General features: G+C 42.7%; 1 long non-coding RNA gene across 2 annotated transcripts; it reads right to left on the bottom strand.

Moving 5' to 3' along the window:
- Positions 1–30,693: 30,693 nt before the first annotated feature.
- LOC120884844 (uncharacterized) lies at positions 30,694–60,104 on the bottom strand. Of its 2 annotated transcripts, XR_013428806.1 has the most exons (4): positions 60,022–60,104; positions 39,570–39,657; positions 36,303–37,062; positions 30,694–34,564 (listed from the first exon to the last, which is right to left on the bottom strand). It is a non-coding gene; the product is annotated as an uncharacterized LOC120884844 (long non-coding RNA). The 2 variants fall into 2 exon arrangements; XR_013428805.1 differs by having other exon boundaries at positions 30,694–37,062.
- Between the last annotated feature and the right edge of the window lie 11,985 nt (positions 60,105–72,089).

Genomic DNA, 72,089 nt, shown 5'->3' with positions numbered 1-72,089 from the left:
TCCTTCACATAACTTTCACCGCGTCACATTGCCACATGGTTCCGCTTTGTTACCGGGCCTGGTTCCTGATCTCTTACTGCCTTCTGCACCAGCTGAGCTTGACTGTGGGTGGACATGGAGGAGAGGCGGAGCGGGCACAGAGTCCTCGGGACTGTCCATGGGGAGCCCTGGACTGTATCCCCCTGGACACGGAGGGCCACTGTAGTAAAAGTGGGGTCTTTAGAATGTAGACGTCCTCCCTTGGGCCCAGGACAGTGACGGTCCCATCACACACAACGAGGAACAGGTCCTGGGCGAGGGCTCCAGCTCTGGATTCTTCTCGATTCCAGCCCTCGACAACCGTGGGGCCGAGACGAGTCAGGTCACTCAGGTCACGTGTCAGGGCTCGGGCTTCTCTTGGGTGTGTTCAGCAGAAGGACTCCTACTCACGGGCCCCTCAGGCACCCCCGAGTCAGAACTCTGAAGTGGAGTGGGACTTGGGAAGGTGAAGGCTCTTGATCAGCCATGTCCTGAGCCCCGCAGCTCTTGTCATGACTTTTACCTCCTCACTGACACAGCTAGAGACCCCACTCCTCAAACCTCCTTTCTTCTCTCTCTCTTTTCTCTCTCTCTCTCTCTTTCTCTCTGTCATCCAAATCAGTTCTTCAACTAATATTTCTACCTACCTCCAAACTACATCTCATCTCCAGACACATCTTCATTTCCAAAGTGTCATCTTCTCTTGCACCCCCTACAGATGGATGGCACACTATACCAACTCTTCTCAAATCAATACATTTTTTTCAATTTATTCTGTTTAGATGTACGTGACGGCAGAGTGTATTTTGACATATTATACATGCACAGAGTATGACTTATTCTAATTGTGGTTGTACCTGCTGTGGAGTCACACTAGCCGTGTATTCATATTTGAAAGTAGAAGAGTTTTGTCCGATTCATTCTACTGTCTTTTCTATTCCCAATTCCCCTCCCTTCCCTTCATTTACCTTTGTCTAATCCAATGAATAGATTAGACAAAACTAATTGTGTGTTGGCATCCACTTATCAGAGACAGCGCTTGGACTTTGGGTTTTGAGATTGGCTTATTTCACTTAGCATGATAGTCTCCAGTTCCACCCATTTATTGGCAAATGCCATAATCTCCTTCTTCTTTATGGCTGAATAATATCCCGTTGTGTATATAAAACCAGAATGATATCCCGGCAGCACAAATCAACAAATTTTAAGAAAACTTGTTAACGGCCATTGTGAATATTTCAAAGAGAGGGTGAAGGAAAAAAGAAAAAAAAAAAGGAGAAGCACTCTAACACAAATTAGTGGGACACATCCCCTCCCTCTCTCTCCAGCCTAGAAGAGACTGTGAAGTTCCTGACAAGACTGATGAAAAAAGATGAGCTAAGCAGGCTGCCCCAAGGAGATATGGACTCCCTACTTCAGGAAAACCACCGGATGCCCTGAGTGTCTAACGAATGAACTGCGGTAACGCTGATGCAAAAGGAATCGGGTTCATTTGCAGCAGGGCTACATCAGTGAGCAGTGGACTGTAGACAGGAAGCGGACAAGGGAAACCCAAACAGGGCAAATGAGTGGCACGGAAAACACAGGAACTGGAGGTGAAGACCCAGATGAGGTAAATCTCAGTAAGGCAGGAAGACACAGAGTGGAATCTGGCGAGCGCGAGGGTGGAGCCATGTGGCAGGGGCTCTCCTGGGCAGAGTGCCCGTGGCCAGTGAGAGCCGGCCCCGGGGACAGAGCTCAGGGTTTCAGCAGGAGCTCTCCACCTGCTGAGCCATCTCGATGTCAAAGTAAGCCCACCTAGAACTTTCCACCACCGAGCACTTTCAGAACAGTTCCTTCTCGTGTGTGCCTTCTTCGGGAGTTTGAGCATAAAATGTTTACAAACAGCTCCTGCTTCAAGAGAACCCAGAGCTCACAGGTCCTGCCACCCAGGGCCAGATTCCTACGGTGGTTCATGAGTCACTCGTACCTGTAGCCACACACGGTAACGTGGTTTTGAAAACGACATGGGGTCCAGTCTTAATCCTGGGATCCTTCAGTAGCTAGGCAGTCAAAAATCCAGTTCTTGGAATAACAACCTTTTTTAAATACCTGGTAATGCTGTTAGATTGGACACGGTTCACTGGAGTCAGCCTGGAGGACTGGAGTCTGCCCTGGTTAGCTCCTGGTTGACCCCACCCCCAGATTCGGGTCTGAATGCACATGGCCACTAACTCCACCCTGACCCACAAGAGGAACCAAAGAACTGTCCACAGGACTCGACAGAGTCCTCTTTATTCCTCCACATGGAAGACATGTCCACCAAGCCAAGCGTATTAGGGTTCTCTAGAGCAACAGAATCGACAGGAAGCATAATTATAAAAACTGGACTCATTAGGTTGGCTTACATGACCAGAAGCTGGAGAGTCCACAATGGCCACCTGCAGGCTGGAGAGCTGGGAGAACCAGGAGCTGCACAGTCCAAGAGGCTGAAGCCCCAGAACAAGAGGGATCCATGGTGCTACCCTAGCGGAGACGGAAGGCTTCTGCAGAATCCCTGGCACAGTCCACTTTGGAAGATTGAAAAAGCTAGAGTCAGCCTCAGAGGATGGCAGCAGCAATCCAGAACCCATTCAAGAAGAACCGGGCTTGCCTCTGCGGCTGCTTCCTCGTCCTTCCAACTTTTATTCCATCCAAGTCATCATCCTATTGGACAGTGCTGGCCTCATGGAGGGAGGGTCTCCATTTCAATTAGCTACCCCACGTGCCAATCATTCCTAGATACACCCTCGTCTGCATACCCATACACCTCTTCATAATGGGCTTCTCTTAAACCAATCAAGTTGACAACTCAAATTAACCACCACATCCTGGGGGCCTGGAGATTTTAATTCCACTTATTAAAAATGGTCTTGGGCAGGCCTCTCCAGCTATCTCCCTTCTGCTCTCTGCTTGTTGAGTTCCTTTAACAGAGTCGTGCCTGGTAGTCACCAAATATTCAATACATTTTAATAGTGCCATTACTGCTAGTTAACATCTTCTCAGGACTCACAGGCACCTCAGGCTTCTCCTTCCCTTAGGAAAACCAACTTCTGAATGAGGCCAGTCCACGGAGACCATTTCATTCACAAGGTGCCGCCTGCTATTCGGATCCCGGTGCAGGGCTTCACTTTGCCTTCATGCTTACAAGACGGCTGCCAAAACCCAGTCATCACTTCTTCAGATCACATCTCCAAACACCAGCAGGGAGAGAGGCAGCTTTTTCTAGATACACTATTTCTGTTTCAGAAAGGAACAGTTTTGTTTTGTTTGTTTGTTTTTACAGAAACTCCCAACAGACTTTTCCCTGGTCCCATCAGGCAGAGTCATGTGCTTAACTCGTAACCAACTCTTGGCAAAGGCAAATGGAATTGTTAGGATTTACTCCATCCCATCATGTCTCATCACCCGCCTGAACACCTAATTCCTCCATACCTGGATGAATTCTGTTTCTTTTAGCAGAGCCCAATTTGCCCCCAGGTAGATCCTTTTAATATTTTCATTGAATAAATTAGTAAACGGAGGGTCAGAGAAGTTGAATAACCAGCTCCAAGTGGCACAGCAAATGTCTGACAGAAACGTGCCTTGAACCCAGTCTAACTCAAGCAACTTCAGAGTCCACTCCACTTTAAGCCTTGTCAACTGGGTTCACCATCCACGTGTGCAGTGCCACATAACCTACAGGCTCTGCCAGCAATCTCAGTCTCAGTCTTCCATAAAAATCCTCTAGACCAAGGACAAAAGGATGTGGGGCCTGGGGAACTGCAGGAAGAGGATAACCCTGGGGCTGGGTTCTCCCATCATCTCTGGGTCCAGGGGAGGCAGCTTGAGGGGCTGAGTGGCAGGATGAGAAGGACCTCTGGCTGTCACCCCTGGGGACCAGGGACCCAGGCTCAGGTGGCAGAAAGCACTGGTGCTCTGAAAGGCGTGGGGGGTGGGGGGGGTGAAGACTCTGTCCTGGGGCCTCTAGGAGCATTTACCGCTGAGGTGGAGGCACAGAAGTTCAGCTCCGTGGTCTCCATGGCCCCACAGCAGCAGCAGGGTCCTCCACGGGCTCCAGCCCGGGCCTCAGCACCCTGGCAATGGTTGGTTCTCTCCAATCCTCAACTTCTGGCAGAGAAAAGCCTCAAGTCTGTAGTCACGAGTGGCTCTTATGCCGTCTGAGTTTTATCCACTCATCCCTTTCCCACCTTATTTTCTAAACCTACTTGTAAGAAGGGGCCGGTTGCCGGGTGCCCGGAATCCCAGCGGCTCCTGAGGCTGAGGCAGGAGGATCGCGAGTTCAAAGCCAGCCTCAGCAACTTAGGGAGGCCCCGTCTCTAAATAAAATACAAAATGGGGATGTGGCTCAGTGGTTGTGTGCCCTGGGGTTCAATCGCCATACCAAAAAAAAAAAAAAAATCAACCCCAACAAATGAAAACAAAAAAGGACCCAGTTCACATGGGCTTCCCCCAAATTCACTTTGTGCACTACTTACCCACCTGTGTGTATTCGTTTTAGATTTCCCCTGACTACACGGTCGATGCTGATTCTCTGATTATATTAATTCTATTTATTCATTAAAGTGTTCTCCGGTTCAACCAACTAACCAGTTGCTTGGGAGGGCAGGTAAACCTCTGCACACTCAAACCCACGCGGATGTTCAGGTTAGACACTGGCACACCCCACATGTTAAAGAAATCCCAACTAGGTGACCCACCAAATAGAAAAAAAAAAAGAAAAAGAAAATTTAAAAAGACAAATCTGCTGTAAGAAAATAAATGTAAATTTTAGGTCCTACTTTTTTGGGCAAAGTCTCATGTATGATGCCCAAAACAGAAAACATAAAAGGAAAAACAACATTAAATGTGTGAAAAGTGCACAAAATGAAAACAGGTAGAAAATATTGTGATCTAGCAAACAAAAGAAAAAGTGCAGTAAGAAAAACAGGGCAAGGATTCAGAATAGTTCATCTGTAGAAGTTAAGCAAATTTCCAACAAACACGCAGGATTTTTGTTTTGTAATTTAAGGAGTACAAATTAAAATCAATTATCAGGGTTGTTTTTTTTTTTTTAACCTTAAGCTGAAAAGGACAAACCCCAGTTATTGTATAAATCCACTCTGGTATGGGTTCGGGGATAATGTGACTCATACAGTAATAAAACCATAAATCGGCTCAGATTTTCCAACTAGGCAATTTGGCACTATGCGTATTCTATTAAAATGTTTTAAATATAGGCTTCTAGGCTCTTTGATTTAATTATTTCATCTTTAGGAATCTATCTTAAGAAATCATTAGCCAAGATTTGCCTGCAGGAATTTTTATTGCGGCATTGTTCAAGACAGGAAAATAAATAACCTAAATATTCATCAATAGCCAGTTAAATTATTGATGGTACATAACATTAGTTGGAATGCAATGCAGTCATTTAAGTGGAGAGCAATAAAACTACTTAACTTTATAGAAATGTTCACAATCTATAGTTAATCAGAAAATAATCTTCAAAAATACATTTAAAAACCGCGGCGGCGGCTGTGCACATGTATGTCAGTACGGTAAAAGTGACGGGTCTTTCTCACGTTCTTCCCTTGTCTCTGGATTTTTCTATATTGCAATGGACTACTTTTGTAAATCAACACATTTGACTTTATCCTCATTCTCTCTCCACGCTCTCTTCTCCTGTGATCTTCCTGAAACATTCTGTGGTTTTTCCAGTGACTTGATTTCCTTCTACAAAGCCCTGGAACTGTTATTGTCAAGAAAATACTGATGAAATCCCCCGCCCGGGGTTATAGGTTTGGCTGTTGTTGTTATTGTTCTCTGACAGGGTCCATTGTCCCGCATTAAAGCCTCCACTCTACAAATCTGGGAGTTGACAATTGCTCTTTTGTATTCTGTGTGAAATAATTCATAATTATCATGTGTACAGAATATTGGTGCACCCTTTCAAGGAGGGTTTCTCTTACATGAAGCTTCTGAACTATTGTGTGAGAAATGACCGCTGGATTGCTAGAAAAGCAAGAGTGATGGTGGCCTTTTTCCTGGGAGGGAAAGTAAAACTGTGGGTTCAAAGATACACCTCGCTCATGTCAGCGCCAGTCAGAACCTAGCTTTGTAAACCGCTAGACTTCACGTTTCCCCCCGGGGGAACCAGCAACAGCAGCTGCATTGCTTGCTGGTGGGCATCCTTAGAGAAATGGGATGATCCTGCCTTCCAGCATCCATGTCTTGGTGTCTCTCCCTCCCACAGTGAATCTAGAAGTGGCCTTGTGACTCGATATTGGCCAGTGGTCATTGTCAACGTGATGCTAGCAAAATCCGGATGAGCCCTTGTACATTGAGACTTGCCTTCGGGATAATACCCTTATGGTAAAAATAAATAAATCAGACTATGCAGCCTCGAGGTCACAGAGGAGAACCCAGGAGCTCCAGCAGATGACTTCAGGTAGTTTCCAGGCACAGGAGAGAGGCCATATGGAATTGCCCAAGGCAGGCAAGCATCTGATGAGTGAGCTGATTGAGAGATCCCAGGTCAAGACCAGAAACGCCTAGCTAAACCCAATTCAAAATACAGGATCACAAGCAAAGAAATGATTGTATTTTTAAACCACCAAGAGTCAGAGTAGCTCATTAGGACGCATCTGTCACCATCCCTTCCCGACCTGGTGACCTGTGTGCATCCCAGAAGGAGGCCAAGGGATCTTAACACTGACGCACACCGAGTCCTGCCCAGATTTCACCAGGGCCCCACAGTCCCTTGCAATCATAAGAGGGAGCGTAGGCGCTTAAAACTCCTTGCAATCCATGGCTTAAATGATACTTTCTCAAAAAGGGGCAACTTGAGACAGATCATGTATTGAGTAAGATTTAAGTCTAAGGGATCATTCCAAGATGTGGATTGAATTCGATCCTGTTTTCAGGATCAAGAGAACTCTGCTACGGATTCACCCATCCACAATCCTACTGTGAGCCGAATGGCCGATGAGACATCTTGTCCTCACTTGACAACAGGAGCAGGCCCGGGAAACCCCGCCATAGCCAGAACTGGCCCGGTCAAAGTCCACAGCTTGAGTCAGCTTTTTCACTGCTGTGACTAAAGGACCTGCACAATTGCAGAGGAGGAAAGATTTATTCCGGGCCTCCTGGCTTCAGAGGCCTTGGGCCACAGAACACCAGCTCCATCCCTAGAGGCTCCAGGTGAGGCTGAGCCTCCAGGCAGAAGAGTGTGGCAGAGGGAAGCAGCTCACGGTGACCAGGTACGGGCAATGGTGACCACCTGCGCCTCGCTTTCCTCATCTGTAAATTGAAGGCTGTTACAACTGTCCCTTTCAGGGACATGACGGTGACAAATGAGATGGCGCACATGGAAACATATTCTTCAGATGAAAGCCGCTGTGATCCTCATAATTTAAGAGAACATAGACGTCAACTCATGTTTACCCAAATGGGATACCCATTTCAATTGTTGGCAGGTGGATTCCTACTAGGTACACGGATTTCCAGTTGTGTCTACAGTGACTTCAATGAAACCGTACTTGAGCTATTTTAATACCAGTCCAGCTGTTTTTTTTTTTTTTCCATTGGTGATTTCCGTTTGGGTAGAATTCTATTCTGATAAATTACACATGTATTGAAAACACTACTGGTAGTAACCCTCGGGTAGTGATTTTGTTTCATACCCTCAAAGGAAAAATCTTTGAAATCTGTGGTATTTTGTAAGACAAACTATTTATCAATAAAATTTTGCAAATAAAGTTGTCATATCTAGAACTCTAGCATGTGTTTTCAGCCTGAATGCAAATTTCAACAGCTCTAAGGGGTAACTTCAGCTGTTACTTAAAGGAAATTTTTTTTTCTTAAGCTTAAAACTCCAATGTGAAAACATTATAGTAATTTTAAAATCTTATAGTCAGGCCAGGCACAGTGGTGCACGCCTGTAATCCCAGCAGCTCGGGAGGCTGAGACAGGAGGATCTCAAGTTCAAAGCTGGCCTCAACAAAAGTGAACATCAGACCCTGTTTTCAAATCAAATACAAAATAGGGAATAGGGCTGGGGATGTGGCTCAGTTGTCGAGTGCCCCTGAGTTCAATCCCCAGTACAAATAAACAAATAAATAAATAAACTAAGAGTCAGTTGTGAATCCTAGAGATTTGGGTGCAGAAGGTCTATACCTAAATCATTTTGGAAGTTTCAGTTTTCTCCTCAAACTAAAACAATAGAAAAATAAGAAAGAAAGAAAGAAAAAAAAAGTCAATGCCCTTTCTCATCTTAGATGCTAAAAGTTCAATAAGCATTTAACAGCAAAAGAAAAAGGAGGCAATTTATAAATAATTCAATTTTTTTTTTGCTTTCTCAAACGATTCATCTACATTCTCACACTCTCATATAAAAGTCTAAGAAACTTAAATTAATTTTTTTTTTTAAATCTTGAGCAAATACAGATTGCCCAACACGATTTTTAAGATCCAACTAAATAGCACTCTTCCATCTGAGTACGTTCCCCCTCTTTCATCTAACTCAGTTCTCTGTGCATCCTCAGGAGAGTCGTGGTGTAGATTATGAGCCTCACCCTCTTTTAAGAGTGAGGCATTCCAAGCCTGGAGAGATGCCGCTAATTGAATGAAAGTCAACAGAACTAAGCCCCGCTGTCTGGACTTGGAGCTTAGGCCTGGTCTGTTATTTTAAGCTACCTTCCGAAACACTGTGTCATGGAAACTTGGAGAGTTCTTTCCAAAAGGTGTGGTCAGCAGGCCTGCTACTCGGACTCGCGGGCACTGCAGTGGGCAGCGTGGGCCCAGCCAGGCACACCAGTGTCCTCTGAGGTCAGGGTCAACAGCTGTGGCTCTGGCAGCTGCTGCTCCTAGGAAACCTCTCTCCCCAGACTGCCTGGGCCAATGCCCACAGACCCCGCATCCACCTGTGTCCCCGCAGGCATGCCTCAGGAGACCTGCATCACCTCCACACTCCTCGCTGGTGAGTCCCCCAGCCAGGCTTCCCGGGGAGTTGCTTCAGCGCGAGCTCCTGCGACCAGCCCAACAGCTGTGGATCCTGGTGAGTGGAGTCCACTCCTTGGTGTGGGTGCCCAGTTACACCCTCAAGGTGCAAGGGTCATTTTGCAGGACCTGAGCAGGTGGAGTAACTTGGGGGTGCTTTCCGGTAACTTCCTTGACGGGGAAGGAGAAAGCCTTGTGTTACAGAAAGACTGCTCTTGGTGGTCCTAGATTTGAACGATGACCAGGCTGCCCACCCCCCAGGGCCCCCAGGGATGAAGAAAGAAGGGCAGTCCTAACGACCACAGCACAACGTGCCTCAGACCCTCCTCATGACCCTGCCCTGACCCAGACTCATCAGAACCTTCCGAGACACTGAGACACCGAACCTCAGCCAAGAGTTCACAGTCCCTCCCTGTCCTGGAGAAATCATTCTGAAATAAAGCCCAATCACAGCTCTGGCTGCATCTCCGACCTGGGGCAGAGCTTCTTGTCTGCAGGGGAAGAGAAGGCGGTGCTGTCTGATTCGGGAGTTTTTTTTTTTTTTCTTAGAAGGATGTGGATGGCCAAGCTACGTGGAGTGCTGCCTCTGACTGGTGCTCGCCTGGTTCCCAGAGCCAGGTTGAAAGAACTCGGGAGCCGCAGAAAGGAATCCTATAATTACCAATTATCATACCCCAAATATAATGCTTTTTTTTTTTTTTTTTGGTTGTGTGGAAATGAGTCTGTGGGTGGGATGGGAGGAGACAAATATATAAAGGTTAGTCAACCAAAACAAGCAACTGAGATAATAACTTTTTAAATGGAAAATAATTACACTTAAGTACAAATGTTCACCCAAAATAGGCCGTTCTCTCGGGTTCTGCTTGTAGAAATCAGCATGGCACAATCTAGTGTTAGAAACTGAGTTGTATGCGGGGTCTCTTCCCTGCATGGGGATTTGTGTGTGTGCCTGGAGGCCCGGGGCCGGGCAACCGGGAGGAACAGAACAACATCAGAAGGGACAGAGGGCTGATAATTTGTGGGCATGTAAGACAAATGCATCCCGAGCCTTTGGAGCTTGATCCTAAAGCAAAATTCAATACAGTGAATAACTTCATTTATTAAAGTCAAGCCATACTTTCTTTTTTTTCTTTTGGTCCTGGGGATTGACCACTGAGCCACATCCCCAGCCCTGTTGGGTATTTGATTTAGAGACAGGGTCTCACTGAGTTGCTTAGCACCTTGCTGTGGCTGAGGCTGGTTTTGGATCCACCATCCTCCTGCCTCAGCCTCCTGAGCCGCTGGGATGACAGGCATGCCCCACCGGGCCTGGCTCCAAGCCATATTTTCTAATCCCAATTTTGTCAGGACCAACATAAAGGAAAACAATGTTAGAAGTGTAGAAATGAAACATGGTGGCCTCTCCTGGACAGCCCAAGTCCAGCAAGGATTGACTCAGGTCTTTGAAAAAGGGTATTCTCGATAACTTTTCATCTCAGACACACTGGGATGATGATTTGAGTTGAGCTGTATATAATTGCTGTGATGCTGGATTGATCGTATCGTATATTTGACCTTTACTGTCGGGCAATGGGGTGGCTCTTGCTGCCTCGGTACCCGCTACTTTGGAATTCTCATGCTACTTTGGAGTTCTCGCAGGGATTCCCGGAGAGTTCCCATTGGTTGGGGAAGTGCCGGAGGAGGGATTTCCGGTGTGGGGGTTTGCTGGAAGGGCCTCGTGGGTGGCGCTGGCGGAAAAGCGCGCCTGCAGTGCCGGTGAGAGTTGAAATAAAGTTGCTGTGTGAACCTACACGGCCTTGTGGCGGCTGGGTTATTCGTGCCCAGCCAGACTGCGGCCCCACTCGAGGGACGTGACAGGGTGGGTGCTCAGCACTGGTGTGGGCATGAGCAATTTGTGAGGCAGAAGTATGTCTGACAAATTATTGTCTGCTCCGTTAACGTCGGTTCAGACAAAGAGACTGCTTGGGATGCATAGTGGAGATATCCAGCGTCCTAAGAAACAGGCTTTGTGATGTAGGAGGCATGATACGTAAGTTTTTCCAGGAGTAGAAGAACTTTTTGGTTTTGTTAGAAATTGTTCGGAGGGACAAGACATCTGTCAACTTTTCAGAGGGCAGAAACACAGAGAAATGGAAGAGACAGTATGAAGGTTTCCATATAAGCCGTCAATGTGTTGTGGTTGTGGTTGTGGTTTTTTTTTTTTTTTTTTGCTTTGGGTGCTATAGAATACATTTATTTTTTCATAAAACCCTATAAAATGAATATATATTTTTTTCTATTCTGAAACTGGAAGCAGAGATTATGAGCCCTTAGGTGAGACTGAGCTTGTCATCCCTTCCTCATTGATTTTAGATCTAACTGCTTGCACACGCCTTTCTGTTCCTGTTGGTACTTGCAACGATTTCTTCATTTTTCTGCACACAATTTTGTACTCACCTCTAGTTGATCGATATTTCAACCTTGATGGCATCAAGTTTATTTTTTTCCTACTTTTTTCACATGAAAACATTTTTTCAAATAAAGGTGGATGTCCTACTTTTCCACAAAGATTTCTCATAGCTCACCAGGAGAGTCAAGGTTTGGTGCTAATGAAAGTATTGCAAGAGACCATGGAACATTACGTCATCATGATAATTAATTCGTGTGATGGGAAAACACAGAGGACAAAGTGTCTGCAAACCAGGGCCTAATGCAGGATTGAAATTGGAGCAATGCACATAGAATTTCATGAAAACGGGTTTCAAGAGGAGTTAGTTTTTGAAGGGAAAATATTTAAGGTGGATCTCAAGGTTTTGAAGAATCTTCTGTTTTGGTTTTTCAGGGATTACTTTGTACTGCTATAAAGATCGTGTGTCCTATCACTCTATAGAGATTAATTCTGCAGCACAAATTCAGCTAGGGAGAAGGATGCCTTACAATATAAGGAGTGTCCAATTAGAAAATAGCTCTAGACAATCTCAGAAAATACGAAGAGTAAAATGCACTGGAAACAGTGCAATTTTAGAGTCCTTGCTTTTGTGACGTAAGTATGACTAACCGTGACTGTCCTTTGCACAAATAAGTCAGGGTCCGTCCAACAAAGAGACTGCTTGAAATTAATAACGGAAATATCTAATTTCTTAAGAACAGCGTTCATGATTTGTCAGGCATGATAAGTACATTTTTCTTTCTATGTGCAAAGGAAATTTTTGGTGTTATAAACTGTCGAGAAGTTTAAGGAACAAGAAATATATACATAGACTTCCCTTTAGCTTCTTTAACTAAAAGGTACAAATTCCAAATCAAATTATTTGAACAATAAAAATCTTTTAAAATTCAAGATTTTATGAATGAGATCAGTCTTTATTCAACTTGCACAGTAAGTTAAGATTAGATTGTCTGATTGCGTAAAGAATCATTAAAGGCTTTTCATGCAAGAAAAACTCCAGTGTTAGCAATGCTGAAGATGTGATTGACAGCAACTTAGATAGCATCTTATAGACACTTACCTGTTGTAAATCGAAGTTAATATTATTAACATTGTGGCCAAAGAGACGTCAGCAGAGGGTGTAAGAAGAAATTTTAATGAGTTATGATAAAAAAGAAGAAGAGCCAACAACATCTCTATTAATCCCTTTCTCATTTCTATAGTGAAACACTTGAGGAGGGCTAACTTTATAAAGCAAAGAGGTTCATAGAGCCCGTGGTTTTGAAGATTCCAGGCCTGGTGTTGGCATCAGCTCAGCTCTGGTGAGAACCTCATGTCAGAAGCCAGTGCAGTGAATGGTGGGATCACATGCAGGAGCAAGATCACATCTGCCTAGGAAGACAGACAGTGGTTCAGGAATTGATTCACTAATAACATCTCACTCTTGAGAGCTCAGAGCTTCCATGGAAACCAGTGCAGCCACTTCTGAAGGCAGCTCCCCTGATGACTTAAGTACCTCCCACCAGGCTCCACCTCTTAAAGATCCAACCACCACTCAGCTCTGCCACGCTGGGACCAAGGTCCAAACATATGGCCCCTTTACGACACACCCAAGTCATATCTGAGATGCAGCAGTACCTAAGCATGCTTTCATGGCATCTGTAGTTTTATAGCAATGAGGTCTTATAAGGAAGTGAATGAATACCCAAAAGCTCTCAACCTCTTGATTCTGTGTACGGCTCTATTAATGAATGCACGTGCATGGGACGGGGTGGCCAATCTTTTGAAGGGGAAAAAAAAGCAGGTTTATTCAATATTCTTTAAACACACCACATCAGGCAATACCTTACTATGAATCACTATAGTCTTATTAATTCAATGGAGTAAACACTAATCATGGTCACATCCGGAGTATTTCAGCCTCTGTGGACAATTTTTCTCTCTGTTTCTTTTGATGTTGAAAATGCGAAACAATACACTCTTCTCTGTCCTCTGATAAGCATCATAAACATGGCAAAACCATTTTGGGTAGAGTGAAAATGCTATGCCAAAAATGATCTCAGAATTTCAACATTGTGATGTTTCCCGTCAGAAGAAAAGAGTTTCAAATAAAAGTGCATCGTGGTAATTTAGTGCATACTGTGCTTCCCCACAGAATCAGAAAAAGAGCAGGAGATGTAAAGACCTTTGCCAAAGATTGAAGCCTACATTACTAAATTAAAATATATCATTTTTTTTGAGAATGAATTCGGCAAAAAGAAACAAAATTTAGAACTATTTTTTAAAATAGAATTAAACAAATTAAGCAATGTCCAAACCAGCCAAGAATTGTACAAATTTGAAGAAAAATCCAGAACTCTGATTTTTTTCTTGCAACTAAGAAGAGCTCGACTTTATGATTTTTTTTTTCTTTTTGTGGGATGGGGAATGGTACCAAGGATTGAACTCAGGATTGCTTAACCACTGAGCAACGGTCCCAGCTTCTTTTTATTTTTTTTTAATTTTGGGACAGCGTCTCACTAAGTTGCTCAGGGTCTCACTGCGTTGCCGAGGCTGGCTTTGAACTTGTGAGCTGCAGGGAATACAGGTGTGGCTTATGGATGATTGCTGATTTGATGAATCATGGTTATCTGTTTATTCAATATGCCCCTTCAGCGTCGTGCTACTTTTACTTTTGAATTTCTAGATATTGCATCATGTGGACCAGCGAAGGCAAGACATTTTCTATTCTGTTATTCTTCAGAAGATATATTGGCAGCACGCAAAAGAGTGGCTGGGCAAGGAGAGTGTTTGAGAAAAGTCAGTTTGCACAAGTGTGCACACACACACACACACACACACACTCTAATTTGAGGTCTGCAGAACTTTGCATGAAGGTGAACAGGGTGCCATAGTACCTTGCCCCACCATCCCAGGGACAGATGGTGTTTCCCTGACTTAGTCGAATCTCTAAGAATGTTGCTCCTTGCTCAGTACCTCACAACGTTTCCAGTCTCAGATTTTAATTCTAGGTCACAGAATATTTCAGGTCGTCCATGAGATGTGTAGCCCCCGTTGGCCTGGGCCTAATGCATGGAGTGTGAGTCCTCTTTTAGACTCTGTGATCAAAATGCCTGACAAGAATGATTTAGAAGACAGAAGGGTTATTTTCGCTCAAGGTTTGAGAGGTCTTAGTCCAGGGTGGGCGGATTCGATCGCTCTGGGCTTGCCGTGAGGCAGAATATCATGGTGGAGGACAGCTGCTCAGCTTATGGCTGCCAGGAAGGAAAGTGTGGGTTTGTGTGTGTGTGGGGAGAGAGAGAGAGAGAGAGAGAGAGAGAGAGAGAGAGAGAGAGAGAGAGAGAGAGAGAGAGAGAGAGAGGAGAGAGAGAGAGAGAGAGAGAGAAAACAAGAAACTAGGGACAAAATATACCGTCCAAGGGCATGTGCCCAAGAACCACCTCCTCCTGCCTACAGTTACCATACAGTAATCCATTCAAATTCTAAATCATCAAGTGGATAATCCACCAACGAGGTTGTAGCTCTCACCATCTGATCATTCACCTCTGCACATGGCTACATTGGATACTATGTTTCCAATACATGAGCTTTAGGGGGGACCCTTGTATTCATGCCTAGGGATGGAACCCAGGGTACCATGCACTGAGCCACGTCCCCAGCCCTTTTTATTTCTATTTGGAGACAGGGTCTAGCTAAATTGCAAAGCTTGCCATGGAACCTGAGCTCCTCCTGCCGCGGCCTCCCGGGTTGCTGGCGTTGCAGGAGTGCCCCCTCCCTGTGACGGGACATTTACGACAGTCTCCCTGCCTCGTTCCTAGAGAAGCACCACGTGAACTGAGGCACCTGAAGTCAGTCCCAAAGCTCACCTGCTTCATCCAGCCGTCACAGAGGGAACCATCACTGTCCCTGGGCTACTTTATGCTTTTTTTTTTTTCCCTAAATTCGAGTCCTGTTCTGCTTCAGAACATGATAAAATGAAGATACAGAGATGGAAAGATGAACCAGAATACAGTGTGGGAGCTTGTGCTTATACAAATAGGGAAGAGGTGTGTGTATGTGTATAAGCAGAATCATAAATACATGTAAATATATATATAAATAAAACTATATGTATATTATATATATATTATATATAGATGAGCATACATCTAATTGTTCGTAGAAATTCAATTGAAAGCACAAAGTCCAAGGTGAGTCTAAACTATAGAAACTAAACCATCAGGCCACCTCGAAGATCAGTTTTCTTATTTTAATCATCATCTTAGGCACATGGTACACAATGTATCCATATGATACATATAAATACGAGTGTGAAAGGGCAGAAATAAAGAACCAGGATTTCATTGTAATTTCAGTCTAGCAGGGACCTTATTTTGCTTGCTCTCCATTGTATTCCCATCACCCAGCCTAGGTCCTGGTACCGAGTGGGATCCCACTCACATATGTCGAGTGGTTGTGGAATGGCTGGAGTGGGTACAGTCAGCTCATTTTAAGTCTAATATTCTCTACTCACAGTAGCCCTTTGTGTCCATGCTCTTGATTGTCTCCTTGGCTGTAAAGAAGATTTTTAGTCTGATAACATCCCATTTGTTGATTCTTGATTTTACTTCTTGTGCTTTAAGGAGTCTTACGGAGGATGTTGGTTCCCAAGCTGGCATGATGGAAAGTTGGGCCAATATTTTCTTTTAGTAGCTGCAGGGTATCTGGTTCACTTCCTAGATCTTTTTATCCACTTTGGGTTGAGTTTTGTGTAGGGTGAGAGATGAGGGTTAACTTTTATTCTATTACATGTGGATTTTTAGTTCTCCCAGTACCACTTGTTGAAAAGGCTCTCTTTCTTTTCTCCAATATATGTTGATGGTGTCTTTGTTTTGGATGATATAACTGTATTTATGTGAGTTTGTCTCAGTGGCTTTTATTCTGTATCATCGGTCTTCATGTCTGTTTTGGTGCCAATTCCATGCAGTTTTTGTTACTATAGCTCTGTAGTATAATTTAAAGTCTGGTATTGTGATGTTTCCTGCTTCATTTTTTTCACTAAGGAATACCATGGCTATTCTGGGCCACTTATTTTTCCAAGTAAATTTCATGACAGCTTTTTTGATTTCTGCAAAGAACTTCATTGGAATTTTGATGAGAATTTCATTGAATTTTTATAGAGTTCTTTATTTTTATTTTAATTTTGGTTTTTATTTTAATTTTTAACAATATTAATTCTGCCTACCCAAGAGCATGGAAAGTCTTTTCATCATCTAATGTCTTCCTCAATTTTTTCTTTAGTATTCATAGACTCTGCAGAATCAGAGAAAATGTTTGCCACCTGCACTTCAGACAGGGCATTAAAGTCCAGGATATACCAATAATTCAAGAAACTTAACACCAAAAAATGAATAACCCAATCAATAAGTGGACAAAGGAACTGAACAGATATTTCACAGAAGAAGAAATAGAAATGATCTACCAATATACTAAGAAGTGTTCAACATCCCTATCAATTAGAGAAATGCAAATTAAAACTACACTGATATTTCATCTCACTCCAGTCAGAATGGCAACTGTGAAGCATATAAGTAACAATAAATATTGGCGAGGATGTGGGACAAAGGCACACTCATACATTGTTGGTGGGACTGCAAATTGGTGCAATCACTCCGGAAAGAAGTATAGAGATTTCCTCAAAAAAATAAGAATGGAACCAGTTATTCCTCTCCTTGGCATATATACGAAAGATTTAAGTCAACATACTACAGTGACACAGCCATCTCAGTGTTTATTGCAGCTCAATTCACAATAGCTAAGCGATGGAACTGACCAAAGGGCCCTTCAACAGATGAAAGAATAAAGCAATTGTGGTATATATACTCAATGAAATATTACTAAGCCATCAAGAAGAATGACTGTGTGACATTTGCCACTAAATGGGTGGATCTGTAGACTATCATGCTAAGTGAAATAAACCAGTCCCCAAAACCAAAGGCTGAATGTTTTCACTGATATGGGGAAGTTAAACTACCATAAAAGTGGGGAGGGGAAGAAGAGAAGCTTAGCAGATTAGATAAAGGGGAAGGAAGGGAAGGGGCGGGGATAGGAATAGGAAAGACAGGGAATGAATCTAACATAATTTTCCTAGATATATATATATATATATATATATATATATATATATATGAAAACACTACAGTAAATCTCACCATGTGTCCATCCACAGAATGGGGTCCTAATCAGATCAGGATATATTCCATGCTTGTATAATTATATCAAAATGAATTCTACTTTAATGAATAATTAAAAAGAACCAATAAAAAAGTAGCCCTTGGTAATTTGGGATGAAGTTTGGCTGGAAAGTAGGCAGAAAGAATTATTGAGGAGGGTAGAAATTATACATGTGATCCCAACAGTGGGTGCCGAGGGAAGAGGAAGTCTGAGGGTGGGGTGGGGTGGGGTGGGGTGGGCGCCTGCAGTACTGAGAATCTGCAGCTTAATAAGAGGGGGACAGGAAGACTTCAGTGCCCAAGAAGGCAATTTTAATCTCATTTCAAAGCAACCCGAGAGCTATTGCAAGATGGGAGAAAGGTAACACTTGGACCAATGGACATTGCAAAACGTGTCTTTGGTACAGAAATATTTGGAGAAAGTAATATCCAACGTCAAGAAGCTGCACAGAGGTATCTTCACTCATTCAAGAGTGAACACGTTTTTAAAAAGTGGAGGAGAATTCATGTAGAAAATTTACACACAAAGAAAAAAGTCAGCCCTAGTGCCTATTAGAATGGATTCGAAATATAAAAGAGGAATTAGTGAAAGATACTCAGTCTTTCACGCCATAAAATTCATTCAGTACCCATGGAGGGATATAGCAGAGACAAAACGATAATGAAACCCTGGACTTTGTTTGCTTTACATTCCGTAGGGTAGATACAAACAGGACATTTTTTAAAAAAGTTAAAAATGTGAATTGGGAGGCACATGGGATTTTAGAGGGTTCTGTACGTGGAAAGAGGAATAATAAAGCCAAGGACCAGGGGTGTACCCCATCGGCAGAGTGCTCAGCTGGCAGACACAAAGCCACCAGCAAAGAGACAGCAATGAAATGGGGCCAGGGGACAGAGAGAACATTCTCAGTATCTTTCAGAAGAGGGATCAGGGATTTTTCAGGATACCATTTAAATCTGAGAAAGGCTCTGAAGCCTGTATTGACATTCTAGAAGGACAGAGACGGCATCACACACAAAGAGAGAAATAGAAGGGTCTAAAGGCTGAGGGACAAACAGAGCTCATGACCTTTGTTTTGGAAATTGGACGTGTTGGGCTGGAGATGCAGCTGGGTGCTAGGATACCTGGCCGGGTGTGCCCTGGGCGCTGGGCTCCATCCCCAGCCCTGGGAAAAAACGAAACTTGAACTCTTCTTCATAAAATTGAGGGACACATTCAAGCAATCTGACCTAAGTTGGTCCCGCGTGGCGTTTCCCCATGCAGAGTTAGAGGCCTGGGGGAGGGTTAGGGTTCTCACTGTCTTGCCCATAAGCTTCTTATTTTTTTTTCATGATAATAGGTTTCATTCAGCTGTCCCATAATGCATGCATACTTCAAAACATATACCATAAGTATGTGCGATTTTTATTTGTCAAATAAATTTTTAAAAATTAAGAAATATATTTTTCCAGACATACACGTGCAACAGTATTTCTACCACAGAGATTCTGAACTTTTTCATGCAGGCCTCGTTTTTTATTTTTAAAAAACTTGTTCTCATTAGTTATACGTGACGGCAGAATGCATTTTGACACACTGTACACAGACAGAGCACTACTTCTCATGGGCAGAGACACACCGGTGTGCGATCATCCATGTATACAGGGTAAAAATGCCTGTCTCACTCAACCATTCTTCCCAGCACCCACACCCCTCGTCCCCTCACTTCCCTCTGCCCCATCCAAATTTCCTCCATTCTTCCCTACCCCCTCCCAGTATGGATCAGCTTCTGATTATCAGAGAAAATGTCTGTCCTTTTGTTTTTTTGGAATTGGCTTATTTCACTTAGCGTGATAGTCTCCAGTTCCGTCCATCTACCTGCGGGTGCCATGATTTCATTCTTCTTGGAGGCTGAGTACTATTCCACTGTGTATCTGTACCACATTTTCTTTATCCACTCATCATCTGAAGGGCACCTGGGTGGGTTCCATAGTTTGCTATTGTGAATCAAGTTGCTATGAACATTGAACTGGCCACATCACGGTCCTACGATGATTTTAAATCTTTTGGGTATACACCGAGGAGTGGGATAGCTGCATCATCTGGTGGTTCCATTCCAAGTTTTCTGAGGCATCTCCACACTGCTTTCCAGGGTGGTCACATGTGGACTTGTTTTTAAATTCTGTCCATCACAGGCCCCCCAAGAGCTGTGCGTGTGAGTCTCTGACCATGACCTCCTAGCGGAGGGGCCGGTAACAGCGAGAGGTAAGGGGTTCAGTCACCTGAACAGAAAGTTAGTTTGACAACATAAAACAGGGAAATGAACAGGCGCAGACACTGGCCACACAGGAGACCTCCCTGTGGGCCGAGGAGGTGGCATCTCTGGCAGGAAGAGTCCTGCAAGCCTCAGGTGCCTTCTGCCCCAGGAGGAGTCCTAAGAGGAGCCAAGGGGCCCCGGCTCACCTGAGGATGCACTTTGGATGGAGGGTGAGCGACAGAGTTTGAGAGGAACCTGAAGGATCTCAGCACCGCCTGAGACAAGCCGGCCCTTTCACAAGCCCGCTCCCCCCTCTCTGGCCCAGCCATGACGGCTGCACAGCTGCTGGATCCCTGAACCCAGACGGGAGGCGGGCTGGTGTGTGAGCAAGAGCCCCGGCCCCCAGATTCTGCAGCCGGTCCCACAGCGTGGCTCTGCAGTGGGCGATCCCAGAAGGAATGTCTATGACTTGAAGAAAAGCTCAGGCCGCCAGGCCCCCGCCCGCCACCCACCCTCTCTCCCACCCGAGACCCTGCCGACTCCCTCTGCCCCACGAGGGCTCCGAGTCTCTTTATGGTGCCCGTCCCCCAGAGCTCCCTGGCAGCACCAGTGAGTCCCCCTGTGCTCTCACTCGTCCCACCTCCCTGTCCAGTGGTTTGCTGAGGCGCTGGCTGAGCCTAGGAGACCTCAATAGAGTACCAAGGGGAGGGGGGGACAGGAACAATGACAGTCATAGCAGATGCCACGGTGGGACGACTGCACTGAACTGCCTGCTGACGGAGCCCCTTACAGGACACCCTCCATTCCCCCACGAGGTGGTCAACAACGGCGTCTTAGGAGAAGATTTCTCCCTTTTATTTTTCTTGGCCTTTTTCCACCCGATTTTCTAGGATTTTTTTAAAACCATACTGTCGTGAACTTTTGACATTTTTTTTTATTCTTTCCAGTTACATATGACACTCCAGTGTGTATGGACGTACCATGACATGCGTGGAGTGCCACTTCCCACTCCCGTGGAGGTTCATGTTATGGAGTCACACTGGTCGTGGGTCATACATGAACTTAGGAAAGTGAGGTCTCACTCGTTCTGCTGTCTTTCCTGACCCCACCCCCTTAGCCCCAACTCCCCTCTGTCCAATCCAGTGAAGCTCCCTCTCCATCCCTACCCCGCCATCTATTCTAATTCAGCATCCACCTAGCATATGCCATCTTTGTTTTCTGGGGATTGACTTATTTCACTTAGCATGCTAGTCTCCAGATCCATCTATTGACTGGCAAATGCCATCATTTTATTCTTTGTGGCTGAGTAATATTCCACCGTGTATACGTACCACATTTTCTTTATCCATTCATCTATTGAAGGGCACCTAGGTTAGCTCCCTAGCTCTTAGCGATTTTGTGAATTGAGCTGCTATCCACATTGACGTGGTTATCGTATGCTGATTTTAGGGCCATTGGGTATACACGGAGGAGTGGGATAACTGGGTCAAATGGTGGTTCCATTCCAGGTTTTCAGAGGAATCTCCATACTGCTTTCCAGACTGCACCAATCTGCAGTCCCACCAATATGTGTGGACCTTTTCCCCCACATCCTCACCAATATTTATTGTTACTTGTATTCTTGATAATTGCCATTCTGACCAGAGTGAAGGAAATCTCAGTGGAGTTTTCATTTGCATTTCTCTAATTGCTAATTGTTTTGTTAACCATTCATATTTTCTCCTCTGTGAGTGTCTGTTCAGTTCCTCTGTCTGTTTACTGATTGGGTAATTGGGTCTTTTTATTGTGTGTGTGTGTGTGTTAAATTTTTTGAGTTCTTTATACCCTGAAGATTAATGCTCTATCTGAGGAGCAGGTGGCAAAGATTTTCTCCCATTCTGCAGGCTCTCTCTTCATGTTCTTGATTGTTCCCTTTGCAGTGAAGAAGCTTTTAGTTTCCCATTTATTGAAACTTTGTTTTATATTTATTCATTTTATTTTTCTTGAAATCTCATAGTTCCTAAATAGCCTCTTTTTTTTACCAAATTTTCTAATTTTTATGAATAGCATGCTAAAGTTTTGTTGTGTGGATTACATGTTCCTACTAACATGAAGCCCATGAATCACAGGAACATCAAAGGCTATGTCTTCCAGAAGCATGTTCAACCACCTCCAGGTTTAGTTGTGGCTGAGTCTTTAAAAATAAAATTAGGTCATTCTTCAAAAAAATAAAAATAGGGTATTATTCTGCAATTCCAGTTTAGAGAGTATAGCCAAAGGAATAGAAAGCAAGCTTTTGAGGAGCTGTTTGTGTATCCAAGTTTATATCAGATATCCAGGAAGTAGACGCAACCCAAGTGTGTATCCATAGCTGCATAGAGGGACAAAATGCAGTCCATATATAAAATGGAATACTATTCAGCCTTAAAAAGGAAGAAACTTCCAACACAAGCGACAACATGACAAAAACCTTGAGGACATCTGCTAAGAGAAATAAGCCGGCCATTAAAGGACAAATATGATGTGACATTTGTATGCAATACCTAAAGTAGTCAAATTCACAAAGACAGAAAATAGACTGGTGGTGGCCAGGGTCTACAGGAGGAAGGAATGGGGAGTTTGTGTTTGACAGGGACCAAGTTTCAGTTTTGCAAGATGAAAACGTTTGGAAGATGGATGGGTGGTGGTGATGGTGGTGGCACAATCCAGCAAATATACCCAATGTCACTGAGGTGTAGGTTTAAAGATGGTGACATTGGTGAAGTTACACCCTGTCTATTTTCATGCAAAAAAAAAAAAAAAAGCAATGATCAAAGTGCAACTCACCTTCCTCCGTGCTCTGAACTGCCAATTACTTCTCCCGGCCAAATTGTAGTCGTTTCACTGTGGTAAATACAGAGACTGGATACATCACCTGTTGGACAGCGCTGGAGACAGCGTGTCAGGTAGAACCCTGGGTCCTGCTCCTGGCTGCCGAAGAGAGCCCTTTCGGGATGTTTTGACTCATTGCCCCAGCCTTCATCAGCTCGTGAAACTAATTTTTTTTTTCATCAGTTGATTAAGATTCAAGATAACGAGTCAAAACATGCCAGTAGTAATTCCCAACAGCGTTGAAGGCAGGATGTTAACTTTTCCATGCACATACATGCACACAGACAGACGTGAAGTGAACCGGTACCTCCCCTTTGCATATGGAACAGCCTCTATTCATTAAAGAAAGGGGCGACATTACAGTATGCATCCAAAGAGGAGAAACACGAAATTACTTAACCAAATGGAATCGACTGTAATCGTTTTAATGAAAGGAGAGAAATGGCAGGAAATGAACTCATGAGCAAATGGATACAAGCAGAGGAGAGCTAAATAAAACATGCATAGGCCGAGCACGGTGGCACACGCCTGTAATGGCAGCAGCTCGGGAGGCTGAGGCAGGAGGATGGTGAGTCCAAAGCCAGCCTCAGCAAAAGAGAGACGCTAAGCAACTCAGTGAGATCCTGTCTCTAAATGAACTACAAAATGCTCCTTCCAGGGCTGAGGATGTGACTCAGGGGTTGAGTGCCCCTGAGTTCAACTCCTGGTTCCCCCTCCAGCCACCCCCCCCGAAAAACAACCACTCAGGAAATTGCTATGCACAAATGTGAACAGATTCAAGGAAACCCCAAATTCCAAACGCTTGGTGCTTCCTCTTGAATCAACAAATGCACTTTAGAATGTTTTTGATGGCAACTGTATCCGAGCTTGAAGTTCCAGAAATTTTCCACCACTGTTCTGCATTCTGCAGGCCTTTTGTCTGAGTACAGAATATTGAGTTTTACCAACAAAAGCCCTTGATTGAATACTACACCCCTTACTATCAGATATGTATGTATTTTAAATTCCATTAGGCATCCATGGGGGAAACTACCTAATATTTGGAATGCATTGCTTAATGTGCTAACGGATCTTATTTTCCTGTGGAGCTCACTGTCCGAGAGACGGAGAGCGTCTTGACGCTTATTGCTGTTGAAAGCCTTCTCTGGGGTGTGGGCCGAATGGCTAATGCACCTGAAGTCGGGGGACTTCAACATTTCCTAAGCTCCAGCAGTAGTTCAGTGCTCCAGAAAAGCTAAGGAAGATTGGACATCAAGTCATCTCCCTATCAGCCTGAGTTTCCCTCCTTCAGCAGTTGGAGGCAGATCAACGTACGAGGTCTGCTCTGAAAAAGTGTCCTTCTAAAACTATCACCGGGGCTGCAACGTGGCAGGCGACAGTCCCCGTGGTAGACTGAAAGCAAACAGTTTCCACTGGGAACAAACACGCGCTGTGATCCTCATGTCTTTGAATCGCAGCGACCCGACTGTAGGATGCTTTCTAAATGCAAGATTCCAAACAGCAAGGAGAACTTCTACCTGCAGCCACGGCTCATCTGGAGGCACCATGAAAGCCTGTCTGCTAGCACACTTTGTTAGAATTTGGTCTGAGGTTTTAGTGGGTAGGGAAAAGCATACCCCTCAAAAGATGAAACATTGTCTTCTCTTCTTTGCTGTTTTTCCCTGTCTTCCCCTGACTGTCCTTCCAGGAGACACCACCACTCAGCTGATTAGGAAAATACGGCTGCTACTATCATTCAATGGGAGATCTGAGATGTGTTACTTAGAGGTGCCCTGTCTTCGACGCGACTCTGGCCTGTGCTCAGTAAATCATAATGGAGGCACGATCTGCTCCAGAAAGGGAAACTTTGCTGGGGTAGGCTAAAATCCTAGGCTGAGGGAAAGCCCTTTATCCACTTTTATGGGCCTGGCTTCTCACTGGGAGCATACATTCACTAACTGTATAATTGGAGGCACGGTTCTTCTATCATAAACATTGTTATCAGTTAATTAAACTTGAAATGCCGCTTTGTTCCGCAACGTGTTTTGTCAGATTGTTTTCCTTATTTATTTATCATCATAAAATTTTACTTGGTGACTGGCAGCTTCTCAGCCCTCCAATAATAATATAAATCAAAACATAAGATTTTTTAGTCTTCATGCAATTTCCCTTTTGGTCTGAAAATATGAAACCAGATGTTTTTGGCATGCTAAAGATGCTTTTCATCTTTTTTTAGATTCTTTCAGTGCTCTCAAAGTAAATGCATTTTTAAAACCAACTTATGAAAGTTAAATTCCCTTTGTTCGTCTGTGTAGAGTCTGGTTTGCATTGATGCAGTGGCGGGGAGACCTTTCAGATAACATGCTGAAGGTTTGGGAGGAATTACCCATGGAGGGCCCAAGCGCATAAGGGCAACAGAAATCGTATTAATAGCAGATCAGTCGACCATGAACCGTGATTCCACAGAGGGTCTTCCCCAGCAGCGTGCCTAAAAGTGGAGGTTCAGGTTAGGCGACACCACGAGGATCTTGACTCTCCACCCACGATCGGGGTGATGTGCCTAATTTGTTCTCACAGTTATCACATACTTGCTCCGGCTTCAAAAAATTTTAAAAAAAGTGGGGTCCACGAAAGCAAGGCCATTGGAATTTCCTGTGACAGCGAATCTCATTTCAGTCGATATTACCATCTATCTCAGCCTAAGGCTATCACTAAAACATCTAAACATTCCCAGATGGAACCTACTTCCCTGATATTAAAGGGATTTGATGTTACTGGAGAGACTTGGGGTCAGTAAGCAGGAGCAGGAGTAGACTGGCACATGGGCTAATCTCATTTGTACACAGCCTCGGATTGCCATTACGTCCCTGGGCTATTTTGTGGTTTGGGTATTGGAACTCTTTGGACAGACTGAAATACTTTGGGATCTTTGTGGGGTGGTGGATGGAATTATTTATAATCAACTTTGCTATCGAGGCTTTGATGTGGTTGCCCCATCCTTAACCCACAGCTTCATTGCATAAATTCCACGAGCCAGTGAACAAGGACACTTCTAGCTCCTTGCCACCAACCACCCTTAACAATCTTGGCAGACTCTATCCAGGAAGAGTAGAAACCCCCACCACTACCACCACCACCACCACCACCACCTCTTACTCTGCTGGATTTTGAAGCAAGTTTTCCCAGAGGCAACCCTGTTCCACATACAGAGACTTCATGGACTTCCTTATTATTTATTGCAAACAACTTTCCATGCCCGGCATTCCACCGAATTTGCTGTGTCAAAAGACACCAATGGTCCCTTTGTAGCCCAATACAATGTGTTCTTTCAGTCTTCAACACCATGAACCTCTACTGCACGGGACTGGTCCTTCTTTCACGTTTATCCTTCCTTAGTTTACACAAACTAAGCTCCTTTGGATCTCCTGTTCCCCAGACTTCCTTTCACAAATTTCCTGCTCATCTCCCTTCCCCTGCTTGAGTGTAAACATGATAATCCATAAAGTTCTGCTTTGGGTCTCCTCCATCTGAATGCCTCATGATGTTCTGGATGTGACACTGACAATCTATTGGCTGATGTCCCCCATACCTCTGTCTGCCTCTCTGTTGAAGAACCCAATATCTGTCTGCCTAGGAGAAACCCACAGATAAGCCACAGATAACCCAAAGGCAACCACAAACTCAGCCCCCAAATAAATACCTGTTACCCCCCAGATTATTATCTTCCTAAATAGTCAAACCTAATTCGTATCACTGACACCCGAGCCAGAAATTGGTCGGCCATTGACGATTTCCTCACACAGATCACTCCTGCTTGTACGTGCTAACTGCCTTCAGATCTCTCTTTGATTTGTGTTGTCAATTTTTGTAACTCCTTGCGCTAATACTCAAAAAAAAATACAATGTTTGAAGTGACCAGGGGATATTCACTTCTTTAGAAATGGGTGAGAACGACATTTGAAGGAAAGTAGATTCATACCCTATCGATAATACAACAGAAACCATCGCCTCCAAGTCTGACCTCAGGGGGTGAGAAAATGGGAGATGCAAGTTTAAAGACACACAGGAAGAAAAAGGCAGGAAGACAAGAGAAAAAGACATTTCTCCTAACACAGTATTTTTTTTTCTCCCCTCTTCTTAGTTTGAAGAATGATGCTCAAATCCATCTGGTAACTCAGGTTAGAAAGGTTTGCTACTGCTGGCCCATCTGTCTGTCTGTCTGTCCTCCCTTTCCTCTCCCCTCCTTCCCTTTCTTCCTTTCCTCCTTTTTCTGAGCCCTTAGGGTAGCAATGCTCTGGGTTCCGCGTCCCGGGCCTCTTCCGAAGAACCCCCACCCTACTGTCCCCTCTAGGTCCCCCGTTTCCCATGGCCCATCTCCTCTGCCTTGTGCTCTTCTAGTCTTGCTGCTCTGGTTTGCTTTTCTAAACATCAAAAACTGCTTAACATCTTTTTCTGTGGACTCATTGCTGTCAGGGCAATGTCTGCTTCTCATCAGAGGGAGCCAAGCCCCCCCCCACCCACACACACACCATGTCTTTTGGGGCTTATTTCTGCTGTCACCCAGCATTTAGAGGTGCTGTTCTCCTAGAGGACCCTTCATTTCCCAGCCTCGTCTCCACGCACACTCTTCTTCTTACTTTCCTTTCCCCCAGGCCCTCGCTCATGCTCAGCTTGCTCTGCACCACTGCACCGCACTCAGCCTGCTCACGCTGCCTCCGCCCCTCATCATCCTTCACCCCCTGACCGCTGAGCTAAAGTCCAGGACTCAGCTAAAGCATCATATTCTCCAAGTCTCTCCCACTGGGGAGGCAGAGCTAAACCTAACCATACTTTTCTTTAAGGTTTTTTTTTTTTTTTTTTTTTTTTTACCTTGTAGGCAACTTTGCCATTTTCTATCTCTTCCAACCTGTATAGTCTTGTCAACCAGACTAGAACCCCCCGCCCCTGCAGTCCCAGAACCATTCCTGGCTATGTGTGGTGTGGGAGTTCTTGGCACAGTCGCCTGGCAGTCCATAGCCCACGCACCTGGTGCAGGGTTCTGAATGCGGGTGGGCGGGGCCCGCCGTGAGCTACAGACCATGCAGAAGGTTCATTGTGCACCAGCTACCGGTCACAGGGGGAGACTCCCACAGCATGTTGAAGAGCAAAGATCATCACCATACAACCAGCAGGAATCAGAGTTGGATTTGGCACACGGCATCTTGAGCCATAGTTTCTACCACTTGCCAGAGTCTAGTGTGAACCAAGTGAAACAACTTTATTACTCACAGGTACTTTCAGGGACACCAGAAGCCCAGGAGTCGTGGTGAGTCCGACCTCCAAGGTTTAGGAAAGCCATCCAGAACCAATGGAGCCTTGCCTGTGCATGCCCCGTATCAGGCAGCAGACAAGTGAACCCAGAGCAAAAGCACTGCACTCTGCGTTTTATACTCTGGAGTACCTGAAGTGTCATAGGACATCCTGTTCTAGGAGGGACGGGAGCAGAGCTTGGGTTGTTCAGGACAGTAACACCTTATCTTGGGACGTTGCACATCCCACAGTTATTCTGAAAGGGGACAAGGGCTGGGATGCCAATGTCATCTAGAGGTCTAGAATCCTGCAGGCTTATTCTCCAACCTCTGCAGTCTGAATTCTGATTTCTACTTCACCACTTTAAGGCCACTAGAGCCTCTACATTTCTGTTGTATCTTCTGTCAAGTGGTGACACTAATATAACCAGCAGCATTGGTGAACAGGGGGAAAAAATGAGATGGTGTGGCAAGTGTTCACCATGGAACTTTCTATAGAGTGAGTCGTTAGATACGTTAGCTGTTATCCTTAACTCATCAATCAGGGCTTATAAATGAAAAAAATGATTAGAAAAAAGTACAAGAGCACCTCAGGATTAATCATCTCCATGAAACTAAGAATCATGACGTTAGTTTCTTTGTGTTTTTCCGCCCCCTCCATTTATCCAACACAATGTCGCCCTCAAGAGAGTCCCCTACCTGTAGTTGAACCCTAGACCAACAAGATGAGATGGAGACAGCTTCAAATTCAGGGGGTAAGAAATTACATAAACACGAAGGAACCAAAGGTCATCAGAGATGGGTAGAGTCAGAGACTAGTCAGGGAAGAAGGAGACCAGCAGACACAGATGTGGAAGAGGGAACTCCACCATGTGCCAGAGATGAGAGGGGGCTTTTGAGCAACTGGTCACTATTCTTGTGATGTACAGCAGAGGGCAGGCAGCAGAACTGACTAAGATGGTGCTGTCTTGATGGGCAAAAGCTGCGACTTATGCAGTCAAGGGGGAGAAAGAAAGAATGTCCAGCGCTCCTGCCCTTTAAATGACCATCCTTCATGCTGGGCCCTGCAGTAGACATAATTAAGTCACAGCAAACAATTCTAGATTAATTCTAAGCACTGTAAACGCACTTAATCAGGACAGGCTCGTGATAGACATTCCCTCTGCAGGCTAAGCTCAAGAGTCAGATCAGAAGTCTCCAGCCTTAGGTTTTTACGTCCAGCAGATGCACACCCACTCAGACCATGGAGATCAGATCAAGAACCGAAGCAGGCTTCTCCTGGGGTGGAGCTGATGGCCAGTGGAGGTGAGGGTCGCAGGGAGAAGTCATGGCTCTCGTCATGAAGGTGTGGCTGCAGGGTTTGAGAGTGGTGAAGAAGATCCAGAGGATCAGGCAGATGAGGAGAGCTGGGATGTCAGTCTGGGTCTTCATCAGGCTGTCACTGTGAGCAGCAGTGTCGGCTGGCTGAATGTCCCTTCACTTGCTCCATCATTTATACAACATTGGGGGGCTTCTGACCACCCTTTCAATCCCTGTCAGCTGCCACCAGATTTCTCAGTGATGTCATTTGCCCTGGGGTTAAAGCATCTGGTCCGGTGGTCCCCACCCTGATTTTCTTGCCTCTCTCCCTTATGGAGGGAGGACAACAAGACAGAGACTTCACTCTATGAGGAGAGCGAATTGTCTGTGCCTGAGGGCCATACTGGAGGGCTTCGTAGCTGCGCCTGGTGAGATTGCAGGTCTCAGACTGGAGTTTTAAAATGGAGAGTTGCTTAGGCTAAGGCCTAAGGTGGAAAGAGTCATTTTCTTGTTCCTTTTACCCACTGTCCTATGGCTCATTTGTTTCCTAAAAATGCCACAATTATTTATTAATTATCACAGCGGATCTCAGGGTTGATGTCGCCTCTCTGTAGATGTGTTTCGATTCCTGTCTTCATGAAGTCTTTGCAGAGCTCCCGCTCCTCCAAGATCTCGTCTCCCTTCCTCCCACGATGAGATCATCTCTGTTGGTAGACAAGAGAACTTTGAGACATAAGTTCCGAGTTTCCTTTCAGATCTCGGGAGGTGACTGAGAAAGCCTCTGTGTCCTGATCATGTTTAAGTTATCAATGCAGCAAACTTCCCAGGTCACCTACTGTGGAGAGAAAAAAACAGAAGCATGATTCCGGTGAAGGAAACTAAACATTCTTTGTTCAAACTGTCCTCCTACATTTGAGTCATGTTACAGGATACTCTTGGGACGTCTCGGAGACATTCTAAGGCCACTATGCCATACTCAGGTCTCTTCTCCTGGGAAGCAGACACTCTTGCCGGCTCTCTGTTCTTTGTGGACCCTCGGAAATGCACGCCAGGATCAACAAACAGTAGGTCTTTCCTGTGCCCTTGGGAACCTCCCAGAGGAAGCCCAGCTCTGGCCTGCAGCCAGGTGGACTGAGAACTACAGACGCCCCTTCCCAGGATGCCTTACCCACTGCTTCCTGTGGGTTTCCGCCAGTGGAAGCAGAGGTGCGAGATTAGAGGGAGGAGAAAAGGGATGGCACCATCGTATTTCTGTTTCCACGGACTTTCCCAGAAGTGGCTTTGTGTCTCCTGGAAGTGCCTCCCCACCAAGCAGACCCCCCTCAAAGCCTCCTGCTCCTGGAACCAGATTGCACACCCCCCCCCTTTGCCCTCCACACCCTGATGGGGGAGGGGCTTCCTACCAGGGATAGGGTCTAGATCATTTTCAGGTGCCCATTCCCTCTGGAAGATGCTCTCATGTTCGACTCCCATGATAAACCCCTTGAGCCTGAGCCGTGGTCCTGGCGGATGCCGTCTGAGATGGTCAGATCTCCAGGCCAGCCTGCACTTCCCACGGCCTCTTCTGGAAGGTCGCATCTCCATGAGGAACATGACTTTGAACGTGATAAGTTTTGGATAAAATAATGCGGTCCTCCTCCTTCTGAGCTTTCCTCAGCTTTATCCTACGCTGGACAACTTTCAGGGAGGAAAGCAAACAGTTCAAAGGAAGAAGCACACATATGTTTGCGGAACCTCCAAACCTGGGTCCCCCCTGCCCCCCAGGGTGGTAACCCTGTCCTGGATGTCATGAAGGACCCATGAACTTTCTTTTAATCAGCTTACCACCTGATCCTCGGGGTTTCCCTGATAGTGTCTCAATGTTGCTCAGTTGTCCTTCCAAACACCGAACTCGCTGGTGACATTTCCTGCCTTTAAAAACTTTATTGGATTTTCATAGCTTTTAGATGAAGAGCAAATATTCTAGTCTGGTAGGTGATTCAACTACGTGGTTCCCACCTTTCCCAGGAGTCTCTCCATGCCTGGCTACTTCTACCCTCTCCCATCCTGGCCTCTGGCTCTTGGGCGTGGCCTAAATCTACAATCCTCTTTCATCTATCTATCAATTTGTGTTTGGGGATCTCCTATCATGTTCTTCTGTCCCTGATTCACTCCTTCTAGTCTTTTCTTGCCAACTCTTTTGGTCTTTTTAAATTTCAGCCATACCAATTATGTGCTCTCTGCCCCCCAATGGGTACACTTCCCTGGAAACTAATGTGTTGAATGTCTTTTTTATTTTTCTTATGTTTTATAACCTCTTATGGATTTGTAAGAATTTAATGGACATTGTTTTACTAATCTGGTAAGTGAGACATTTGTAGATATTTGGTAAGTTGACCTAGAAAGACAGCTCTTGTCGCATCTTTGAAACTGTTTTTCACTTTTTTATAACAGGACAATACGTCATTATGTTGAGTAATATGAATCACCAACTTTAAAATAATCCGGGATTGTATAGAAAGGAGGAATTCCAAAGACTATCTGACCCCCCCCCAAAAAATATCATTTTTACATTGAGTACACATTTATAAGAGGCCCTGTAATGAAATTCGGAGGCTTGTGTTTTCTTTGTTTTGTGCTATTTTAGGGAGGATTAAAATGTAAGTGAGAATGACAACATAAAATAACTCTTCAGAAAAAAAAAAATAATTCATCTTTAGCAAGGATTGTTCCTCTCCCATTTTGGCCACATACCAGGGGGGAAAACATGACACCATTTTCCATGAAAGGAATCTGGATTAAAATTATTTTTTTATAGGAAATGGATATGTTTATTACAGAGGCTGATCACCCCATCCAGATAAGAGGATCCATTCTTAATGCTTTGAGCATTGCCAGGACAAGCACGTTTCCGGATTTATTTATTTATTTTTCCCCCAAAAGGTTGAGTAAGACATAACAAACACTTCCTGCCACCGGCCGTGCATGGCGGTAGGTCGGGTACCTGGCTTCTATAAACCTTTATGCTGAGCCTTTATGACGTTTCGACTTAGAAGTCCATTCAGTTTGATGATGGAGACAGCAGGCAGATTATGACATTAAACAGCTCGCAGACCTTCACCCACGGCCTCAATGGTTTAATTTTCTTTAATGGCTGACTCTGCCCCTCCCAAGGAGCACAGACCCAGGCAGAGTCAGCACCCTCACCGCCTTCACTTCCCCTGCTCTGTCACAAGCACCGCTGGCCACCTTCCAGCTGCAAATGTCTTCAGTTATTAAAAACCATCAGTAGAAAGTGATCCAGACTCAGACTGGCGACACAATTGGCCGCCTATGCCCTAGTGAAGCACAAAATAGGGAAGATGGTTACTATTACGACTGCAGTGTGCGACTGCATAACAGACGTGAAAACACATCACGCTCGGTTTGTCCAGCCCATTCTTTCTCCCTGGGAAGACAGCGCTTCTTCCCGAAGGTGCACTCCCTGTCTCAGGTGAAGGCAGGGTCTTAGATGCCAGGTGTGTACTCGAATCTGAAGGTGCCACTCACTAAAATGGCCAGAGTCCGGGAAGAGACAAAAGTTTCATGAAAGTCACAGAACTGATCCTGTGGCAGTCATACATGTACCCAATATTTTCCTTGTGCTTGAACTCAGTGCAGTGGGTAGGTTGACATCCTGGTAAATTCTTAGAATTTTCACAATTTCCTTGCATTGAGTTGCTTTTCCAGAACTACTTAGTCAATGCTATGACTGTGGGTTGTGAATAGCAGCTGTGGTCTCCTAGGAAAATGAGTGAAGGCTAGAGAGCGGGGCTTTGTTTGATTGAAGGGTGAGCGACTGCACAGCATCTTAAGAAATGCCTCCTATGATCATTACAATCCCTGAGAGGGGAATTGGAAATGCTTCCTGGTTATATTTTTAGGTTGAGTTTACAACAACTCTTTGGGTTGAGGTTTGCAATATATTTTTATTAGTCACAGCGATGGAAAGGGACGTTGAAGATATTTTAATTAATTTATTCTTTTCTATGATCAGCAGGATAGTCGTTCCAAAAAAAAAAATTATAAAATACCTGTAGGATAGATGTGGCTTCCTTAAAAATTTTTGACGATATTTTGGTAATAGCTTGATTTTTCTCAAAATCCTGTTCTGTTTCATCTGAGAGAGTGTCCCACCTCTAACCAAGCTTGGAACCTCACGTACTTCCTTAGGGATTTTGAATTCGTTAGTAAGGTGGTCTGTGTCATTTTGTCAACAGAGGTTGCTTGCATCTTCTGGAGAAGCCCTTCAGTCACCCAACCTGAACTTCTCACTCTTCAAAAATGGACCTTTTGCAATCAGAACAGTAGAGATTCTAGGAGCTCGTCATGATGGGAAGCAAAGGTCCCTTGGCCCACCTGCCCTTCACACTGTGGCATTGGTCCTCGGCTCCTGAGCTGGGTGAATTCCGTGCTAATTCCACAGAGACAAAACCATCCACCTCACCTAACCATTCAAAGCAAGTTTCATGACTACCTGCTTTGAGTGGATTTTATTATTATCATTTTCTGGCACCGAGGATGGAGCCCAGGAGTGTTTTACCACGGAGCTACATCCCAGTCCTGTCTAAATTTTATTTTGAGACAGGCTCTTGCTAAGTTGCAGAAGCTGGCCTCCAACTTGCTATCCTCCTGCCTCAGCCTCCTGAGTCACTGGGCTGACAAGTGTGCGCCACGGCACCTGGCTAGACTTGAATGAATTTAAATGGCCACTGATTCCCTTATTTTAAATCCAAAAAAAAAAAAATGATGATTTTTTTTTTTCCCCTGGAGAAAAAGTTTCCATTTGATTTAGTGGCTGCGAAGAGACCTAAAATCTGAGAAGCTCATGGAGCATGCTCTGTCTTAGTCCTCCCAAAGGTAGGATGTTATCGTCTGAGAAAAGAAATGTCAGAATGTCCGCACCACTGGCCATCATGGACTCCCTCATCTCACAGGGACGTGTCCGGCTGACTGGGTGCCTTGGGTTTTATCTTCCTTTCCGTCTCTCAGGAATGCTCTCCTAAGATCTCTAGCCTCCTATTATCTCAGAGCCTCACGGGGTTACATTATTCTTGTTTTCGTTTTCCACCTCTTCAAGGGACCCCGTGTCTCCTCGGCTTACCCCTTAACAGGTAGAACCAAATCCCGAAACAAGAGGGTCACTCCATCAACCCGCCTAGGTAAGCAAGTCAGGGGACAGCTGGACGCAGGCTTCAGCGATGGCAAAAGCAGCTCACTTTCCCCGAAGATCAAAACTTCCCATTTGGGTGCCTTAGAGAACTGTAGCAATAGCAAGTTAAACTGGGAAAAGAGGTTTTGGGGGGGGGGTCTAGAAAACCAGTGCGGTTATAGAAGACAATTCACTGTCCACCAGCTGGACTTCTATACGATGTCTCTGCCCCCATCTTATGCAATAAGATACTCTAAGATCTGGCTCTGGAGCATCACACAGCACCCCCATCACAACCCTGTTCTCACCAAAATCTTCATTTGCTGCCCGTCCCTCAGTCTTCATTATTTATTGATTTTTTGAACCTAGGGGTATTTAACTACTGAGCCACTTTCCTAAGCCCCTGATTTATTTTTGATTTACAGACAGGGGCTCACTAAGCTGCTCAGGGTTTCCGTAAATTGCTGAGGTTGGTCTTGAACCCATCATCTCCCTGCCTCAGCCTCCAGAGCTGCTGGGATCATAGATGTGTGCCCCTGCACCTGGCCACCCCTCAGTCTTGAACCTTTGGTGCTTGACCCTCCTTAGACAAACTCCTCTCTGCTCTTCACTTCCTAAATAATATCATTTTGACGACATCAGCTAAGAGGGGCTTAGTAGGACTCAGTTACCATGTATCTCCATCACCAGGCAATTTAATATGTCACCAAACCAGAGTAAATTGTTGTGACAACTTTCGTTCAACTATTTGCCAGACAAGATGAAGGTCACCAAGTATGGTCGCTGCGAAATCGTGGCCACTGAAGTTCCAAGAGCTTCAAGATCATGTCAAGATCAAGTCACACGGTAGGGACTTAGTCATCCCCTGAAGAACATGAACTGACCCTTTCCCAGCCAGGGCCTCAAGACTGGGACAAGACAGCATTTCAAAAGTACACGCTCTTGCACTACAATCGACTTCTCCAGCGGGAGCAAGGACATCCCTAAGATCCACTGTCCCTGTGCTCACTGCTCTGTCGCCTTTGCTTGATTGATAGACGTAATGGCCAGGATGATGCCTGGCTGAGCTCAGTACTCCAAGGCCCAGTACCTGATAAAGATTATCTTGGTGAATTTTAAAAAATGTGAAAAATAGATCAACATCACCTGGATCTTAGGAAAGAAGCAACTGCGTTTAAAAATGTGATAATTTGGGGGGGGAAAATACCAATGGGTGGAGAATGGAAGAAACAAGTAACAGAATCTAAGGTAAAATCCAGCGCCTAAGTGAGCTAGGTATTAAGTTGCTACGGGAAGAAATTAATTCATCTGAGGAAAGATGAGAAGGGTATAACGGAGATTAATTAAAATTTAGTTTATCAGATTTTTCTCAGGAGATTGGCAATTTAGGCAGAGAAAAATCTTATTTAAGTGCATAAGTATATTTCGGCTTATAAGTGCAATGCATGATAAAATGAAAACAGAATACCAGTGCACATTAAGGAATTACCACGTTAGAATTTGATACGCTCTAAAATTCTAAATCTAGAAAACAAAAGTCTCAGGGTGAACGTTGGCGGCTACCTCAGCATGACAAGTTCTTAAAATACCAGATGCACAAGGTCAACAGGAGCTTTCACGTCCCTAAAGCCGACCACACTTGGTGACACTCATCTTGTCTATCAAGACATGTGGGACTCCATCCAGGAACTATTCTTTCCCCTTGGCTCTCCTTATCACACTGCGTCCTGGGTGTCCTCCTCTTTGTCTGCATCCTGGCACCCTCTGGCACCCTCTGCCACCCCATCCGTAAGAAATCCATCTAGGTTCTCATCATTCCCTCAACACATCCTTCCGCAGAGACCTTACCCACTCCTAGAGCAGCAGCTCCCTGCTCCATCTTGTGTGTTCGCAGTTCAATGGGCCAATGAAAGCAATCAGTAGGAGTCTAGGTTCTCATGGAAACTGCCTGACTCTGGATCCTGGTTCTGTCACCTCTGCCTCAGTGTGCAAATCTGTGAAATAAGGATTATAAATAATAACATAGGCATGTTGCACAGATAAAGCTTGATGGGAATCGGCTGCAGGTGTCACCAGCTGCATCCATCAGTTTTCTATCACTTGAACAAAACACCTGAGATAATCACCTTATAAAGAGAAAAGGTTCACTTTGGTTTACATTTTTGAAGATTCCAGTCCCATTACAGCCTTGCTTTAGGCCTGTGGTGACGTATAGTACATCTTAGTGAAAGCACATGGTATAGCAAAGTACTATTTAGGTCAGGACCAGGAGGCAGCAAAGAGGGAGAGGAAGAGACTGGGGTCCCAGGGTCCCTTTGCATGGCATACCTCCAAGGGCCTAATCGCCTCTCACTAGGCCCCACCTCCTAAAATTCCCACCATCTACCAACATCGCCACAGCAAGGAACAAGCTTTCAATGCCTAAGCATAAGCAATGCATAAGCCTTTGCAGGCCATCAAACCACATGGAATGCACAGAAGAGAAGAAGTTAAGGAGCTGAGGCCTGAGGGTAGATTGGAGTGGACTCCCCGATCAACGTGGCTGGTGCTAGGGTGGGAGCAGAGCTTCAAGGTTGAGCTGCCACAGATTCTGCCTCTGGAGACTCATCTGAATGGTGGAGAAAACAGAGAAAGTGGCAAATGTTAGGTGGATGAGGAAAAAAACAGTGGAATCATCACCAAATCTAAGCACAGCACTCCAAATTCAGCAGGCCACTTACCAGGAAAGACAAAATATGCATATGCTCTGACCTGAGTTTACAGACAGAATTCTGAACAGGCATAAAACCCAAAATAGACAAAGGGGATCACAGCAAACCATAAACATCTGCTCAGCAAAGGAGATAATCAAAAAGTGATGAAATCACGAATAGAATGGGAGAAAATATCTGTAGGCTACCCACCTGATAAGGGGCTAATATCAAAAATGTGTCAGAATTTAAACAACTCACCAGTAAGACAGCAAACAGCTCAAATTAAATGCAAAAACACCTGGACAGGCACTTCTTAAACAAAGGCATGCAAATGGTCAACAGACAGATGAAAAAGATATTCAACATGAGTCATCATCAGAGAATTGCTGAGATGCCATCTCACACCTTTACCAGGCTGTATCACAAACACAGCAGAAGAGTGTGGGCAAAGATGGAGAGAAAGGGAAACCCTCGCACACTGGTGTGAAGGCACAGAAGTGCTGTAACTATGCAAAAGTGTGTAGGTTTCTCCACAAACTAAGAATTGAATCTATAGAGGAGAAACAATATCAGGAACAAATATTCACTGTATATAAAAGCAACAGTTAATACTTGAGGCAGTACTTAAAGAATACACACAACGTGGACAGTCAATAAGCCCTATTATGTATATATATATATATCTCCAAAGAAAAGTGGAATCAGCATGTTGATGAGGTCCTCATGTGCTCATCACAATAACGAATCTCAGCGTGCCTCCACAGAGGACTACATAAAGAAAACAAGGTGGTATACATTCCCAATAGAACAGCATCCCCTGCATTCACAAAAGAAGGAGATCCCGTTATGAGCCAGAACGTGAATGAATGAATCTGGAAGACACAGTGCCAAATGAAATAAGCCAGGCGTGGAAAGACAGATAGTGCAGGGTCGAACACAGAGAGGATCTGAACATTGTTTAGGTCCAAGAGAGAGAACAGCAACTACTAAAAGCTGGGGGTGGGAGGGCCGGAGAGGAGCTCCAAGGCTGCAAGTTCTCCCTTATCTGGAGGAGGAAATTCAAGAGCACTACTGTGCAATATGATAAGAACAATGTATTCTATTCTTGAAAACTGTTAACAGAGCATTCTTTCCACCAAAAAGGTAGGTGAGGTAGTTCATATGCTAACTAGCTTGATTTAGTCATTGCACAATATAGACACATCCTTCAAAACACCATGTTATACATATTACATATACATACATACATACATACATACATATATGTGTGTCATTTTAAAAGTGAATAATCAAATAAAAATTTTAAAATCTCTAGGGAAATAAGAGTGAAGTGAAGAGATTACATTATTTGGGAAAGAATAACCTGAAGACATCACCTGTCACCCATTGTTCACTGTCCCACTTATCAGAAATGAGTTCTGATATTTATAAAATTTTGAAGTTTAGTTTTGCGGACTAACACATAAAAAAAAAGAAAAGAAAAGAAAAGAAAAAATCACTCTCCATGAAATCACGAATTGGACAAATGTTTTCCCTGGGGACCTCGATACCCATGAGATCCCAGGGTACTATGAGAGTCTGACCATGATTTTGGGTGGGGACTGAGATGTGAGGTTGAACTTGGATGGAGGAAGGTTGCTTTTGACTAGTGTTGTGGGTAAGAAGGATTTGACAAAGTAAGTGCTTTGAAAGATATTCAATGTGCCATTTTATAAACTGGTAATAAGGAGGCACATAGAGATGTCTTTAGTGTTTTGAGAGAAAGGGAGAATAAAAAAATTCAGGCTGGGGATGTGGCTCAAGCGGTAGCGTGCTCGCCTGGGATGCGTGGGGCTCTGGGTTCGATCCTCAGCACCAAATAAAAATAAAATAAAGATGTTGTGTCCACTGAAAACTAAAAAATAAATATTAAAAAATTCTCTCTCTCTCTGTGTGTGTGTCTCTCTAAAAAAAAAAAAAAAGAAATCTCTCGTGTGTACTAAATCATTTGTCATAATAACAAGAGGCAGCCTTTGTGACACTTCCTTTGTCCCCTGCTGTATGCACTTCACAGGCCTTGGTCCAGATGATCCAGACCACCATGGGATAAAAGCCACCATCTATCCCCACTTGGAGTGTTGGCTATAGACAAGGAGCTAAGTTGGAAAATTAGGAAGCCTAAGAACAAATTTCTGATGCCAACTCCAATAGTGTACCTATGACTTTGAACTTGTCAGGCAACTGATATTGTAGCCCCAAGACAGGCGCCATATAATTCAGTTAGCCCCAATAAAATGACAAGCTTCTTGATGACACACATAGAGGGCAGAAGGTGAGATTCATCCAGGACCTGCCAAGTGTCAAGCCATCTCATCTCGAAATGCATGAGCCCTGGAGAAGCACGGGATGTTCTTTAGGGGAAGGAGAGTCGGTGGTTACTTACCAGGAATGCAAGTGGAAGCCCAAGGTTGGTTGCAGCTCGGGCCTCTGTGGTGGTAAGAGAAGGAGGCTTTGCAGGACAGGTTCAAAAACTTAAAGAAAGAAAGAAAAGAAAAGAAAAATTTTAGGTGGGGAGAAAAAGAACCACAGTTGGTGGCTAGTAGGTCTTCTATAATTTTGGTCTGAATTTCTTGTTCACACTAAATCTTCTTTCTAAAAAATAAAAAATAAAAAAAAAAATAAACTCTTGTCATTGGAAATTCAAGTTTCCAAAAGCTATTGTCGACCCAGCTTTGGTGGTGAGAGTGACTCCTGATTGGAAGTGTTTGTATACAAACTACAGAGCTCTTCTTGCTCCTGCTAAAACCCACTCAGCAGTGGGAGGGTCTTGCTTGTGTTGCCTTCTGCAGTCATACAGATAGTCAAAAGCGAATGGACAGGCTACCTGGAATCATTGCTCTAGTCTATCTGCAACTCGGCATTTACCGAGCACCAAACTTTATTCATGACCTGACAGTCTCCAACATTCTGAGGCCCTGGAACATTTGAGATGCATGTATGTTCAATGGGTTACTCTCTTTAGCTTGAAGTTCAAAAGGGGATCCTAATTTTGATTTTATAGCCAAAGCATTTCCCTTGACATCTCTAAAACAAACCCTGAAAATGATCTTTTGAGCACTTTATGCAAAAGGTAACAATATATTAATGCAACAGGAAGATTTTTTTTATTAACACAACCTAGAGAACCTACTGCAAATATCCTCCACTATCTATCTCATGATCATTACACAAGTTTAAGACGAATAACAACAATATGTTATTCAAGCTAATTAAGAAGTAAATTGAAATGACTTGTATTTCATTCTGGGTTACATTTTAAGATAATTTTTCTCATTGTGCTCTCTTCAATTTTAATGGAGAGATAGGAATTGTGTTTACAATCATACATTTAATATGCATCGAGTTTGTAATGGTCAGAGCCCTGGGCTGGACTTTACAGGAGCTAAAGAATGTAGTTCCATGGCTCTCTCCTCGGGTATGATTTAAAAATCGTCACTTATTTAACCTCACCTATTTCCCAAGAAGATGGCTCTAGACAGTAACTTTTAATGCAATATGTGGCAGGATAAAAAGCAGCATGCAATTACCCACTTTTCATCTATTTAAATTGTCATGGCCATACTTACTTGCCCATTTGATTTTGCAAATTTTAGCCCAAAGGCACTTAAGTAGCATCCGGAAACCTGAGATTCCCTCAGATTTCGTTCCACATGGCCATCACCTGTTGGCCTACTATTTTGTCGAAGATAGTTGTTTTAGTCAGCTTTTTCGCTTCTATGACCAAAAGACCTGACAAGAACAGTATTAGAGGTCTCAGTCCACAGACAGCCAGCTTCTTTCTATAGGGCTCAAGGGGAGGTAAGACATCATTGCAGAAGAGTGTGGTGAAAGGAAGAGGCTCACATGATAATCAGAAAGGAGAGAGAGAGAGAGAGAGAGAGAGAGAGAGAGAGAGACTCCTTCAGCTAGATACAAAATCTGTACTCCAAAGGCATGCCCCCAGGAACCCACCTCCTCCAGCCACACCCTACCTGCCTTTAGTTACCTCCTAGTTATCCCCTATCAGGGAATTAATGCCCTGATTGGCTTAAGGCTCTCATAACCCCATCATTTCACCTCTGAATTTTCTTACATCATCTCACATGAGGGTTTTTTTGTGTGTGTGTGGGGGGGGGATGTCATCTCATATCTAAACCATAACAATATTTTTGCTCAAAATCACCTTCCATTTGTCTTGTCAACGTTCAGAATAATTAAAAGGCCTCTGGCCTGTGATTTATATTTGAAGAGTGAGACCCAGGTGAAAAGTGATAAATAGTATAACCTGCAGGGCCAGACACCATCCTCTGTTCACTGAGAGATGGCAGAACCAGTCTTACTACTCTCAATTTATATAAAAAGATTGCAAAGCAGAAAAAGGATAGAAAACTGTTGGGGAGTTCAGCCTTATTGGTGAGCAGTGTCAGGAATGAAGAGATACCTCTTTCGCTTCTCCAGAGTCCAAGGAATAGATCTCAGACAGAACCAGTGGCTTGGTTAGGAGTGCCTACAAGAGGGAGCTACCAGGCTCCATTCCTCCTCTGAAACTTGCTGAGTTGTTAGAAATAAAAGCCTATATGGGGGCCACCACTATAAAGGAGCAAATGGAGATGTACTCAAGGGAATTTGAAGTATACATCTAGTCATAAAGGGAATGGAGAAGGTCAGGACTGATCCCTACAGTCCGGCAATTTCTGAGATAAAGAGGAGAACTGTAAGAAAGAGCTGGGGATATAGCTCAGTTGGTAGAGTGCTTGCCTAGCATGCACAAGGCCCTGGGTTCAATCCCCAGCACCACATACACACACAAAATAGCAACTTAACAAGGGGTGTGACGCCCTAGAAGGAATATACACATGCAAGGAGGAGAGGCCCTACTCAGAGAGCTGGGTGAAGGAGTGGACCAGTACAGGGGCCCAAGGAATTGTCTCCCTTCTAAGGAATCGGCAGTTTCATCCTGTGGAAAACTCCACACCTTCAATACAGAGGTCAGTGTGCTGGGAGACCCCACCAACCTCAGATGAAATGAGATCAAGCAAGAGGGAAACCACAGCCATTGCACCAATGGACAACTATGTAGGAAAGACTATCTGTGACACTCATTCCCATTCCCATTCTGACCCACCTGGAGGTATGGCCGAATTGGACCCATCCCATGAGACTGGAGTGTTGGAAAGGGAGAGTGGGGGAGATCCCTAAATCACATCATCTTTTCCTTTTCCTCAGGGTTCCTAATAAAACCCAGTAATTATGACAGTACCAAATGCTGCCCTGAGATACCCAGCCTTGGGCACAGACATTGACATCGACTGAGAGGTAAAAACCTTCTGTCTAATTCCAAACCACTCCCCTGGCACGGCTTCAGCACCAGCCACGGCCTTGCACAACCCGAGGGTGCTTTCCGTGACTGAGGACTACACGTGGCTGAATTTTGTTTTAATTGAATTAATTCCTCTCACATTACACGAGTTCCAAATTATAGTGACAGTCTTAAACCAATTGTAAATGCAGAATTTGATTAATCTTTAAAAGGGCAGGTTCAACAGCATTGCATGAAGCCAAGAGGTGAAGCAGAAAAATAATTGTGGTGCTCCTATTTATTAAAAGAAATGCTTCCCCAGAATTTCACATTCCTAGTAAATAAAGGTACATTTTCACACCTATTTACACTGTGTAATATGAATCAGGCATTTCCAGGTTTTCTCCACGTTCCTATAAAACTTGGAAAAGGTGTTAGATCTTGGCTCACAGATGCAGACCTTGAATATTTTAATTGGGAATCACACAATCATACATATGCTGTATTAGATTATTTTTCTATGAAATTTCAGTAGCTATGCCAATACTAAAATTCTTCAGATATCTCAGCAAATGTCCAGGTGCTATCATCCCATTTGGTACTCTTTGTAATTTTTCTCTTACATTGTAGAATTCTTGCCATGTCCATATGGAAAATAGATCCAGATGAGAATTTGGGGCCAGGTTAAAAGCTTTAAAATGTTCCATGTATGTATAATGTGTCAAAATACACTCTACTGTCATGTGTATCTAAAAGGAACAAATAATAATTTAAAAAACCCTTAAAACATTTCTCAGTAACATTGAAATTGTGTTGGTGGTTTGAATTCTACTCATTATCTGTTTTACCCCTACTACAATGTGTCATCCTTGCTACATCAGCCATCTCTTATTTAGTGGGGCAAAAAAATATATATATATATATATATATATATATATATATATATATATATATATTAAGAATGTTTAGAGCATTGCTAGTGGGACTTCAAATTGGTGCAACCACTCTGAAAAGCAGTATGGAGATTCCTTAGAAAATTTGGAATGGAATCACAATTTGACCCAGCCATCCCACTCTTTGGTCTATATACAAAGGACTTAAAATCAGCATACTACAGTAACACAGCCACATCAATATTTATAGCAGCTCAGTTCACAATAGCTAAACTGAGGAACCAAACTAGATGCTTTCAATAGATGAATGGATAAAAAAACTGGGAAATATTACACATGGAATATTTCTCAGTATTAAAAGAAACTAAAATTATGGAATTTGCAGGTAAATGGATGAAGTTGGAGAATATCATGCTAAGCAAAAAAAAAAAAACACTGAAAATTTTCTCTGATAAATGGGTGCTGATCCATAATTCGAGAGCAACATGGGAAAAAATGGAGGAACTTTGATTGGGCAAAGGGGAGGGAGTGGAGGGGAGGGGGTATGGGGGCAGGAAAGATGGTGGAATGAGATGGACATTATTACCCTAGGTACATGTGGGACTGCACATACGGTGCACTGCTACATTGTGTACAACCAGAGAAATGAAAAGTTGTGCTGCAATTGTGTATGATGAATCAAAGTGCATTCTGCTTTCATATACACCTAATTAAAATAAATAAATAAAAATTTAAAAAAAAAAGAATATTAGGGCTGGTGATATAGCTTAGTTGGTAGAGTGCTTGCCTAGCATGCAGATGGCCCTGGGTTCAATCCCCAGTACTCCCCCAAAATAAAATTAAAATGTATATATACACACACACACACACACACACACACACACACACACACACATATGTATGTAGTGCAGGACAAAGTCTCTCTAGGACACAGAGGGAAAATGGGATAAAACGGAAAGTGAGCAGTAGAATTCTATGGACATCATTATCCAGAGCACATGTATGAATTGGTGTGAACATACTTTATATACAGAGATATGAACAATTGTGCTCTATATGTGTAATAAGAATTGTAATGCATTCTGCTGTCATGTATTTAAAAAATAAAATCAATTATAAAAAAAAGTCAATGCATTTAGGAATTGCATTCCAATAAGCCTATTACAATCACTCTTGTTATATTTAACACAATAAACAATTTTATTTAAAAAAAAAGAATTCTGTTTCCTCTTAGATCTATGAATTATATTCCCTACAACAGGGATTTAATGTTTATTTGTCACATATATTAAAATTTAATGTGTATTTTTCACATAACAGCACAGAATGTTTCAAGTGCTCAATAGTCACATGAGTCTTGTGGCTACCTCTGGCCAACACAGCTCTGAAGAACATAATAAAAGATGTGCTGATCTATACTTAAGTAGCCTCTTTACCTGTGTTGCTGTAATGTTCATGCTAATGAAAATAATAATGACAGAACTAATGATAGAATTGAAATACTTTTTCCTAATCCTGCCATGATTGAAGATTTGTGACAGGTTGTCACAACAGTGGTGATAAGGCAACAATTATCTCTAGTTTATGGATGGGGGCTCTGTTAGTCAGTTTTCCATTACTATCACATATACCTGAGATAATCAGTTTATAAAGAGAAAAGGTTTAATTTTACTCACAGTCTAAGAGGTTTCAGTGCATGATTGTTTGACCCCCTTGCTTTGGGCCTATGGTACACATCATGCAGAAATGCATGGAGCAAACTCTTCACCTCGTGCTGGGAAGCCAAAGAGAGAAAGAAGGAGCCCGGTTCCCATAATCACTTTCAAAAGCACATCCCCAATGTCCTGAAGAACTCCCATGAGGCTTTGCCTTTTAAAGATTCCACCACCTCCCAGCAGCACCATGCTGGGGACCAAGTCTTTCTCCTATGGGTCCTTGGGGAACAGTTAAAGTCTGAGCCATAGCAGAAACTGAGGTTCAGAACTTGCTCTATGTCACTGAACTGGGAAAAGCCCTGTAGCTTAGAATTCACCCAGATCCAGTCCACACTCAGTGATCCTCATCCTCGGATCCTGAATGAGACCAGTACATGGCTAGGCTTGGCTTCCAGAACACCTAAGTAATTACGATAGGTTTGTAACCACGTTAGGTTTCAAGCAAACTTACAGTAGACTTTTTGTTTTCTGAGTACATTCAGATTAAATGCTCAAGAGCCAGGTATATATAAATTTCAAATAAACAATGAATCTTTTTTTCTGTGTAGATATGTCCCATTATGTTACTAAATATGCTACTAACAAGATTTTGTTGTTTATCTGAAATTTATATCTAACTAACAAGATTCTGTTGTTTATCTGAAATTCATATCTAATTGGATGTCCAATATTTTACCTGGAAGCTATTATCTGACTCCATGTTAGTCATCTGTAAACGAAATGCAAGTTTCTAATGCTTTCGTTATTAGCCCTGGCTGGCAAGATAGCACAGAAGTTAAAGGAGTCAGAGCAGAGTCAGAAAGCTGGTGAATGAAAGTAGGTAGGACACCTACTGTATACCGCCTGCCCTCTGTATTGGAGGGTTCTGCATCTACAGAGTCAAACAACTATTGGTTGAAAATGTTTTCCCAAAAATCACATCTGTACTGAACATATGTAGATCTTTTTGTTAGTGATGATTCCCTAAATATAAACTGTTTTCATAGTATTTTCATTGTGGTAGGTATTATAAGGACCCCAGAGATGGTTTGAAGATATATAAAAGCATGCATACAGTTTTCATGCATATACTATACCATACACCATTTTACATAAGGCACTTGATCATTCTCAGATCTCAGGATCCACAGAGGGATGCAGAATCGATCCTCTAAGAATAAAGGGGTAGACTGTGTGTGACTCAGACAGATACAAGTTTTTGTCTCAGTCTTCTTTTCATAATCTGTAAAATGAGGATTATAGATTGTATTTCTTCCCCCAATTTTTATTAGGATCTAATGGAATGATGAGTGGTCATTAAATGAAAGGTATAAAAATTGCAGAAAAATATTCTTGTTAAAATATCAAAGTAATATCACTTATAGTGCATATTCTCTTTGTCTCAATTAATTCCCAATTTAATTGTTGCAATACCATTCAACTGCCTTTCTATGTCAATGAATAATAGTTTTTTTAAGAATTCATTGATGTAGAAACATTTAAAAGTGATTTTGGTTTCAAAAAAATCTTATGGTGGGTATCTCAAAAATTTTTAAAAACTGAACCAAGTGACCCAGGAATGAAAAACTGGCCTTCTATGTATTTTTAATAATGAGAATAAAAACATGTCACTTAACATTTAAAGCAAACATTTTAATATCTACAAAAGCACCACGCATCAAAAATTCTAAACTATGGAGATACTATTTCAGCATTCCTAAGGTACACTAACTACTCACGAAATTCTAGACTCAGGTACAAGATGAACTCATTGTTCAGACGAGTTCAGTTTCTGATATAATCACTGATAAGTCAGACCACAACAGAAGTCACCCCTAGTGTCTGAGAATACACACACACACACACACACACACACACACACACACACACAGAAACACGAGTAACACATACATATACAAATGTACTTTTTTTTTTTTTTTTAAGCCATGGAGAATCTCAGAATTCTGAGAGGGGAGAGATGTGCCACTATTTGACAGCAACACTTGGCAACAGTTCTGACAGTTTGAGAGAAGCCAATCTCAGTGGTAAACCCTTTTATGGGCCCTTGGCTGAGACGTTAAAACGGGAATGAAGCGAACGGGGGAAAAGCAGGGTTGGCAAGAACAGAGGCAGGCTTCGCTCTGTTTATTTCTGCCTTCACTGTAAACTGTGCTCATGGCGGAATTTACCCTGTGCCAGGTTTGCGTTGCTTCCTAGAGCATAAGACCCGGGGCAAGCTGACGGAGACTGCAGAGAGAGACGAGAGATGTGGCAGCCATCCCTTCTGATTTCAGCTTTTAGCAAAAACTTTGAATTTGTCAAATGGCTTGAGCTCTTCCATTATTGACGAACCACTGTATATCAAGCACTGTGTTCGTGCCTGGCCCTGGCCCGGGTGCAGAAGGGGAATAATAACGGGATCTATTTCCTAGGAGAGCCCTGGTGACGAAGCACAAGGATGCTTCTAAAGTGCTTGTCACCGTGGCCCCCGGCACAGAGTAAATATTCGATAACTGTGAGCCCGGAGACCCAGTGGTAAACTTAGAGCATTCTGATCATTGAAGAGTTAGTCGGATGCAGATCCAGGATTCAAACCGAGAGGCCCGGCTCCAGAGCCAGCCCTCTTAATCACTACCTTGCTCTGCCGCCATTAATTATCCATTAATTTTCATAGAACGTTTGAGAAATGCATCATTGTGGTGATTCTTCATATTGATAAAATGAGGCCCAGTGAATCTGAATGGCTTGGCCAGGATGGGAACAGAGGAGAAGGTGGGTCTCCCAGCCACCGCTCCCCACTGCAGTTCAGTCCATCAGCCTGAACAGATGCCCACCCCACAGTAAATATTAAAGAAAGTATTGTAGGAAGAAAAAAAAAAACAAGAAGAGAAGAGGAGAAGATGGAACAGCACCAGGTTTCAAAAAGGAACCAATGAGGAGGAACCCGGGCCGTGTGAACGCAGGGATACAAAATGTGCATACAAAGGACTGAAAAGAGAAAATCGAGAGGCAGCCGTCCCAGAAGCTTCCAGGAAAAGGGAAATTGAGAGCCAAGTTTAGAAAGAAAAGAGGGGTATGGGTTGGCAAAGCCTTTTCACTCCCGCCATCTTGCCAATCAACAAACCCTCCTTGTCCAAGGGCCCTTCCTTCCCAGCACCAAGCGACGTGGTGGCGTGCTTGTGTGTGTGTGTGTGTGTGTGTGTGTGTGTGTGTGTGCACAGCTCCAGCCGGACGCCCTCCCCGCAGGGAAAGCGTGAGACAAGTCAGACAACACTCAACATGGCTGTTGACAAGTGGCCAAAGAAATTCACCAGTAAGGCACCAGGTGACCTGTTCCAAGGAAAGAAAGAGAGAAACTTCAGGAAGACAATGAGAGTCCTGTAAAAATTCCAACCTCTTTGAGTTCTGTAGTTCTTCTTCTTCTTCTTCTTCTTCTTCTTTTTTTTTTTTTTTTTATTCTTTGTCATCTTAAATGACTTTCTTGCCAGTCTTCGAAGGCACACAAGCTTTTTATGCTTCCCTGTCTGGATTTACATATGCTCACAGTTTGTACCCCCCCCCAGTTTATGCGCCCCCTCCCCAGCTTTATTCCCACCCTCTCATCTTCCCACACCACCCCCCCCAAAAAAAGACAAACGAAAATAAAACAAACAAACAAATATGTGAAAGTTCTTACTGGGAATGATTCAAGAGTCTCCATACTATTAAGACACTGAGTAATGATTGGCTGCTTTCCAGGCCGCTCCGCAGCCTGTTAAATAGCTCAATTAGTGAGCAGTGCGCACTCTCTCTACTTCTCCCTCTCTCTCTCTCTCTCTCTCTCTCTCTCTCTCTCTCTCTCTCTCTCTCTCTCTCATTGAATTTTGCCAAGTGCATGCTGCATTGTTGGAAAGGGGCAGTGCCAAATTAGCCTAGCAACATCCCTTTATAGCCCTGGCGTCCGGGGACACCTGAGAGCAGCAGAGAGATCGCCATCCGCGGGCTCTGTGGGGACCACAGGCAGCAGAGCACACTGCGACAGGATGCTTTCTCCTTCTGAAGGGTGGCTAATGAGCAATGTAGGTGAAGACCTGGAGAGCCACCTGGGCATCCTGCCCACCCAAATAGAAGACAGCAGTGAGAAGTGGCAGCCTGAGCTGGGGCCCAGGACCACAGAGGGATGGAAGCAAAGAGAGCCGGTGGGGGAGGAGGAAGAGCCCGGGTCCTACAGTATCAGCCCTGCCCATGCATTCAGCTCTGAACGGTCTTAAGTAAAGCTTGGATCATATTTTTCCTTTAAACAATATAAACCCCGGAAATAAGGAAGTCAAAAAATATCGGTGTGATGGAACTTTGTGCCTTTAGTACCTTTTCCTTCAGGACTCAGCTTTGGTGGCCTCTTCTTATAGGAAGAGGTTGAAGCATTACCCCCCCCTGCCCCCCATACGTGAAGTGAGCCCTCAACTCTATGCTCTATTTATGTCTATTTGTGGCTCAACCAGACATAAACAGTGTCAGAAGAGAACAAATGAGGAAGCTGCCTTCTATATGGAACACTGTATACAAGCCCGACCTAATTCACAATTCCAGAGCTCAAACTGGTTGCAGTGCTCTGAAAAAAAATTCATACAGAAAGCAGGACATTCATGTCGTAAGGTAAACACATTTAAGTCTGTTGTCTGTTTCGGTAACACATTCATTGGTATGGGCTACGTGATACTGATGTATTCATTACATCTTGGCATTTACAATATACAGTATTTCTCTGCTTGACTCATTACAGCCTTCGTACCAATTAGGTGAAAGAAAATATTGTTTGCAAAAATACTTTTAGGGGGATTACATTCATCCTAGAATATTATGTATCACAATTTTAGAAACATTAAGTCCCAAAATTTACATATAATTATTATGGTTATACCCTAGAGAAGATATTTAAATGTCTTTACCCTATCTGTTGGGTATGTGTTTCTCTCCAAAGGAGAACCCTGTCAAACAATTAGAATGTAGAAATAAGAGGAAATATTCTTGGTTGCTAAATTGGAGAAAAAGTTGCCCCAAGATAAAAATTCTTAATGTAAAATTGTACTTTGATTTGGGTGGTTTATTTTTGCTATGACATTATGGGAATTTTTTTTTGTAATTTTAAGCATAAAATCATACAACTCAATTATCAAGATATTTGCATCTGAGAAAATCAAATACTGAAATTAGACTCGGTGATTTTTTTATGTGGACTTGAATCTGTTTCTTTGTAATTTCTGAGGGTACTTGGAAGTGTTTTGCCATGAATGCTAATGTGCTTTGTGTTTTAAGTAGTGATTCTGCACATGTTGAAACACAAGACAAATTTGAGCTGGAGACACAGGCAAAGTACTTTGTTGGAAATCATCAAGGTCCTTCCAAATGAGATCTCCAAATACATCCTCCTTCACATCAAAAGACAATGTACACATAAGTGTCTTATCTTCTGGCTGGATATATACATTCATAAAGAAAAAAAAAAGTTCATTTTAATTTCAAAAGAAGGTCCTCACTATCTTAGCACCCACCTCTATTTTTATAGATCAAAGGTGATAACAGATACCTATATAAGTCACTACTAAAATGCTATATTAAGATAATCTGTCATCCATTTCCATTTTTTTTTTCTGGGAAAAAAAAAAAAGGAAGGAAAATGAGGGAGAGAAAGAAAGCATAATCAAAAGCCTAAATGACAAAGAGTTGACAGTCAGATTCTGCGGTAAATGATTCCAGAGTCGCTGGCCTGCGGAGATGCGAGGAAGTCCCCAGCAGACCTGATTAATCCCAGTCTCTCCAGCTGCCAGAGGCGCAGAGGGTAAGCAGTTTCGCAGAGAGGAGCCTATTACCACTACTAGGCTGAAATAGATCTAATCAACTCACAGCCGCTCCAAAGAAAACTTTACAGGTCTAGCTCACTAAGGCAGTGCTTTAAATGATGACTACAAAGGACCGTGGGAGTCTGAAAGCATTTAGTCTTTATTGCGGCTCAAGGAAATTTTCTGCTGTGGTTAGGCCATGCTAATTTACTGAACATGACAAAGCCTCCCAGGCTGTGTGACATCATTTGTTTAAAGGCCACAGTGCTCATACTAGAGTATGTCGAATATTACTTTTTTTTTTCTTCAAAAACAGTTAATTTGTTGATATTTCATCGGTGTTTGGGCTAATTACATGCACTATTATAAATGTCTGGACTAACCTGCTTTAACATTTAATTTAAACAACAATGCTCTGTAATTTGTCATGGTGCTCACAAAGTGATGAATATTGCAACTTTGTTTTCTAAGCAATCAACATTTTATCCGTGCATCTTAAGAGGAAATTCCTGGCAGGAAAGAGACCCTGAGAAACCCATGCAGTGTTCACATCCCCAGCTTCAGAATTAAACTAAGTTGCATAGCAATTCATATCATAATGATCTGAGAGGTTGAAAACGGTAAGAACTAATAAACACTATATCAAACAAAGTTCTGGATTTTTAAAAATGTTTCATATTCCCTGTTCCTTTTTCATGGAAAATAAACAGAAGAAAATTATTAAGACCAGATTGAAACCAAATAACCATTTGTCTTTTTTTTTTTTTTGAGCTGTGGTGGGGGGGGGGTGCTTGAAATCTTTGTAAAAGATTTGCAGAGGTAAAATCTGCTTTTGTTTAAATAATCAAGATTTGGAAACTCTCCATGAGTAACATGATACATTGTTTAGAATGCTGTGTGTGATAGCAAATATGTACACACACACACTCTCATTAAATATATTGATTACTAATGAATTCACTGATCACACCACCCAAAACAATTCAAGTCATTGAATTTAAGTTAATCACACATGATCATCTACAAAAAAAAAAAATTACCTTCAGATTTTTTTTTTTTTTTTTGGTGGTGGATAGAAAATACAGAAGAACCCAAAAGATGAACAAGGAGGGAGCAGAGATTAGATAAATGATAGACAGTCTAGAAGTTTAATAAATGTTCTGAGCCTCTCTAAAACATCACTCTAAGTACAGTTCCAGGGTTAAGGGTGGATGATAGGAGGGGGTGCTAGAAACCCCACAGTTTTAGAAGTGAAACGCATTTATATGCTATTTCAAGGAAAATCTCAACATTTCACTGGATTTAGAAAGACACCCTTGCTGGTAAGCATGTGCATAGAACTTCTTATAACCATACCTAGTCACACCATTTTTACTGCTCCTTGAATGGCAGCTAAATCATTCATTTACACAGAGGTCCTGATGATCAGTTTTGCCCCTTAAAAGAGAACACTGAGCTATTTATTCCTTGCTTATACAAGAGGTGACCTGGACTTTCCTGAAGTCAAGAAGTCCAAAGTGCATCTTGCAAAGTCTGTCCTGGAAGATGATTTGGAGATGCCTGATTTTTCATCCAAACATCACGTTTGGTTCTATTATGTCTTGAACTGTGTCTCTGGAGTTCAAACTGGATTTGTGTTTTTAGATCAAAGAAACTTCATTTTCTGAGGTTTTTCATATTTTCCTCATTCAGGTAATATTGAGCCACTTAAGATGACAATAAGAATCCAGAAGCCCTCCTAGATGACATCCAAAGGTCTTGTGACTGTAGAGTTGAACGGGTCATTCTCCAGCACAGTGATGGCTCTCTCATAGTCACCGGACACAGAGGGCTGGGTTTTTGTCTGTTTCTTTCAGTGACAGTTGGTTCCTAGTGGCCTCAAATGTGCAAGCAATTAGACAGCTGTATGTATAATTGGTTTGACATGCCTGTTTTGTTCTTCCAGAGAGAAAAACTACCTCTAGAAATTCTAAGGATGCATTTTTAACGATATAGATGACTTTTAAAAAAATATGTTTTGTAAATCTGCAGCATCCAATGGAGGGCCAAACAAGATTGTAAAGTATCAGATGTGTATGGTACCAGTGGTTGGCTGGATCCTTGAATAAGGAACTACCCTGTTGGGCTCCAGGTCGTGAATAGTCTCATAGTAAACTCAGTCTGCTGTTCTCAGTCTGTTCCAAAGCCTACTGACAACATAATACATATTATTGTTGGGGGGGGGGAGAATTGAGAGGAGGAGAAGTAGGACCAGATAGGAGAAAAACCAAAAGATCAGTATAAATCCATTTAGAACACAACTCAAAGCAAATGACCTACAGAAGCTAAGTCAGTAGCATGGTTTTCACATACAAAGGAGGTGCTTTTGGAATTTCCTTGTGATATTTGGAAAGAAAACCTAAATTATTAATCATCAAAATTTCAAAGTTACATTGCTTTAAGGGTAAGAAAAAAAAATGAAAATACATTCATGAAGTGAAAACATTGAAGAAAAACAGTGAGTGGAATGATGACAGGAAAGCTCTGAATGAAGTTCTTTGCCTTTTATTGAGCACTTAAAAATGCATAATGTTAGGAAAGATTCAGCTAGGAGCCATCGCTCTTGCATTTACATTACTGTGGGATTTACTTGTTGGGCATCTTTACTGTGGTGCTCACAGGTTGATTTTGCCACGTTATCCTATGGATAGTGTTCAGGTCATGTAATGTATTGCTAATTAATGACACGTACGTCCCCAAAAGTCATTAAGGAGAGACCTTCTCAGGGCAGCCTCCACGGGACCAAAAAGGGACCATGAATGCTTGCATGGTGGGACCCGTCACCAGACCCAATTGGGGCCCAACTCATCCACACTAGGAAATATCACAGCTTATTTTTTTCATCATGCTCTTGCGGGAGAGAGGGCTGATTCTGAAACCACCGGGGTTTGTTTTATTATTTGATTTCTTCTGGCAAGATCACAGCAGTATCACATGTAATTCAGCAGTGAAGGCATGACTGCGTGGCCAGTTTCGTAGACTACATATTCCAAGGGCTGCCTCTCTCCACGGGCTATGCCCACACGGTCAAGCTTTGTAATGGAGTTCAGTGGACCTGGTGTTTCTTACTACCATTTCTTTGAAAATCTCTATGCGCCGCCGTGGTGGTGTTTGTGCTACTGAAGGTTGCTCTCGTTTTCTTTAAGTGCCAAATCCTCAACATGGAATGGTAAAGATGTGCTAATTAAACTCAATCCATTTCACATCTATTAATTCAGACTGTGATCTCTCATCAGATTTCATATGTTAAGTAGGATTTAGGGCTGGTCAACAGATGTACACCGTTCAGAAATGTGGTGAACAACCAACTCCAATGACCATTCCTGAGTCAGAATTTTTTTTTTTTTTTTTTGTTCCTTGCTCAGATGCTGAGGGATTACATTTCAGTTAGGCAAGACATTTGGCAACAGCAGAGAGAATTACATTTTATGGCTCCCATGAGTATATATCAGTTGTAGTTATTTTAATCATTTCCACCACTTAGTCTTTCCAAAGGCTACTCCTTCTTTGGTTCTGTCATTGATAGAAGCCTTGACAACTGGGTATCAGGAGGCTGGGATAGGTATGCCTTACGTTTCCAGGAAGCTGTCCACATCCCCACCAAAAGCACAAGAAAAACAGCACCAACAGTAAATGCAGCAGTAAAGCCCTCTGAGGAGTACAAAGGCATAAATATGTTGACTTGTTTGAATGGATAGCTTCCATGGAAAAGTCTACATAAAACGGTAGGCATTCAACTGATGAACAGTCCTGATTCTGTGTCCCTGGAAATGAACCACAGACTTTACATAAAACCACTCCTGGAAAGGAAATCCATCCCACTCCTCAAAAGACCAATCAACCAAAATTCCAAGACCACCGCATGTTAAGAGCCACACCTCTCCAGCATGAGCAGGAAAGTCTACTGATAAAGTGAAGTTCAGAGCTGAACGCAGAATTTTGAGGTTTCTTTTGGAAACTCAATGTGGATATGTCCCCAGTGACAGAAAGAATAATGACCGACAGGGAGAAGGTTATGCAAATTATAACTCTTCAAATGTGAAGTCCAAAGATGTCTGGCCAATCAAAGGGTTCTTCTCTGCCCCCTGGTGGCTAAGGAGGCACTTCCCGACGTCCACAGGTTATCTGTAAAGTTGTTGGGGGGGGGGGACTTCAATGGGTTTCTAGCTGTTTTCTGAAGAAGGCTAACTCTGAAATGTCCAGATTTAACCTGTTTCCCTTGTGTTGAATGCTTTGTAATAAAGCAGCAGTTTAGCAGGGACAATTCTGCACTTCCTCTGTCCTTCAGTAAGTGAAGTGACATTTCTATTGGGGCAAGAAGCTCTGCGTATTGTGGTCTTGGGTTATTCTCCACCATATTGATGCGTTTTCTCTCTATATCAATGTCGTTTCCCTTCTCATCTGCTCAGATCCAAAACGGAAGCTAAAAAGAGAAGGATACTTCAGTCTCCCATTTTGTTCTTCCCTGAATTTTATATCCCCCCTCTGGCACCTGTTCTTCTAAGCAACACTCCATTTTCTTCTTGGTCCCTCTCTGATGTCCACAGTAGCGTTGACTGCATCATACTTTCAACAGGTTGCTGACTTTACAGGACAAGGAACTTCCTGTTTTCACTTACTTTTCCAGGTCAAATACAGTAAGAACAATATGAGAACAAATTAATAAATGCATGATAGTATGGCTCCCAGAGAAATTTCATTTCAATTTTGCCACCCTTATAGAAGTATTTTTGAGTGTGAGATGCTCTGAAATTTTATAAAATTCTTGCCAAAGGTAAAAATAATATGTAGTGATGACATTCCCTTTTCACAAATGCACATATTGTGGAACCTGTGCCTAGCCACAGGATTTCACAATCTTTGGGGATTGGCAATTCACACAGTGCAAAATCCCATTTGCAACATAGCCTTCCCCAATCCCATGGGATTCATTGTGAGAACATTTTAATATAATAGTTTTCTTGGAGTTGAGAACTCTACAATGATAGTCCCTCATGGAAGACAGAAGGACATTAAGTTGAGCTGAGATAATGAATTGATAGCCTTAAAAAAAGGGCTTACCTTTTACATTTGAAACATCCGTGAGCATTTCTTACCTGCATTTATTTGCATTTTTTCCATTTCTGCTATTAGAAGACCGCAGGAACACTGATTTTGGATTGTTACCATATCTATCTAATTCTTTTGGAGGGAAGATCTGGAATCTACTGCTTTAAAGAAGAATTTGCATGCTCCTCTTTCCATACCCTATTCTAGGAAATCCTGGTTTCCTCCAGCCTGTGACAACACAATGCTTTCTGAATATTGCCCCCTTTCTGCAGAGACTTCTTTTTATGTGTGGGTTTGAAGACAGATCAATGTTCTATTTTCATCTAAGCAAGCGCCCCCCCCATTTTTTCTTTCTTTCTTTCTTTCTTTCTTTTTCATTTTTAGTCCCGGAAGTATCAAGTTCACAGGAAAATGATTCTTTCAAAAATGATTTGTACATTTCCAGGAACAAATACCAGACGGGGTTCCTTATGTTTGCCTTCAACAGTGTCCCCACTTCAAAATGTCCAGGGATCTCCTAAAACGGAGCAGACCATGAGTGTCCGCTTAATCATCGGCTGACCAGCAGTGATGATGACCACACCAATACTCACGTGTGGACGCGAGGAACAAGAGATGCGGAGAGATGACACAGGAGATCTCACTGAGGTTGAGCTGGATTCCTTCCCAGGGAAGAACACCAGGCTGAGGGTCACAGAGCACTCTTGGAGCAGGCAGCTCTTTGAACATCCAACTTCCCATTTCAAGGAGGCAGGATCTCAGCTCTGTGCTTCTCACCATGCTTCTGGGGTTGCCATGCAAACTCTTTGGAGAGAAGTCTGTCCACTGTCACTCTCAGGCTCTGTGGTTTACGGAGACCTTCTCAAGCCCTGTCACCATCACCCAAACGTAGGTCTTGGGTTTTTACATAGCTGGAAATCATATACAAAACGACAGGGATGTTTCTCCTTAAAAATTATTTAGACCTCAAAATTAGAACACGCTTCCAGTGGGAGCAATCATTTAATGAAACAAAAACGGTCACTTCATATAACGTAAGGAGAGAAAGCTAGCCAATGTGCCTCTGTACCTTTCTCCTTTGGGTGAACAGATTCCTGACCTTTCAACCCTCACACCTCCTCATTTGAATCCAGTCACTGACACTGGAGAGGAAAAAAAAATAATAAGTATATATAAAATGAGTAATAAGGCTGAGCCTATTACTAATTGAGCAAAAAGTCACCAAATTTAGTAATTTGTGAATTACCCAATTTTTTTGGTAGATCAATTGTCCTCATCTCCAATATACATTTAGGAATGAAACTTAAATTAGCTCCTTAAAGTGGTCTCGTGACTTTAATTATTCACAAAGTACACAAATTTAATGAGTTTTTAAATATTAAAACTCTTCTCTATTGTCACTGTGGTGAGCTCTTAATTTACAGAGCAATTAAGTCAGGACCCTCATTTATCAGGACATGTGCGTTTGTTGAAAACGTAGTCAGTTTTTATTAATTGATGCTATAGAAAGACTGAGGTGAAATTAATGTGAGTCTTCAGAGGTCGTGCCGGTGGTGGTGGGGAGCTAGCATGGAGCAAGTCAGGAGATAAATAAGTAACTGCCATTCCGGATCCCTCCTGAGATTGCTGAAATATTAAGTGGCACAATGGTTACCGTTCTCAGCCAAAATGCTTGCAAGAAAATGCCCCCTGAGTTTTTCTCTGGCAAACATCTGTCATGGGTAGTAGCTGAGAAACAGGGAAACTTCAAAGCGGTACTTTCTGATTATTAGCAGAGCGTAGAGTGTAATGTTCTTACATTTTAATGCAAACCAAGTGTTGATGAGCTGAAAGGGTAGAATTAAAAAGTAGCCCAAATTTCCTTTGTTCTTCGGGATGGGGCTGACAAGAACATTCCAGTCAGTGCTTATCACTGTGTGAGCCTGAGGGATCTCTAGCTCCTGGATGCTGGGAGGGGGAATGGGCTGGTGTCCTCCTAAAATGGCTCTGTCCAATCCTCGAAGTCCATTGTCCACACATTTTTGATAGCAATGATCTGATTCAAGAAAGTGGTTGCAGAAGAGCAAGACCCATTTGTTTGGTGTGTACCTGCGCACTTGCCTACAGACACAACTGTCTCAAAAAAGTTTGCCGTGAAGGTGGGAGAAGGAAGTCATTTTCTGTTTGGGAATATAAACAGAAAAATGGAGCTTCAAAAATATCTGAGCAACAGCCTCAACATTTCAGCCAGAAGTTGCAACTCTTCGAACGTGAAGTAACTACATTTTTAGTTGAATTGGCAATAGGTCGGGAGAGTGGTCTGACATTTTTTTTTTTTTTTTTGCTGTGTTCATTTGGATAAATTTGCTAGTTGACAATGGCCAAGCATTCTTTCATGTAATAATTGCGCAATCCATCCTGAAAAAAACACACCAAAAAATACACAACCAAAAAAAACCCAACCTAACAAAAATACTTCCTCGTGCATAAGAACTAGAACACTACCCTCCTTGCTGAAGTTTGATTACTACCATTTCTGATTTCAAGTCTGCAAACAGGTTGCCCTGGCCATTTCCTTCAGGGAAGGTTAAAGGTAGAGCGGGGGGCATCTCCCTCCCACTTCCTGGCGGGTTAGACTTGTGGCCTCTGAGTGCCCAAAAGTTTGATGGGACCATGCCAAGTGGTCCCCTGTAACCAGGAGTTTGTTAATGCACTTCCATTCCTCATTCAGACAGGCAACAGAGGCAAAAGGAGAAGAAGAAGAAAAAAATAGCAGTAGGCAAGGAGAGCTGTCTTCTGAAAATGCTCGGTAATAAATTGTTCTTTCAGCGGTGCAGAAGGTGGATTTTTCTTTCTTTGCCTCTTTTCCTCCTTTGCTGGGTAGCACCAATGGGAGGCTGGCTTTCCCACCTGGCCCTGGCTGCCTATGCCCATAAATTTGCCTATGCAATGCCTGTTTACGGGTCGCTGATGGAACATGGAGACGGTGCATTTTGTAAACGCTGGGTGGATAATCATGGTAATTGATGTTTGGAGCTGTGAGCTCCTAGGAGCACAGGGTCTCTTTCTCCCAGTGAGGCCCTGCTCTCTGTTATCAGTCCAGCCCATAATTAAATATCACTCTTTTACAATATGTTTCAGGCTCCTTAATGAGTCTGAAGCAGAAATAGTCACCTCTTTCCCCTCTGAGCTTTATTTGCTTGTTATTAAACAATGTTATTGAGCTGCCTTTTTCCCTGTGTTGCCAAACCCGCATCGTTTCCGTTTTATAATTGCACAATTAGAGCCAAGGCTTTGCTTTCATACATCAGCAGGCCCCGCGTGTGCGTGCGTGCGTGTGTTTATGTGTGTGCAGAACAGGAGGGGGGGGGGAGAAGAGAAGGAAGAAATCAGGTGTTCATGTGGACGACTCAAATGCATCTTATTTTCATTAACTGCCAGATTTTGCAAAATGGGAAGCGATTTATCATAAGGCATTTTCTTCTATCAGCCACCTCCACCCACCAACACGGTGACTTTCGCCGTGACCTTGCGCTGTGCAGCCGAGGGTCCAATTTGCTCATTGTTACTGGCTTGCATAATCCTGTGCCCCTCCCCCACCGCCTTTTTTTCCTCCCTCCCCCAAGCAAAATCCAGTCATTTATATTCCGATGCTAAACGGTATTCTTTTGCCCCCAAAGCTGGCAAGCTGCGGAACACCAGTCATTCCTCCTAACGAATTTCCAGAGCGCCCCTCCTCTTACACGAGCGCGCTCCCTGTCGAGCGCGCACACACACACACACACACACACACACACACACACACACACTCCCCCATGCACACACTCACAGCCCCCACCTCCACCCCAAACCCCCCCCCTCCAGGAAGCTGCTCTAAGCAGTGTATTAAGTAGCTGAAGAAAATCCATTCACATTCTGCTGTGTGGCTTCCTTCTCAAGTCATGAACCCATCACAGACTTTTTCTCGCCGTAGGTTGCCACGGTGAAGATTTACAATGCCAGTTATTCATACATCTGCCTTCTCTCCCCCCGCCCCTGATTCTTAAATCCCTTGGGCGAGGGCAACCTTGATACTGAGACTCACGCAGGCTTATCATCCTCGGTGAAGGCTCCAGGCCTGGGCTGCGCACCCCCTTCCTGCGCACCCGCAGGATGGGTGGGCGCGTGGGTCAGGGCTCTTATTTCTAACCAAGGGGTGGGGAGAGAGGAGGTGGAGAAATATCAGTAGCAGAAACATAAGTGCAAACTTATACGTGTGTGTGTGTGTCTATTTTAGAGAAAAGCAATATGTTTCACTAATCATTTATTAATTTTTAAAAATGACATTTGGGTCTCTGGTGGCTAGTATTCATTTGATGCTGGGATGTTATTTAAAAATCGACCTTAGTCTGAGTACAAGAATATTAGAAAGTCCACACACTATGTGTTAATCCAGCAGCAGCACTCCCTGTAAAAGAATGGTAGGCACAAAGCTTGGGATGTTTGAAAATGTATAATAGATGGCCATTGTTTTCCTTATGTTCTTTCCTTCATTATTTCTTCTTCTCTGAGTTATTGCTAAGTTCATTATTCTTAAAGAATGTACAGAAAATGGGAAAAATATTTTCAGTAGCAAAAAATGAATATTTTAATGGAGTTGTCTAAATTCTCCCCCAAATCAAAAAAATCAATTACTTCTATGGTAACATAACTGAAAAGGATGTTTTAATCATAATAGAAAACTGTTTTAATTATTTTTTATTTTTTAAAAAAACTTGACACTGTTAGAAAATAAAAGTTTAGAACTTGGCAAGTGATCGTCTGGAACCCTTTTCTAAAAGTTTACAAAATTATTTTAAGCTGGATTAAAACACAATTCTGTCTCAGAATCATAGAGATTTTAATCTTTTTTTTTTCATTTGTTAATTTCAAGAACAAAACAATATGGCCTCCCTGGCATAGTAATTTCCCTTATTTGCAGTTTTGTTTTCTGTGGTTTCAGTTGTTCATAGTCAACAATGACTCAAATGTATTGAATGGAAAATTTCAGAAATAATTTTTAACTTTTAAATTGTACAGCATTCTGAGTAGCATGATAAAAATTCCCCTATCCCCCTCCCTCCTACTCAGAACGTGAATCATCCCACTTGTCCAGTGTATCCGTGCTGTATATATTACCCACCCATTAGTTACCAACCACCTTGTTTATTAGGTCAACTGTCCAGGTATGATAGTGCTTGCATTCAAATAACCCTTATTTTACATAGTAGCTACCTCAAAATGCAAGACTAGTGATGCTGAAAATTTTATAACTGTTTATTATTGTGATTTTTTTTGTTTTATGGTATAGTTATTAATCTCTTGTTCTGCCCAATTTCTAAGTTCTAACACAGGTATGTTCATATAGGGGAAAAAAACATAATAATATATAAAGAGTTTGATGCTGTCCTCAATTTCAGGTATCTGCTAGGTGTCTTGGAATATAACCTCCTAAGATAAGGGGAGACTATCATATTCCTAAGTTCTTCATTTTTGCTGGTGGCTTGTGTGTCCAGGGATCTGCGGCATCCATTTTTCCTTTCTGGGCACCTTTTTCCCACCTGGAGCCTTACTGTATTTGGTGCTCATTGCTGTGGGTGCTCTAGAGGCCAGGCTGATGCCTGATGCATTGATCCCAGTGGGACTTGGCAGTTAGAGGATTTATTTCAGGTAGAATAAGCCAGTGCACCCCTGTTGGGCTGGCATCAAAGCTCATCCAGAGGCCACACTCTGATTTAATTTGAAGCATCAGTGGGTGTGCCCAGGTTACCTTTCAAATGGTATTCAGCTTTGAGAGAAGCGATGCATTTTTACTCTTCTTCAAGGAGCACAAGAAAGTGTTAGGAGAGAGAAACCCAAGTTTAAGGAGAGAGCCCAGAGTTCCATGAACTTGTGTGACCTTGAGCCTGTGACCACTGGAGCCGCGGTTTCCCCTTCTATAAAATGTGGACATTGTACTGTCGTATCTACTAAGAGCTTTTCCTGCGTTACGTGATCTAATCGTGATCAAGAACTAGTTTAATGTAAAAGTTTTCCTCTTTTAGCTCAGGGTATGTTTGTCCTGTTCAGTGCCCAGTGTGCTGGTCTCTGCCTGCACTTTAGGGCACTGCTATTTGGCAAATGGCCACAGTGAGCATCAAGGTATTCTTTTGACTTAGAACATCCAGAAACAAAAGGTCTTGATGGATATTCTAGAGAAAACTGGGAAATAATTCATATACCGACATTGGCTGTACTTTTTGAGACTGTATTCCTGGAGCTAGGATGAGAGAGACACAGTCAAAGTGGCACTGGCTTGGCGCAGAGGTGAACTCTTAATTCCCAGTGACTTGGGAGACTGAGGCAGGCCAGCCTCAGCAACTTCGTGGGACCCTGTTTCGAATAAAACATAAAAATGGCTGGGAGTAGGTCTAGCTCAGTGGTAAAGCACCCCTAGATTTGATCCCCATACCACCAAACAATAAATCAATGAAATAATTTCTTTGTATTTCATTTCATTTCATGCCTCTATATTATATTTCTCCTTTCTGGACTAACACCTTTTGGTTTAGATGAAAAATTTTTTTTTTCATACCTATGGGTCCACTCCTTATGGCTCATGGGCACCAGCAGGCTCCCAGCTAAGGGGTATACTCGGCCATCTGTACTGGCCCTGATGTACCCCAGAAGATATCTGTCAGCCTCACTTCCTCTTAGGAAAACACTAGAGCCATGTCTTGTCTTACCAGACGAAGACAAAGTGAACCTCGGATTAAAACTTCAAAAATAATCTATGACTGCTTACAAATAAAATGTCAAATTTTAGAGTAGACAATTCCATTTTCCTTTCTTATTGACTGGAGTCCTAGATCTGGTGAAGAAATATATCAGCAAACCATCATACCCATCGGAGACCCATTTTTTCCCATATAACAAATACTAAGGTTAATAATTCCCAATAAACTTCTCAAGATCCTGAGGGTCAAGTACCTCCATGGGTACATTCTTAGAAATATTCTGGAAGATATTATTGATAAATCACTACCAAAGTTTATTGTTATTCCTCTGTGGGCGACTAGCACGATAGACATGATGGCTTTCCAACAGTTTTGATCCTAACTTACAGAAATACATTTTCTGTAGCATGTCAGAACATGCCTATGGAATCATAGCTGATAGAGAAGTTTCATAAAGCAGTACACCTTTACCGTCTGTGAAACATTCCGTTATTTTATATCCTATAGAAAGAAAATTTTCAGACCCCCCCATTGGTCCTAGGCTGAAGTTTGAAAAACCTAGATAGAGACCATCAGGAGCCAATAGAGAGCCTCTGCTTAACTTAGGAGAGTTCCCACAGACCTTCCTCCTGAGTTAGAGCCAGGTTTGGGGCTACCGTTAACTTAGAAAATGGAAAAGGGCAGGATTTCCATTCCTGGCCTAGAGACCTAATTAGCTTTGGAGGCTGGGGAAAGAGAGTGGGCTGATGTATCAGAGGACACTGTGTAAGAGCGTGAAACAAGTTTTGGTATAATGTGAATGGTAGAGAAAATTTCCAATCCGCCTGTACACAGGTCAGATGCAGGCACAATGCAAAGGAGAGCTGGAAAGGAAGAAGTCATCGTTAAAAATGTTTTTTGTTAATTCTCAGGGAAGAGAGCAGTGGAATAGGTTTTATCAAAGACCTGCCTGCTTGCTCATCAGATAGCTCTGCAAATGAACATCAGTGAGGACTCAAGGGACACAATATGTCTCACTCGGCTACACATTCTAAAAACCATCTCCATCCCAACCCGAACATGCACCTTTATCACAAATTGTAGGAACTGAGAAACAGGAACATAAGCTGGGAGAAGGTCTGCAAAAGTGCCTCCACATCTCCGTTGCTTTCGTTTCTGTTGCCCGATAAGACACGGCCAACAAGCATATACCAGAGCATTCTAGAGTTCCCTGGAAGGTCTTTCCGGCTGGCCAATTTATTGATCACTCTTATTCTAAGTCTTGAAGGACACCAGAGCTCTACTCAGAAAACAGGGTTAAGATTAAATTTATTCTTTTTGAATGACTGTATGACATTTGCCAGTCAATGGATGGATCATGCATACGTGAAATAAGCCACTTCCAAAAAGACAACTGTCGAATGACTTCCCTGATGTGTGGAAGCTAACCCAGAGTAAAGGAAGGAGAGAGTAGAAGTGCAGTAGATTAGACATTGGGAATGAAGGGAAGGGAGGGGATACAGGAAAAGGAAAGACAGTAGAATGATTCTGACATGGTTTTCCCGTGTACATATATGATACACCATAGTGAATCCCACCATCATGTACATCCACAAGAATGGGGTCCTAACTAGACTAAGCTATATTTCATGCTTGTATAATTGTATCCAAATGGATTCTATTGTCATATAGAATTAAAAATAGCCAATAAATAAACAAGAAATTTATTCTTCTTCTTCAAGTTCATGTCAAGGACAACCGTTTGGAACTACCAAGAAACAAAAATAAACATACAAAAAAAAGATAACTAAGAAAAGAAGTTCTGTCCACTTGTTCAGTTTCAGAGCTTGTGTCTTCAGTTCACAGGTGCACATTTTATGCTTACTGCCATATTCTCTATGCCCTTGACTTTTTCTTGTAAGCATGTTACATTGAATTCTTTTCATTAATGTAATATAGGCCAATAGAGCAAAATTATAAGAAATCAAATATTTTTCTCTTTTTGCTAATACTTTCTTCTCCCCAGAATGAATGAAAATACACACACACACATACACACACACACACACACACACACACACACACACACAAATGATATTGGCCATTTTTAGAGTAAAGAATTGAATTTCAACAGGAAAAAAAAATATTTTATTCCAAAGCATTTTGTAAGGACCCAATGTGCAGCTTGCTATGATCCATTTGTCTCTTTTTCTCCATTTGTTTTAGTTTTAATAGCTGTTTTTAAAACTCACAGCAAAAATAGAGAATATTTTGAAATGTCTCATGATTTCAAGGAATTTGCAAAATTCCTGTTACTGAAATTGCTCTTTATATTTTTCATCGGAGGCATGTCTTGCTGATGACATGCTGTGGCCACATTAACAACCCAGCTTAATGACTAATAGGACCAGAGACGGACATTTCATTCCATACATAGGGACCAGGGTTGCCGCAGTCGGGCTGCAGCAGAATAGCCGGGGGATCCAAACTTGTTTACGAACTCTACATTCCCCTGGCAAAATACCACGTGTTATTTTGACTTGTCTACAGACCTTAACACAGGGTAAGACTCCTTTCTTTCCCATTTGGTTGGACAAACAATAGCTTCACCATGACCAAATGGCCTAAAGGAGATTAAGACGTCTCTTCTGTGACATTAAATTATGGATACCCACCTACTGAGACCTATCACACCTTATTTTCTGCTTTACCTGTTCCCTCTTGCACTGTATTGCTACCTTCAAAGTCATTATGCTGTCAAAAATGTCTCTTCCACCCAGTTCCCAAGCTTGTGACACTCTTAAGACAGTGGGTGAAGCACTCAAAAAAGGAGAATCTCTGCCACAGAGACACAGTTACAGTGCAGTGCAGGCTCAACCTTGGATCACAAGGACCTTGGCCACGTGCAACACGGCGGGCAGCTAGATGAGGCTGCACCTGGCCTTCAGATTTGCACCAGTTTTTCAGCATCTTAGGGCCAGGGTCTTCCTGCCAGTTGTCCCTCAGCAGGAGTAACTGATGGCTGAAGTCTTTTCTCTGTCCACAATCTCCTCCAGTTCAATCTCCCCTTTGTCTTTACACTTCCTGCCCAACTGATCTTCAGGGATTTTTCCTTCCCTGCTTTCTCTGTGAATATTCATAAAGAAAGGAAACAGGTGTGGTGGATGGTGGCAGGATGGATAGAGGTCTCAGTAGGTGGGTATCCGCAATTCAATGTCACAGAGGGATACAGGGCTGACTGTGTGTGAGTGGGATACCCACCCTATGGGGCTGACATAGCCCCGAGTCTCTTGAGACAAAAAACCCCTGTTTACTATAGTATGGGGAGGAGAGAGCAGGAAACATCTCAGTTTATGGTTCATATCTACATTGAAGCAAGATCCATTTGGGCCAACACTGTTTTAGGATTCTGGGCTGGATTCTAGCTAGCAACCTAGACATAAACAAGCTCCCCCAAATACGTACAGGCAGAGCTTCCATGGGGTGAGGCCTTCATGGGACATACAGACCACATACAGGGTTCACAAAGTTCTCTACTCCAGTACCAGACTGCATTTTTCCCTAGCACCTCCACATTCATGGCCTATTCTTTTTGCCCCCAATTTAGCTCCTTATTGCCTTAACCCTCTTATGTAGATTTCTTATCCTTCAATGCCCAGACCTTTGACTGGACCCAAACTTTTGCATGTGTTTCTTAACCAGGAGGATGATCGGAAGACAAAAGCCTTGGACATTGGAGACGGCTTTCTTAGGCCAAACTCTGTGAACCTGACATCTACTGCAGTGCCCATTTATCCCAAGACACGGGGATCCTGCCTTCTCTGACTTAAAAACTCAGGTGCTTTCTCTACTGGTCTCCAAGGCCCCTCCTCTGTCCTCTCCTGGCTTCATTAATAGCTTGAATGACAGTGCTATATCTCAAAAAGCAGATCTACGTGAGAGAGAGAGTTAATCAATAAACTAATGGAAGATAGAACCTTGATAATAAAATACACGCATTTAAAAATGATACGTATGATAAATATTTTAACTGCCCAAGTTTTTTTTTTTTTTTTCCCTTTTGGAAATGAAACAAATGGACCAAAATATGGTGGTGTTACAGAATTCACAGGAAAGGATTTGAGGAAATCTGTTTTCTTGTTTGAAGAAATAGCATGGAATAATTGAATCTGTGTTGATTGAATAGCCCTTTGGGGATTTTGTAATTTAAAACTTTCTCCGTGTCTTCTATCCATGCCCATCTCCATTCTACTGGTGTCTTTGGCGAGTGTGGGAGGTGCTGGGGGCTCCCTACTGGGAGGAATGTGCCAGGAATTCTTTGTTTTGGAGGGCTCCATATCTCATTGGGTGCTCTTCTACCTAAAGGCAGGCATTAGCAGGATCAGAGCTGGGAGTTGCAGCCATGGTCCACAACACTTAGTCGGATTCTCCAGTGTGAAATGACCACAGTCTTCCATTAGGATTGTCCTTTTCAAGCCGAGAACCTCACAACAGTTATTTCAAAGACCTCTTGGCAGCTTCTGTAAGAATCAGGACTATTCTGTGTTTATTCTACTTACCATATTATTGATATGGAAAGCACGGTTTTTTTTTCCGGTGTGGATCCTTTTGTTTCTCCTTTTGTGCAATGAGAATAATGATATTTAACCCATTTCATTCTTTGGAAGGAAGTTCAGAAGTTCTGTACCTCTTCATTATCTTTGGTTTTTGTCTTCAATTTGAACTTTATGTCTATTCGTCCTGGAGCCGAATTCACAGAGGGAGGATGAAGTTCTCTGAAGTACAGGGACTTACCCAAGGGTGACACCACCCCACCTGTCACAACAGCATCTTCAGGCTTTTGATTCTCAGCTCAGTATTTTTCTCCTGAATCATTTCCGGTTCCCATCCTATTTTATTGTTGGTGTTTTAATTTATGGAGCATATGTATAGAGCTCTAAGGAGTTTAAATTCGCCCATTCAAAGATTAAAGAAAACCCACTTCTTTTCTTCCCTTCGACTTTCTTTTTTCTTTGTGTTTTTGTGTTCCAAAATGGTCATACACACCAGCATTGCGCACTATCTTTTTTTCCCAACTCACATAAGTGCCTTTCATAAAGTATAAGTTTTAAAAATAGTTTTGCTAAAAAAGATGGATTAGGAACACCATTTATAAATGAAGAAACTGAGGAAGAGGGAAAGCAAACCATTCACTCAGAGACCTTCATGACTAAGCACAAGCTCACTTGGACTTTGGAAACTTAATTTATTCCTGAGAAGGGCCAAGTTCCAGACTATGCAACTTACACATAAAAAAGCAACCCAAACAAGACTACTTTCCTGAATTTTAAATAGAAGACTTAAATTGCTTGCAAGTAAGCACAAAATTTCAAGTTTTACTGTGCAAAATCTTATAATAAAGGAGCACAGATGGACAAATAAGAAAGAAGTGGTGTATTGAATGAGAACAAAAAGCCTCACCTGTTTACAATATCAATATTACATTGGAGGATGCTTTGTGCATAGCGTGAGATAATGAAATGCTTCTGTGTCTACGGTTCCTAGTCTGCATTACCAACATATAATCAATATATAATTGTGAATATCTTCTTTTGTGTGTTGTAATTTAAATTATTAAAGAAAAGACTGTCCTGGCTCACTTATGATCCTTAGTAAAATGTTTCCTAAATGACAAAAGTCTTCAAAAATCAATCATAATCGGAGTTTATGTTTTCATCTTACATTACAGTGTCCCAAATGTTTTGCTATGTGGTATACTTGTTCATGATATGCATGCTGAGTTAAATGTTTTCACTCCATAACATTGTATTGTCGGGTCAAATATGGGCCACATTTTGCCAGCACAGAATACCTGCGGGTGGGGGGAGTCCCCAAGAAGGGGCCTCATAGATTAAAATCCTAGTGATTGTTAGATGGTTACAGCAATCTAAAACAAACAAAAAAAATAAGTAAAAATCAATAGAAATAGCAAAAGTCCATAAACCAGAGGTCCAGTCAAGTGAGCAAAGGGGTCGAAAGAGGAGGGTCCCCCGGCATAGAAGAAGGATGGTGGCATCATTGTCGAAGGTCCTGGGTCGGCAGGTGTAAACAGGGTTTGAAGCTGGCTAGAGTGCTCTGACTTCCATGAGGAAGTGAGACTGAACTTACATCCAACAAATAGAACCCACCATAGGGTAGTTTTGCTGTCTAGTTTTCAGTAGATGTTGGTGGTGTTGGGGTTTGGGATTTTTAGGTTAAACTCTGCAGCAGCGTGTGGGTATGCTTGTGAATGTATTACAAATCGCAATGAAAACAACTTTGGACATTTAACTAAACAGTAAAATGGTAAAAGTTTCAAGGACTCTTAAAGTTGCAAACATTGCAACAAGAAGATAAATGACCCTAAATAGCTGTGTTATTATTTACATACAAAGCAACCTTTAGATTTCCATTGCTAACTTGTTAGGTTTCACTTTACACGATTCTGGATTCTCAGAGTTGGTTTATAAAAATCATATAATCACAGGGGGAAAAAAAACAGTTTTAAAACATAGAAACTAAATAGTACAAAAATACAAACATTCTCCAAAGCATTGTATAGAAAGAAAAATGGCTTCTGACAGGGTGAACTATTTAGAATGAATATGAAAGAAAATTCTGAGTTTGTATGTTTGGGTTTTATTTTTCCATCTATTCTCCCTAAAAGTAAAGGAAGAAATGAAAGATGTTTTTAACACTGATCTATCTGTAAATTCAAGACTCAAAATTTAACAGAATTTCATACCACATTACGGCTTGGAATGAGCTAAATAGATTTATAGGTATATTTCCCAAAATAAATTATTCAAGGCAATATTAGAAATGGAAAGATTCTCTATCAAGAATTCTTTTCTCCAGAAAGATGTGGGTGAATTAACACCATAAGCTTGAAATGGTAATTTTATGTTAATCATCTACATTTCAAAGTGCACCAATACTTTTGTGTATGGGATATGTGCTCTTGTGTGTGTGTGTGTGTGTGTGTTGTGTATTTGTGTGTGTGTATGTGTGTGTATATATGAATGTGTGGATTAATTATCAGTCTACATTTCATATACAGGCTGGGTTCATCTTAGCAAATTCTAAACGAAGAAATAAATGTCCTTGACATTCCATTTAATAGACAGTGGGTGGCACCATCTTAAGGAACAGATGATGTGAGTTTGCATTTGGCACTATTTTCTTTATTTGGGCTACAAACTCTATCCAAATTGTGAAGGACTTTCCACATTAGTAATTAATAGGGCCCCATTATGCTAACTATCATCCAACTTAGGACATCTTAGAGGAAAGATAAGAGATGAATAATTTGAAGTAATTTTCTTGTAATCATGCCAATCACTTGAGCAAAGTAGTTATTAAAGGAAACAGTATTATGATGAATTATAGGACATCTAACATTGAATACCTTTTCTTATCAACTGCTTATAGTTTCTGCTGCTTAAAAAAAGGCAAACAAGTAGAAGTCTATTCCCAGTAACACTCTTCTTACTGTAAATAATAGTTTGTTTAGTAAACCCTGAATTTTAATGAGGCTTGAAAGACAGACTTTACCTTGGTTTCTGCTCATCTCCTTGAAAAGAGCCGAAGTTCATGGGCTTTACCTCGCCTGGCAAGGTGGCTGTAACAAGCTGGAGTCACCTTTGATGACAAGGGATTCTTCCAGTTCAGATTTGCTGAAGTGATTAGACATTATTTATCTAATTAAATGTTCAAAACACATCATTATTGAAAGGAATAAATTTAGTACATTTGTCGAGCAGTGTTAACTGAAATGTAACTGCACATCATTTGACTTTTTAACATTTTATTATATCTATTAAGTCTTTCTGTGCTTAATTAAATCAACTTATTTTTTACAGTTAATTTAACGTGATTTCATTTTCGTTACAGAGTCTGAATCAGATATTATGGAGAAAGCCAACTGTATACACGAATTAAGCTTTGGGTCCTCAGGTGTTCTTGTGCATTTCATTCAAGTCTGGCAGTTTGTGGGGATGACCATGATTTCAAGTGGATGTTGTTTTTCACGCAGCAGAGGGCTTACTCTTCATCTTGGTTATTATTATTTTCAAATGCAACCAGCTTTAAGGCTACAGACTCATCAGATTTACACGATTTGTATCTGAGATTACAATTAGCATTTGGAGTGAATGACCTTTGTGGTGCCTAGACAAATAATAATAATAATAATAATAAGTAAGATGAAGAATGCAAAAGTACAAGCTGCCCCCCCTGGGAGCAGTACTTCATTAATTGTCCCTAAAGACTCTCGCTGCATTTCCCCGAGAAGGAGCAAAGTGTTGGAGCAGCAATGTCCAGGGGATGGTCTCCATGGAGCAAGTGATTTCATTTGTTAGCATATGCAGATGATCGGTATGGAGCAGTATTCTTCTCAAGAACCCCAAACCACAAAATGGGGGTGAGGGGAGGAGCCAGACCGAAGCCACAAATGTTTGGTGTCAATCAACTGCTGTGAATTGTAAGACACCGGGATGAAGGCAGCCAGCGATCTGGTACATTCAAATCTACCCTGAAAAGTGTTAAAATGGAGATTGGGACTGAGGACGAATGAGGCAGGGACATTCAAAGGTTGCAAGTGGTGGTGGTGGAAAATTCTAATTAGACATTTACGTCAGCTTGCAAAGCTCCTATTTTTCCCCAAATGTTGGAGTGTTTCGGATTCTGTCAGGCTTCCATTGAAAGCTCTAAAACGGAGGGTTTCTGAAACCCTCCTGAGACTCTGAGGATGGTAACTTTAAAGGTGGTCACAAGGGCATTTGCTCGAGGTTGGCCATCTCACCGCAGAGAACACAGTGGAAAAGAAAAAGAAAGTGAATTATTTGTGCCTATGCATCCCCCCCACCACCACACACACACCCCTCCAGAGGCCCCAGAGGCTTGTCAAAAATGACTGGCTCCCTCAGCTCCAGGTGCGCATTTCTGGCCACTCCTTGGCCACTTGGACTGGCTTGGATTCCCTGGGGTAAGCGTTCATGATCACAAATTTGGCCAAAAGATTTTTTCATTACCCTCCAACATTTCCTTTCACCTCCAACCTCTAGGCAGGGCCCTCGCTTTCCCTTTGGAGCCGGGAATATAAAGACGTGGGGCCATCGGGCTGACCCGGAGGGCCCTCCTGTCAATCACGGCCTCGCCATCGCCTCTCCCTTTCACACCAGGCAGCTGGACCCATCGCTGTCAACCAGGTAACAACCCCTAGACAATAGAGGCCTGAAAGCCTGGTCTAGACACTCTTTTAGCCACTTATTCGCTGCTCTTGGCAGCTGTTGAAGCATAAATAAGCAGTTTGTAATCAGAAAGCTGACATCATCGCAGCTCGGCTGAGAGGGGAGATTGTTCCTGAGCACTGAGCGGGGTTTTTGTGTGTGTGTGTGACAACAGATTCTGGGGTGGGGAT

The sequence above is a fragment of the Ictidomys tridecemlineatus genome, chromosome 12, assembly GCF_052094955.1.
Source record: "Ictidomys tridecemlineatus isolate mIctTri1 chromosome 12, mIctTri1.hap1, whole genome shotgun sequence".
Classification (NCBI taxonomy): domain Eukaryota; kingdom Metazoa; phylum Chordata; class Mammalia; order Rodentia; family Sciuridae; genus Ictidomys; species Ictidomys tridecemlineatus.
Note: the sequence above shows the minus strand (reverse complement) of the source record. Positions and strands in the feature narration are given on the sequence as shown.